General features: G+C 38.0%; 5 protein-coding genes across 6 annotated transcripts; 3 read left to right on the top strand and 2 right to left on the bottom strand.

The window, feature by feature from the left end:
- The first annotated feature begins 9,153 nt into the window (after window positions 1-9,153).
- Window positions 9,154-28,132, top strand: htr1fa (5-hydroxytryptamine (serotonin) receptor 1Fa). The gene is made up of 3 exons (XM_036565533.1): window positions 9,154-9,205; window positions 24,930-25,061; window positions 27,036-28,132. Exons 2-3 carry the CDS (start codon window positions 25,043-25,045, stop codon window positions 28,130-28,132), a joined length of 1,116 nt encoding a protein of 371 aa, XP_036421426.1. The 5' UTR covers window positions 9,154-9,205; window positions 24,930-25,042.
- Window positions 28,133-30,677: 2,545 nt separating this feature from the next.
- Window positions 30,678-38,834, bottom strand: zgc:152951 (uncharacterized protein LOC569013 homolog). Of its 2 annotated transcripts, XM_036565525.1 has the most exons (10): window positions 38,388-38,834; window positions 37,417-37,664; window positions 37,177-37,291; window positions 35,704-35,856; window positions 34,713-34,786; window positions 34,329-34,526; window positions 34,012-34,149; window positions 32,448-32,537; window positions 32,193-32,336; window positions 30,678-32,025 (listed from the first exon to the last, which is right to left on the bottom strand). In XM_036565525.1, the coding sequence occupies exons 2-10, from the start codon at window positions 37,654-37,656 to the stop codon at window positions 31,897-31,899; spliced, it is 1,281 nt and encodes a 426-aa protein (XP_036421418.1). In that variant the 5' UTR covers window positions 37,657-37,664; window positions 38,388-38,834; the 3' UTR covers window positions 30,678-31,896. The 2 variants fall into 2 exon arrangements, with proteins under 2 accessions (XP_036421418.1, XP_036421425.1); XM_036565532.1 differs by lacking the exon at window positions 35,704-35,856.
- Window positions 38,835-39,732: 898 nt separating this feature from the next.
- On the top strand, window positions 39,733-43,462 carry zgc:162944 (uncharacterized protein LOC569993 homolog). The gene is made up of 4 exons (XM_036565557.1): window positions 39,733-39,964; window positions 40,476-40,647; window positions 41,588-41,786; window positions 43,089-43,462. The coding sequence occupies exons 1-4, from the start codon at window positions 39,857-39,859 to the stop codon at window positions 43,282-43,284; spliced, it is 675 nt and encodes a 224-aa protein (XP_036421450.1). The 5' UTR covers window positions 39,733-39,856; the 3' UTR covers window positions 43,285-43,462.
- Window positions 43,463-43,866: 404 nt separating this feature from the next.
- Window positions 43,867-46,741, bottom strand: acod1 (aconitate decarboxylase 1). Its single transcript, XM_036565536.1, has 5 exons — window positions 46,574-46,741; window positions 46,207-46,368; window positions 46,016-46,105; window positions 45,362-45,561; window positions 43,867-45,229 (listed from the first exon to the last, which is right to left on the bottom strand). The coding sequence occupies exons 1-5, from the start codon at window positions 46,640-46,642 to the stop codon at window positions 44,263-44,265; spliced, it is 1,488 nt and encodes a 495-aa protein (XP_036421429.1). The 5' UTR covers window positions 46,643-46,741; the 3' UTR covers window positions 43,867-44,262.
- A 2,880-nt stretch (window positions 46,742-49,621) lies between these two features.
- On the top strand, window positions 49,622-50,749 carry kctd12.1 (potassium channel tetramerisation domain containing 12.1). Its single transcript, XM_036565546.1, has one exon. It carries the CDS (start codon window positions 49,693-49,695, stop codon window positions 50,566-50,568), a length of 876 nt encoding a protein of 291 aa, XP_036421439.1. The 5' UTR covers window positions 49,622-49,692; the 3' UTR covers window positions 50,569-50,749.
- The last annotated feature ends 3,101 nt before the right edge of the window (window positions 50,750-53,850 follow it).

Raw genomic sequence — 53,850 nt, forward strand, 5'->3', positions numbered from 1 at the left:
ATAAACAGACACTAAATGTGCTGGTCTCAAAAGCCTTCCAGTTGCCTGACAGTTTGGTCCTTAGAGAAATGGAGGGAGAGAAGGGTATCTCATACACACACTCACTCTGCTTTCATGATGGCGGAGCACAGAATGATTTATTGCTTTAATATAACCTTTTACATCTTTGTGAATGAATACCGTGTCTGGTCTAAAGGTAGACCCAGCATAAAACTCTGTCGTCATAAAAAAAGGGAAAAATCATCAATTGCCAGTTGTAAATCAGCAGAGTTGAAGTCTTAGTCTAGGATTGAACAATTTGGAGAAAACATCTAATTGCAATTTTTCTGACCAATACTGTGACTGTGTTTTAAGTTACAATTATTCTCTATAAATTGACCAGAGCTCTTATTTTGGACGTCCACTTTTCTAGTTTGAGGTTTGAACGCTGAACATAGTGCACCAGACTGCCAGTCAGCTGTGGTTGTGATGCCACATAGGTGTTTTGGTAGCTTCTGATTAGTCTAACTCTTCTACAGACAGTTTGCAAGCTGCCTACATGTTATAATTAAAACTGCAGCACTTGAGATTTTACACGCTTTCTAATTGTGCTTTCAATATTAAAACGATTAATCTCTCAGCCTTATCTCAGCCAAGATATTTTGGAAATAATTCTTTCCTTGGGTTAATTAAGTTGGCAGAGACTTAACATGTTTTCATGTCTCTTCCAGCAGGTTTGGCAAAACAGAAACTCGTTTGAGAATGAATCATCCATTCTGAGATTCTATTGTACATCTTATTCTGAAAATATATCCATTTTGTTCATATGCCTGTGTACCTATGACTATGTACCTCAGAGTGAAACATGGCATTAGGGAGGGTATCTGAGCTATCTGACCATTTTTGTGTTGTTATAGGTGCATGGTGGGAGTGTAAATGAAATAGGAAATTATTAGTTAATATTTTTCCTACCCACTGGTGCACTGGGACATAATCAAACTTCAGGAGATGTTTTAGAGGAGGGCAAAAGTCATTGCATTTTGATGGAGGATTACAGGAAAATAATAATTTTGGTCTTTCGAAAGGTATTATATGATGAATTGTGCTTAATATCATTAGGGACATAAACCAACAAGGTAAAAATGTCTTTAAAAATAAAGATGAACAAAGTTTTTTTTAAAACAATGTCAAATGATGTTTTTTTTTAAGAAGTCGGAAATGAGATGTGTGAGAATGTAGAACTTAATGAAGAACATAATGTAAAGGTTTTATTCTAGTTCAAGGCTTTTTCTTTCTTTCTTTCTTTCTTTCTTTTCCTTTTTTTCTTTCTTTCTTTCTTTCTTTCACATGCAAGACAAGAACCATTTAGGAACCCTTTGCAGACGGACTTCTGTCAGCTTGTATTTTGCTCATAAAAACATTACAAGTGTTCCTTTGAAAGAGGTCTATTTGCCTGCAAGTCTCCATTCTAAGAACTCTAAATACCTCAATCAGCTGCATCAAGCAGCCAGTGATGCTTATTCATAGCACAAGTCACTAACTGTGATTATATTGTGCGGCTGGCAATTGGGAAGTGAGAGGGCACCTTAATTGAGATGACAGGAATCACACCTGATTAAATCCTCTAAAATTATGCTAAGCAATAGCGCTGTGCAGGTCATTTCTTGGCAAGGCACGGCCGAATAATTAGAAGATTCAGGGACACCGCGCTCATTTCTTATGAACCATGCAAATGTGGATGTCAAATCACTCAGCTGGCTCCTTGAATGATCAGCCAGTGCCTCACTCTTGCTGAGGAGACATGCATGCTTATGAAACAAGCATGTCGTGTGGTAGATCAGATTAATGATAACCGAAATTAAATGAAAAATTATCCATTTATGATGCGTCACCTCAAGCTTTTAGTTAACCACTGCATTAAAGAAAAAGGAGCAGAGACCTGATTTCCATCACACTCAATATTGCTTGTGCTCCTTGACTGGTTCAGTCAACATTAATAAATGATTGTCAATGTCATGATAGGTCTTGCATGGCTAATGGAAACCACTATAATTAGCACTGACAACTTCTCATTAGTAAACAGAATGCTCTCACTCTGCTCCGCCTGTGAAAACAGGTCTGTTGGCTGCAGTGATCAGCCTCCTCATTCCTTTGCTTATCAGAATTACATGCTCTGACTTTTCTATTCATCTTCAATGCAATTCTAAGTCCTTTATCGGCCTACTCGTCTCATTGTCCTCAAGTAGTCAGAGGAATGTTATTGTTCTATTATTTCTATTTCTAGCTGTCCTTAATGATTGAATTCTACCTCCCACCTTGTGGTATTTTCATCCTAGAAATGCCAATCTTCCTTATACCCTGTGTCAAATATTCTGCTGAGATAATGATAACACTAAGCTGCCCATTTTGTCTGCTAATCTGTTTCAGCCAAACTCAAGCTGCACAGCCACAATAAGCAGGGGTGGCTTGAGTAGACGAAACCCATACTCAGGTAGAAACGTTGCTACTTTAGTAAAATGATGACTCGTGTAAAAGTAAAAGTACCTTTCCAAAAACAACTTGAGTAGAGGTACAAACATATCAGGCTAAAAAACTTCTTAAGTAAACTATAGGAAGGGAATATCCAATGTAACATAATTAAATGAAGCATAAAATAGATATTAGCCATTAAATAGCAACTGAGTAAAAAATTTCCTCACAAATATGCTTGAGTAGAGGTAAAAGCAGTAGCATTTGAAAATACATAGGAAAGTACAAATTCTTTATGATTTTTCATAACTTTTCTCAGTTACTTTAAGTTTGCATGTATCTGAGTAAATGTAACTAGTTGCTATGTATCTCTGATAAGAACATTTAGGGTGAAAAACTGTGGCCTACTGTGCTTTAGAAAGCCAGAGGAAGTGTATGGACCTTTAGCAGGATATTTCAAACAAAAAAGGTGGAGAGTGCACTAAGCAGTTCTTAAGGATGGTCTAAAAAGTGGCTTTAAATCATTTCAGAAAAGCTGAAGACTCTCAAAAACAATGTAAATGGAAATATTAATAGAATACAATCTTGGAAAGATACTTTCAACTGTAATTCTTTACTTCCTGTAACACACTTCTAGCAGATAATTTGCATATTCAGAGGGTTTAAGTGCCTTGCTCAAGTGTACAATGGCAGAGGCCACAGGAAAGACACTTACATCTATCATTGGTCCATAACTGAAGATCAAACTAAGGACCCTCACTTCACCAGCTTCTGGTTTTAACCTACAACCATGTGTGCTTCTGTTGAGTGTCATTCTTTAAAAACAAACTGTTCTGTGATCGATCTGTTATCTATCACCCAGTATTCTTTTCAGGTGTGAGATACTCAGATCTCCTGCCAAATCAGTGGCAAAGTGGAATTCCACAGATTATTCAAAATTTCAGCATAATTCAATTGTTGTGATGTAAAAAGTCATTGAGGATTATTTGATGTGAAATAATCTGTTCCAAAGAAATGTATAGACTTAAATGTGTGTACAATGGTGGCGACAGGAGCCAGGGGTTGTGATGTATAAATGCAAATGTAGCCATTTTATTTACGATCCAAAATGACCAGTGAACCTACACATCCTTTGAGTTTTACATGGAATGTTGGTCGCAGTAAATTAGTGGCAAATTTGAAAAAAAAAAAACTATTTTCCCTTGATATGCTCTGCATGTACCTCTAAACCATTAATGGATTAAAAATCTTATGCCAAAATGTCTCAAATTATTGTAAAACAGTGTCTCATGCATCTGGCAGTGTATTCATAACTGTTTCATGTATAACTTTCTATGATGTACCTTTACTGATGTAGCTTTAGACGTCCGGTTCATATCACCACTGCCTGATACATTTCTCTGTAGAACAGAGCATTTCACATCAAACTACTCTTAATGACTTTTCTTCTTGTAAATTTTATATCTTAATTTAATAATGCAGAAATTTTGAAAAAAAATGGTGGTATTCCTGTTTGAGAGACAACTGTAAATGAAATGACTCAGAAAGCTTTAGGTTTACTTCAGCTTGAGATATTTGTATTCAGGGGATCATCCCATCTTTACTCAACATTTGAGAGGTGTTAGAGAATGTCTTTGAAAGGACGTTTTTTATATAAAGCAAAAAAGGTTTATAAAGATGATAACTAGAATGATGATGGAACTCTCTCTTTCTCTCTCTCTCTCTCTCTCTCTCTCTCTCTCTCTCTCTCTCTCTCTCTCTCTCTCTCTCTCTCTCTCTCTCTCTCTCTGTGCATGTGAGAGAGAGATTTCTGTTCTTCAGAAATATGTTGTATAAAGTCAGCCGGTGGTGTCTCAGTATGCTGTTCTTCTCAATGGTTTTCACTTTTACCGTGACAGGGACATGTTGTGAGATAATCAACAACTTTTCACAAACACAGTGTCATGAGGTAAGACAGAATTTTTGCCCATTGTTCTGAAAGAAGCATTCTATGCATCCCTTGTCAGTGCGATGCAAAAGACGTGGTGACTAATACTTCTCCTCTCATCATGAAACTGTGGGCTCACCAGAGATAAAAGGACTGACTTCAGAGAGGAACGTATTCCCCCAACTCCAGATTTGAAAAATGCATATTCTCTCCATAGTAGACAAAGTCACTAAGGGCAAAGAAGATGATCAAAACACAATATATTCTGGCTGCTGAACACATGGTACCTTGATTGACATTTCAGAGAGTGACTTCGCAGCAGGTGGCTCATGCCAGACAGAAACCATCTTGATCTCAATCAGTTTCATTATGAGAAGGGTCTTCAGTTTTCTTATGAGTATGACTGGTCATCAGATGTCATTTGGACTACATATGCTGTTAGGTTTTTAGAATAACCAACCCAGTGAAGGACTGTTAGTTTCTTCATGCAGAAGAAAAGCCAGTAGGAGCTAGTGGGTAATTAGGGAATTATTGTCACCTGTTTCTTGTTTCACTGCTCTCTTTTCTTCCTCGGTGTGTGACTGGAGACTGGACCATAAGCTGCTGCTACAAGACCAAAGAAGGTTGACACGTCCAAAGTGTAGATGATGAAAAGCCACACCATGTGTGAACAGATATCGTTTAGCCATTAGCCTTCAGCTACAATTATTTTGGCTCTGGTTTTTTATGCGTCTCCTAAGGGGGGAATAATACTTCATTGCTGTCATTCCCTTTTCTTCTGGTTTTCATGCCCTCTCTCAGTCATGCAACACAACAAAGAATATACAATTTAGAATATTAACTTTATATACAAATATATATATATATATATTAAATCAAATCAAGAAAAGTATGAAAGTTTTTTTTTTAAAGTAGGGATGTTTGCAGTGATTAAACTGAAACAGTTACTAATTAAGTACTCTGCTCACCTTGCTGACATTGTAATACAGCAAATTGGGAAAGAGAAAGAGCAAATGAACCTGAAAGATGAGTGAAAGAGATAACCCAGGGAGACGGAGAGAGCAGTGCTGTGGGTGGATTTGGGAGCCATTTCTTTAATTGGAAACATCCTACAGTTTTTCAGAAGCACAATGGTCAGAGTAGGAGGGAGGGTGGCACCAATTTACCAACTGAGAGGATGTTATCGTCACATGCAGAACGAGAGTCAAAGGCCATTGACAGTGACAGCTTGACCTTTTCAGCATCTTTTTTCTTTTTTCTTTTCCGTTTTGCCCACTCTCTCTTTGTTGCAATAATGGCGAGCTTCACTGAGAGTGAAATGTGTTGCTTTTATGTTGATCAATTTGTTCAAGCTTTTATTATTTACTCATTTAGCTTTTATTCATTTTGTTTGTTTGAAAAGCACCACATGCTGCACTTGTCTGTTGCTTTCTTTTAGTATCTGGTTTTGTTCCGTAGTGACGGTCAGTAATAATAGAGGCAGCAGGTAAATGTGAGATTCTCTGGAGAATCTACTGAAGTACTGCAGAGGCCTGCAAAACTGACATGTTTTTGTGGTGAAGTATTTCTCTATCATCATACCACACATGAACAGAAGGTTTAACTCTGACGCACTTTCTCCCCTGAAATGCAGCCTGTGCTGAACTAACAGGTTTGTGTTTGTGTGGTGAAAGTGACAGGTCTGAGCTTTGATCATTAGGGATTATTATATTTCTATGTCACTCCTATGAAATGGCAACATCTTCTGTATAAATCAGAGATTTCTTGAAAAAGGATGTTGCCATCTCTGCATGGATGACACTACCCGTAGTAACAAAGCGACGCCCACTCTTCCCAAGTAATGAATTCAGCCTGCTGGCGGAGTTGTCCCAGATGTAGAGGATTTAAACTTTTAGCAGAGTTGGCATGAAACAACTCGACTCCTGAATGCATTCTAACTGTCACTCCCAGCCCTACAGCATCAGACTGGAATCCCTTATTTTATTTGACTCATACCGTATCTTAGCTATCCAAACAGCACTCCGCGCAGACTGAAAAAAAAAGTGATGTATTGGATTTATTTCATTCAAATGTGTATATTGTTTTCACATGAATAAAGTATCAGCAACAAAATTATAATTATAAAGAACATAATTATAATTGTATAGTAATTTACTACAATTTAAATTTGGAGTTTAAAACTCAAAAATCAAAAAAATGAATTTAAATAGTATGAATTTATGAGTTATAGAAGTATACATTTAAAATTATTTTAACATGATAAGTTTAAGTTATTTTAATGATCTGTCTGCATATTGTGTATGTCTTTCCCACTTTTATTCACCTCCTGTGTATTGTCTTGTCCCCTGGCCTATCTTCCCTAAACTGTGCGATTCCCTTGTAAATAAAAAAAAAAAAATGTAAATAAAACCTGACAGCAATAATCTGCTAATTCTTTTTGACTTGTGCACAATTGAAAACAGTAAAAAAAGATAATTAATGTTTCAACTAATTAACTTTATTTTTTTTGTATATATACATTTATTTTAAATTTGATGCCTGCAACATGCTCCAGAAAATGTGGGACAGGGGCATGTTTACCACTGTGTTACATTACCTTTCCTTTTAACAACGCACAGTAATTGTTTGAGAACTGAGGACACAAGTTGTTGTGAAAGTAGATTTTTTTGCCCATTCTTGCTTGATATAACACTTCAGCTGCTCAACAGTCCAAGGTCTCCATTGTTGTTTATTACACCACACGTTTTCAAAAGGAAAGCAGGTTTGTACTGCAGGCAGTCCATTGCCTGCACCTGCATTCTCTTACTACAAAGCCACACTGTTGTAACATGAGCATTATCTTGCTGAAATAAGCAGGGACGTCCCTGAAAAAGACATAATTTAGATGGCAGCAAGTGTTGCTTCAAAGTATGTATTTACTCCTCAAGCATTAATTGTGCCTTCAAAGATAAGCAGGTCACCCACTGGCTGGCTTTAGATGTTTGTGTTGGCAAGAATCGGGATAGACCTTTTCCTCTTTCTCACAGACACAACATTATCTCAAATCAAATCAAAATCAAATCAAATCAAGTTTATTGTCACATCACATTTACACAGGTGGAAAGTGAGTGAAAATCTTAGGTGTACAGTAAAAAGTTATGAAATAAAACTATGAAATGTGCTGTTGTGCACATTTCCGTATGTGTAGTTAGTCTGAGGTAGATAATAAATGAGATGCAGGTATACAGGGATGGAATACTAATATAGAAACCTTCCAGATTATACAAGATATGGATATGAAATGTACAAGATGGCAGTCTATGTGTGTAGTACAGATTTGCTAGATTGAAGGGAGTATCAGAGTGAGTCTAATGAGATGTGGATGAGGTGTAGATTGTCCATTGAGATGATGACTCAACGGCACAGTGACAGGCCTATAGACCGATACACCAGCACTACTGGCTGTTCAGCAGCCTGATGGCCCGGGGGAAGAAAATGTCTTGGAACCGGCTGGTTCTGGACTTTATGTTTCTGTATCTCCTCCCGCTTGGCAGCTGTGAGAACAGACAGTGGCTTGGGTGGGTGGAGTGCTTTAGAATCTCCAAAAACAATTTAAACAATTTAAAAGGTGGACACATTTCTACTTTGTAGCTGTCCATCTCAGATGAGCTTTAGCCCAGAGAAGTCGGCAGTGTTTCTGGATGTTCTTGATATATAGCTTCCACATTGTATAGCAGTCTTAACTTGCATTTGTAGATGCAGCAACTGATGGTGTTTATTGACAAGGGCTTTCCGAAATGTTCCTGAGCCCATGTAGTTATATTCATTACAGAATCAAGTCTGTTTTTAATGCAGTACCATCTGAGGGACCATAAGTCACAGGCATTTGAAATTGGTTTTCAGCCTTGCCCTTTACGCACAGAGATGTCTCTGAATTCCCTGAATCTTTTGCTTATATCAATGCTTTCTGTTTTCATTTGCATTTTACCTGCTGTCCCAATTTTTTTGGAACGTATTTGTTTCTAGCACAAAAAGAGTCTATTAACGTTCAAAAACTTATCTCAGTTGTGTGTAACCACTGTCTATAATTCAATTTCATTTAAAAAATAGTTCATTTATAGAGCTATCTTTTAACAAATACATACATATGCAGACACATACACTGTCCAACACAAACTTTTATTTTGATCTCTTTTGTTGTTTGATTGTTTGTTTTGAACCACTGTTTATGTTGTTTTGCTCAACACACTGCGTTTTGCAGATTATAAAAATAATACACTGATTCATTAACTGCTTGATGAGTGAGAGCCAAAAAAATCAAAGCACAAAGTACCCTTTTATTTTGAAAACGTCCTTCAAAGACATCTCCTAGCACCTCTCAAATAAAGTGTGTGTGTATGTGTGTGTGTGTGTGTGTGTGTGTGTGTGTGTATGTGTGTGTGTGAGAGAGAGAGAGAGAGAGAGAGAGAGAGAGAGCGAGAGAGAGAGAGAGAGAGACAGAGAGAGAAATAGATAGAGACACACACACAGAGAGAGAGAGAGAGAGAGAGAGAGAGAGAGAGAGAGAGATTAGGTAACTTTTCACAAAGATGTAAAGATGTGCTTGCTGCTATCCTGGAAAACTGCTATCCTGGAAAACTGATAAAATCATCGTAAGGTATTTTATCTCTGCCAAAATCAAATCGAGTCTGGGTTTCGCTCGTGCGCGTGCGCGTGCCCCACTGGGCATCGAGAGCGAGAGCGCGCGCGTCTCCGGTGGAGATTCATCCTCCTCATCCTCGCACACGGACGCAGCGCTGACGGGAACCACACACACACAGCCAGCACTCATCCTGAGAGCCACACACACCTGTGAGTATCTCTTACAGCAATACTGCTGCTGTTGGGTTTGTAATATGTAGAAGGTTCAGCTGCGCTTTCCGGAGCCACTTTTACCAAGTTTACAGAGCAGAGCGCGTCCAGCAGCGTCCAGTAGCGTCCAGCGCTCCAAACAGACGACAAGGAAACTCGATTCGTTCAGGTTTAGATGATCAGTTCTCTTGTGGAATTAGACTAGTTTGTTTTAGCTGATTGTTTTCTGGGCCAGTGCTGTGTAGCCGGAGTGAGATGTTCATGCTGTGGGAAAGCAGTTGTTTGGATGTGGTTTCATGTTTATCCAGGTATACAGAGCTTTAAGCTCACACAGAGAGGACTTTCAGTTGGTTCAGAAGCTTAAATCTCAACAGCACTCTGGGCTTTTATACCAGTGCAGATTTGGTCACCAACACACGTAAGGAAACGTAAGGGAATCACTTACACAATCACATGTTTTTGTTTAGTTGATTGACTATTGTGGACTATAGTTTTAAATCACTGCTGTTTAGTTATCATTTTAGGCTTTGAAAGAAAATACACTAGAAATTCATAAACATACATGTTATATAACATAAGTATATACAGATGGGCTACAGTTTGTGGAGATGTTTAGGAAGGCATTGCATGAACCTACATTAAACCACACACAGGCAGCATCCATAACATTACACATAACATAAATTATGCATAGAGGACAGGAGTGAACTAGGAAAATGCCTTTCCTTCCTAGGTTAGTAAATCTGGAAAAGAATTCTTAATTCTTTGTCTTGACAAGTCACGTGGCTTGCCATGCAACTAGCAGTGAAGCAGTCATGGGCTACTACTAATACAATACAAATATCTCACAGAGAGCACCTTTAAGACAAACATAACAATACATATCAAGCTGAAGACATGCATGTTTAAACTAATCAGAGTTAGCCTTTAAATGTGTCAAGATGACTGTGGTATGCAACCTGGAATATGCCTAAAGAGACTGGTTTCCAAACTATAATGTCTGTGTTTAATTATAGGTATGCACAATATAATTAGTTGTAATTAACTTTCAATTAATAGCATAACTGTTAGTTATATCGTTGTCTTGGTGTATTTGTAGGTAATCCTATCCTTTTTTATTTACATTTGGATGTCATATTTCTATACAAGTTTACTTTTTCCATGTGTTTTCAACTACAGTTGGGATCAGGGCTAGAATGTAATGGAATGCAAGTATTCAGAATACAGAAATGAAGTAACTGTATTCAAGTTACATTGTGAAAAGGCAGTATTCAGAATACAATTACTCACCCAGTAAATTTAAACAATATGTTCCATCTTTAAAAGAAACATCAATGCTTGTTTACTAACTATTTCAAAATCAGCACATGGCATGTAAATACATACTTTAATAAAGACCTCAAAAACAGCTTTGTTGTAAACATGGCGGTTCCTACTAAATCCTGAGTAGACTGATAAATCAGTGAGATGAGCCAAATATTTATCTCAGTGTCAATGAGCTCTGATAAAACCAGAATAGACTGATAAATCAGTGTGATGATCAGTTACTTTTCTCATCATTACTAAGCTCTTTTGAGGGATCATTAAACTGTAGAGTCTCCTCAGTAGTGGACATGTTCACAACTGCAAAGCTTAGCATTAATGTTTTATTGCACTCACGCAATAAACAAGTTACATTCATGCAACATTAACTGAAATTCACATAACTACCCACTTTATAGGGTAATTTGCAAGATTTTACTACTGGGATATGGCAAACTGTTTTCTTAGTTCATGAGATGGCAGTGGGATTATGGGAGCAGCAGTGGACTGAAGCAGGCGATGACAGCCAAAACAATGTTGAGAATTTTGTAACTTTATTTAAATTGGTAGATTTTTCCAAAAAAGTTGAAAAATGTTTTTCCCATTGGCCTTATTAACATATTCTAAATGTATTCTGAATATGTTACTTTTCATATTTTGTAATGGAAAACATTACTGGATACATTGGGGACAGTGTATTCAATATTCAGCCATCATTACATGTTCAAAGTATTCTGCCCAACTATTTGGTTAGGATATTATGAATATTGGCTTATCTCTGCCTCAGTAATTCAAATAATATTCCTCATGTTCCAAATTTCTGGGTATAACATGTAAATAACTTATGTGAGCCTGATCTTTATCAGAATGTCGGAAAGTGTCAACAGTTGTGTCAGCAGGCAGAAGCCACAACATGGATTATGCATACCGCAGCATGACAGCAGTGTTTTCAGTGATATGTTAAACAGTTGGACTGTGTTGGGCAGTATTTAGAGGTATTTGTCAGTGCTGTAGATATGTTACGGACAATTTTATTTTGATGTCTTTCTGATATATATTATATAAATTTTCTTGTTCTACATCCCTATTGTGAGCTTATTTAATTAATTAATTTATTAATTAATTTATTTATATCTTAGTCCTTAACATTGTTGTTAGTGTTTATTTCATGGACCTCACTGGGGTATTTACTTCTGTCACATACATGTACAATTGAGGCCAATACCATATGGTGGGGTATATTTAGCAGCACTGATCAAATCAGCTCAACCCAGTTTTTACATCTTGGGATTGACTTTGTTGGTCACTACTCAGACATTTTGTGACGCATAGGTTGGTTGTGGAGTAATAGAGAGAGAGAGTCATTTTTCTATTTATCTGTTTTATAACTTTCTTACATCAGAAATATACAATGCGTTGCCTGTTTATTGGGCACATATACTGTGTAGATACAGTCATTGACCGTTTAATCAGGTGCACTCACCATATAGGCTTAGTGACTGAAGCCTAATTAGCCCCCTCTACCCTATCCTTCAATGGAAATGGACCACCACACAGTACTGAGCAAAAGTTAGAGACCACCCTTCATTTATTTAATTTCCAGTGAAAATGACCCTTGAATACATCAACCAGTGGGAAAAAAGAGAAAACATTTTTAAATGATTTTAAATCATTTAAATGAAACTGACAGAGAGGTTTCAAAAACTAAATATAACATTTTTTCAGTATTTACTGTGCTCACCCTTTATGCTTATCACAGCATCTTTTTTCTTTTGAGACTTGCTCTCAGTTTTCCAAAGCAATCTGCAGGTAAATGTTTCCACACATCCAAAGTTGAGTCTTAGGAGTGTATTTGCATTTGCATTTGTATTTTCTGCTTCTCACAAACACATTCAGTGATGTTGAGGTCTGGACTCTGGGGCAGCCAGTCATTTGTTTTGAAAACACCAGCAGCTTCTTTGTTTGATTTGCAAATTTTGCATTTGCTTTGTTTGATTTGCAAATTTACTTTTCTCAGTAACAGCTTTTTGACAGTTACTCATCTTTTCAGACCCATGTGCATCAAGTTTCAGACATCAAGTAGTGTTGTAGTACTCGAGTCAACAACAATGCATATCGTCATAAGAATCCCACCTAATTCTCCTGTTAAATGTCAGTTTGTTTAATTCCAGTGAGCACTAAAACATTTATTAAACCCTCTATTTATTTATACTACAATAAAAATAATAATAATAATAATAATCATCATCATTATCATCATCATCATCAGTAGTGATAGTGGTTTGTGGTTTGTGGGGACAGAAACTATTTAGCACTGATTAAGATTAAGACTTAAATGACAGCATATTTAGGCTGTTAGAATCCATACTTGGAAAAAAAATACAGGACATTTTTCCCCCACATTTTTTCTAGCAACCCCCTTGAGGGTGAGAGGTGAGAAGACCACCTAGCTAATGACCCCCAGCTTATTTGAATTTGAGACACTTGCTCTACTTGTTTTAATAAAATCTGTTTGTTGTCCATTGAGGATCAAATAGATGTTTTCCTTGATGGCTTATCTGGGCTGATTGGAATGTTTTAATTCAAAAATGGATATATACATACGTATCTATATATATATCTATATATCTATATATATATATATATATATATATATACATATTGCTTGGTTTATCAGTTGACTTAGGTGGTGAATTCTGAAGTACATTTTAAAGAAGAAGGGACCTCACCATCATTTATTTCCAAAAGTTACAATGCAAAGCTGGACTAACACTAGGTTAGGCTATATATTACTCACTGTTATTTTGCAAAAATAATATTATACATACATACATACATCATCTAGACCACTTATCCTTCTGGGTCTCGGTGGGGTGCTGGAGCCTATCCCAGCTGTCATTGGGTGGAAGGCAGGATACACCCTGGACAGGTCACCAGTCCATCGCAGGGTAGACAAACAGGCATACATACACAATCACACACACATTCACTCCTAGGGGCAATTCAGCATGTCCAATTGGCCTGACTGCATGTTTTTGGACTGTGGGAGGAAACCGGAGTACCCGGAGGAAACCCACGCAGACACGGGGAAAACATGCAAACTCCACACAGAAAGGACCCCGGTCATCCGGCCAGGAATCGAACCCAGGCCCTTCTTGCTGTGAGGCAACAGCGCTACCCACTGCACCAAATAATATTATACATATTATACAATTGATTAATATATATCGTATATTTTTTTTATTTTTAAAAGGTATCTTAAACCGGTCTTGGTCTTATGGTCTTGACTCAGACTCAACTGCTACAAAGTCTTGGTATTGACTTGGACTCTGCTGTAGTCTTGTTGACTACAATGACATTCAGTTTTTTTTCTCACTGTGGACTGTTTCAGATCTGAAGCAGGAATGGAGCTTGATCTTCTCATATCTCCCAAAGATGAAAACTTTTAAGTAATGTTTGAGTGATGGTGGTCTACCAGGACTTGCATGGTTGTTAGGAGTCCTATTTTCTCTGTATGTTTTACTCCAGTTTTGGAAACTCTAGTTGTTTCACTTTTTTTTTTTTAATTTTCCCCTTCCTTATGCAAGTAGATCATCTTGTATCATCTTGTGTATAAATATCTCCTGAAAAATCAATAACTTGTACTTTTGACTGGAAAATAAGTAAATGAAGAGTGGTCTCTGATTTTTATGGCACTGTGGGACCATTGTTGACCAGATATTATTTGAGTGGTGAATCGTTCTCAGCACAGCGACATTGCTGTGGTTTTTGAACATTGTGAACACTAATCTGCCACTTTATTGATAGACTACAGCTCATATTTTTCCATGCACAATTTCTGTTAGACTTCCTCTAGAACAACAATGGTCAGCTTCTGACCAGAGGACCACTGATGACTTGATATTTTTGGTTGCCTATTCTCAACCCAACAGTCACACTGAGGTGTTTAAATATCCCAGCAATGTATCTGCACCTGATACACTCGTACTACCATGTTGGCATCACTGCTGTGCTAAGAATGACCCCCTGCTCAAATAATTTCTGGTCAGCAGTGGTTGTATGGTGGTCTCTTTCCACTGATAGATTGGTTAGAGAGTGGAAATTTTGGAGAGTGGTAGAAATTTTGGAAGTCTTTTTTTTAGCAAGTAGTTAAAGGGCTGAGCATGAACTATTGAAGCCTTAAGATTTAAATGAACAAATGTCACTATATCAATGTAAAACATACAGCACCAGTATCACCTCTGAAACTAAGCTGTCACTAAATGCTTCTCATGTTAAAAATTAGACATCATCAGGGATTGCTGACACACATACTGCATCTCTACTGTCTATCTAGGTTAGTTCATCATGTGCATCTCCTTGATTTCCTAAATTCCCAAAACCTAAAACTAAATTCATTTAATTCTCTTGGAAACTTTTCTTTGCGTTTCTTCTATAAAAGGCTCTATTGAAGTATATTATGCTGAATGTATTTACAAGGCTAGAGCGCTCTGCCGATGGTGGTAAGCCTATTCTCTTTAGGTAGAGCAGGTTTGGATATGAAGAGGACAGAAAACACAATCCCTGCTGCCTGCTTTGCATTACAAGCAAACGGGTCCATTTCATATCCCATTGTAGCATTACAATTTCATGCAACACACAAAACAACAGGAAGCATGTTTGCATGTAAAAAAAGAGAATTATAATACTAGCATTTTGCTGGTGGAAATAATACACAGTACCTTCACGTCTCCACACCTCCACATCTGTCACCTTGAAAAGAGGTGAGGCTCAGCTCAAGTTATCTCTGCTTTAATAGCTCCAGTGAGAGAATATAAATGTTAACTGAGACCTTTTAAGTCAACATTTCTGAAGACTGTTTTCTCCTTCAGCACGCTAATTGCATAGTCTGTTGTTTTTTCCCTCCTCAGGCCCTAACTGCTCTAAATCAGCCCTGTTCAATCACACTGACCAAGGAGCTAGGCATTTAGGTCAATGTCCATTGCTTATTAATGAAATTCAGCACAAATGTCAGACTGTAAACTGAATGCAGGCTGTAACTGATTCCTGTCCTAATTGACTGGCGCATCAGATTTGCACAATTCTAATTTTTTTTGTTCTGTTTTACATTTAGCTCTTCTTTGCATCATTGTCTGTGTAGTGTTTCTGAATTTTTGGGGGTCCTAAGCAAAAACTCCCTATGAACCCTCACCAAACACTCACACATACTTCCAACATTGGTTGCCCTATCTAGTCTATTACTTGTCGTGGTTGTATAGCATAGTGGATAACACCACTGCCTGGCACATATGTAGGCCTGTCATAAAAAGGGGTGACTAAAATGCGTATAAAGTATAGTTTATATATATGGCATGGGTCTTAAGAAAACAGCAAAGGTTCTAACTCCTGATTGGTCCTATAAAAACTTTGGAGGGCAGCATGTGACAATTAAGCTTCAGCTAGAATTTCATGATTGTGAAAAGCCTGGATATGGGGCAAAGTTCCCTCCTGTTCAGGCAGGAGCAGCACTTCATGGGTGGGCCAAACCTTAAACAGTAAAGTAGTAATCATAATTATGAAGTGTTTTTCAGCGTCAGCCTCAGAGCAGAAAAAAAAAGTTGAAACACAAAAAATAAAAAAAAAATCATATATATATTTTTTTTTACAAAGAAGCACTATGTTTCTGATTTCTCTCTATTATTCTTGCATTTATAGGTTGAGATTTAAAGAGCCATATGCAGCATTAGATAACTGTATTTATTGTATTCATGTAATGTTACATTCTGTGCTTGGTTACTTTCATGCTTTGAGTAAGCCATGGTCATGCTTCCAGACTATATGTGACAGTGAAGATCCTAGAAAAGTTTTAATGTTATTTTCTATGATGCAGTTTGTCCTATTTTGAGGTTGAAACACTTAGCAAACAACTTCTTGTAGGCTAATGATCGATAATTCTGATTACTGGTGAAATTGTGATTGGATGATCCCAAAAATGAAATTTTGAATATGTCACTTGTTTAGCAAGAGCACTTTTATTTGTGTTTTTGTTTAATTTTTAAGATATCAATTATTACTAAGATTCCAATATTGAAGGTAAATTTGAGCAGTCATTTTGGGTGGCCAGTGACAATAGTGGGCAGGCCTAGGCCCACTGAACCCAATCACACCACTGCCACCATTTGCACCAGTTAGACTGACCAAGACTCGTACCGCTACTTCAACTTACCTTTGTAAGTAACTCTGAAAAATAGAATCTGTTAAATACGTAAATATTTAACAACATTCAAGCTAACGACATTTATCACAGACATTGATTTTGACTGAGTCTTGACACAGTGATTTGTTTAAGAGATAATTCTTTATTTTAAGTCTTTATTTTATTTATTATTCTTTTCTTAGGATGACATGCATATATTTTAATACAATTAATGTCTTTTCATTTTATTTCTTAAATATAAAACTTACTTAAGTTGACTAAATAATTCTGTACTAGTTCAGAAACAAGCAGCCTTTAAAAGCAGTTTCCATCAGTATTTAATCAATGATAGTGACAGCGAGAAAATACTAGAAAATCTTGGATTGGCTTGATTAGGTCAGACTCCACACTTTTAAATTTTGATCAAACTCAAACCATTGGACTTTTCTGTAGTGACTAGTACTAGGCAGGATCTTATTTATAGTGCACTTTTCATACCAGTGGCAGCTCAAAGTGCTTTACAGACAGGTGATCATGTTTTACAGCAATGGACAAGACAATGACAGATCGCGTTAAAAAGAAGTACCAAATTTTAATTGAAGGCTACGTTAAAGAGATACATTTTCAAATGTTTCTTAGACATGTGGACTGAGCTTGAGTGTCTAATAGAAGGTGGAATTGAGTTCCACAGTTTAGAAGCATAGTAACTGAAAGAGGCCTCTCCACGTTTTCTGTATTTTACTGAAGGCATTTGCAAAAGGCCAGTATCTGCAGATTTAAGATGACGTGCTGGAACATAAACAGACAGACATTCTGTAATGTAATGGGTGCTAGGTCATTTAGAGCTTTAAAATCTTGAAGGATACAGGTAGCCAGAGCAGTTTTTTTCAAAATGGGAGTGATATGATCTCTCTTTTTTGTTTTTGTTAGGAACTGCACTGCTGCATTTTGTATGAATTGTAGAGGATGTGTTATTTTCTAAGGAAAGCTAGTAAGAAGAGCATTACAGTAATCATGTCTGCTTGTAACAAATACATGAACAAGTTTCTCTGCGTTGCTCTGAGACAGAAAAGGCCAAACTTTCGCAACATTTCTCAAATGATAAAAAGCTACTTTAGTGACTGCATTTACATGTGTGTTAAAACAGAGCTCAGAATCTAAGTTTCGTACTTCATGTTTGGTATACTAAGCTAAAGAACTGAACTTCTCATAATGCATTTTTCTCTGAGTTTTAGTACCAATGATCAGTATTTCAGTTTTTTGTTATTAAGTTGTAAGAAATTTTGTTATTAAGTTGTAAGAGATTTTGGCCACTGAGAAATATCTGACACACAGCTGGTAAGCCTGTCTACAGGGTCTTGATTGTCAGAAGGAATCATTAGGAATGTATAATTGAGTGTCATCACCATAGCTATGAAAATGTATAGTATGTTTTCTATTGATATCACCTAGAGGTAACATATACAAAGAGAAGAGCAAGGTCCCTAAAACTGAACCCTGTGGGACAAAAATGTTAAATCTCTTCTATGATGAATTAGTTCAAATTAATGAATTGATTTGTATATATTTGTATAACATGAACAGGAATTACATGTTTACATTGCATGTTTATCCTTTATATTCTAATTGCATAGGGTTTAATGACTCTAGTGATGTTACTGTAACAAACCTACTTTAATTTTTTTCTTTTTTTTGTGTGCGTTTTATCTGTCACAGTATTGTGTGAACCATTTGTATTGTCCTTAATGACTAGTTTAAGCATCCTTCTCTATTCATAGCTAGCAGAAGCTTTAGTAATATGACAGCCGAGAAAAGGGGGAATGGGAGAAATTGAGGAAGCAGTCTATGGCATTAAAAGGACTTACGTGTCTGCTGTCGATACTACTTACACATCCATTGTTTCCTACCATTATATCCAGTCAGGCCTGGTGTAGCACCTTCTCTATGTTCTTGGACAACAAGCTAATTAAATTTCAACATTCAAGTCGCCAGTCCGATTGTATAATTCAAGTAGCCAATCAGATTGCTTATTCAACCAATCAGTTGCTTTTTTGTAAGATTAAACCTTATGGTCCTACTGCAGTCCTAAAATTCTTACTACTGTATATATTTCATTGTTGTAAAATAAGAACAAAAATTGTTTTTGTTAACACTGTTACAAGTATAGGCCCTATATCTACACCAGTGACTCTTCATCCACTAATAAAGCCTAAGTGAATGAACTTTGGACAAAATTTCCCCAAAGCTCCCCTTTGACCAAAGCCCCAAGCAGTCGCTTGGCTTGTGTGATTTCTAGCTTCACCTCAGGTGTCACTGGCACTGCTATGTTGAGCCGTTTTTAGTATGTTAACCTAATCTACTGTGATGTCTGATTTATTAAGTACAAGCACATGCTCAGCTTCATAGCACAAGAGTTATCACAGAATATAGTCAAGGACTCTGCCCAGTCATGTTTCATTTCTGCACCAGTTTCACACTCATTTATTCTTCATATCTTACCAATTTCAAACTCCTCATTTCTTACTCTCCGTAGGATTCCCTACATACTGTCACCCACCTATCTGTCGTCACACTTTTATTAGTACCTGCTGTGCAAAAGGAAGTATGCATCAAGAACTTGGCTTGAAATTGATTTATTGAGCTTGCTATATTCATGAGATCCAATATAGTGTAATCATCACACTTCATTTATAATGTAATTAGACGACCTCCTGGTTCATTCAGGCTTTAGTATACACAGACTCAACACTGACTGGGTCAGCATCTACTATACAGTTAGGCTGAGTATATTTACACTTAAAATAATCAGATCTGGGCATTTAGCAGGACTAGAGTTGTGTTTTATAGATATCCAGTATATTTGTTTTGGTATATATGATATGCAATTTGTGTACTTGGCAGAGTTCTAATCTAGGGCAGACTTGTTTCAAGCAACCCCTGTTTTCTAAATTCACTGTAGATGGTGGTGAAAAAGTAGTGCATAGCCTCCGAACCCATTCATATCACTGAGCAGCACATAGTACGTCACATACAGAACTCTGCCTGCAGTGTTTATGTCTAATTAAAAATTATTAGTCTACTTAAGGTTTTCTCAACTTTCTTTAATTACAGTTTAGCCAACTATATGGTAATTCATCTACAGCTACTTTTGCTTAAGAACAATCAGGAATACAGTAAATCCATGCAAGCAGAACACAATATTTTAGAAACAAAAATATTACAAATGTGACAAATGTGAATACTGTAAAGTATAAACGCTGACAATTATGAGATTATGCTTGCATTGTGATTGTTTATGATATCTGATGTTTGAAGAGAGACTCAATCACCCTCCAGCCTAAAAAAGCAATTTTAGTTTAATAATATTTGATTCTTGATACTTGATTCTTGCTAATTAAGTGCTCTGAATTACACATTGAAAAAGGAACACTAAGCCTGTCAAGACTGATGATTATACTTATTTGAAAAGTAACACACTGGCATTGTGAAAATCTCATCATAAAATCTCATATTTCATATGACAAAAACAGTTCCTTTCCAAACATCATTAGGCATTGTTTTATTATTACTGCTATCTTTGATTACTTGTTATACAACAGTTGCAGCACTCTCACAACTGCAAATTCCAAAGATCTCACATAAGCCAGGTCCTTGTCTGATACATCCACACATATCAGAGTATTACAGTTCGCCTCTATTACAATGTGAGATTTCTGTCAGATATTACTGAATATGAGCTTCTTAATAAACTTATTCCTGCTTCCCTAGAGGCACCTAAAACACAATACCCTTTCAGTGTTACTTTCTGCTGTACCTTAGTAAGAGGCACTGTTTAAAGGTTTAAAACTAAAATAAGTAAAAAAAATGATTAAATATGAAAACATATGACATTAAAGGAGCTGACTCCAATTACCTTCTGAGAAAAGTGCATAGATGGGCAAATCTTGGCATTTTACCTTTTTATTTGGCTTAAGAAGAAGCAACACTGGGTGTAAGGATAATCCTAATTAAATCACAAGTTTGTGTTATGTAATTTTCTGCTTTGTTAAGTATTATTATTGTCTAATATTGCATATTTTTATGAAGTGAGCTCATATGAAGCAGTTTTCACAGATCCTTTGCCTGAATATTATTTGAATTTACTTGTTTTCATTCTTCTATTCTTTGTTTACTACTAGACAAGTTACAAGGAGGAAGAAAGGGGAAATACATGCAAATGGAATGCAAAATGTAATTTTGCGGTTACCATCCCCGATTTCTAATCTTAACACTCAGATATTTCTGTGCAGACTGGCATGGCATGACTCTTTTTGTTGTCCAGCTATTAATGAGAATTTATGTGGCTAATGAGTGTGTTGTTAATAGATACTTGTAGCTGGATTTTGCTTGGAAAGCACAAGACTATCAAATAATACTGTCCTTGCAACAGTGTGTTATATTTTTACTTTTTCCTGAAATGTTTTTCATTCAATTTTTTGACTTATTCTCTACACATTGTGTCATTTTTCCAACATATTGTTCTTTCAGTTGCAAATGTTCTCTGGAAGGGAATCAGGTGAAATATTCATGTGTGAATTATTATGTGTCTGTGTGCCATTAAAGTGATCAATGACTAATGTCATGACAAACGTGGCAAACAACAGTTAAGTTCACATGAAAAGAACCACAGCCGGAAGAAAGTCATGCTTTACATAAAAACTAATCAGTTTGCATTGACAATGTTAACCTAAAACACACATGCTTCCTGAACTTGCTTGGAGGTATTAGTGATAAACTGATCTAGTATTTCATTCCTTACAGTGGGCCTTTCTCCATTCCAAACAAAAAGTCATCACTATGACAACCATTCCCATCAAACCAGTGGAAGTGCAAAGATGCGTGTGGTGGGCTTTGGAGCAATAGTTTTTTATTACTGATGCTCTCACCTTTACCCCTTTACCATTTAGACCTATCCCTGTGTAAAGGAGCTCTCCCCTCCATGCTTTGTACACACTTAAAGCAGATTGTTCTTCAAAGGTTCTTTACCAAAGGCAATGGTTCTTTTTAGAACCTGTAGAACCATTTCATGCTTAAATGGTTGTTTATGGTGAATTCATTCTTCAGATTGATGGAGAATGTGTATATGGTCCTATACAGAACCTTTTTGAAAATACTTCTATATAGCACCAAAAAGAAATCTTCTATTGTTACAGGTTTGACATCACAACAATAGAAGAATCTCCATTGATCTGAAGAATAATTTCACCATGTAAAGAACCATTTAAGCATGAAATGGTTCTATGTAGAACTCATGGTTGTATATCATTGCTGTCGGAACAAAACCTTATATCTCAAAGATGGTATCTTTTGAGGAGAAGGAAAAACTTTCTTTACTTAATGTAAAAAAATTCCAAGTAATTTGGGACCATTTCTATAGGAAGCAGTTCATGATGTTTATAAATGATGTAAAAATAAACAAATAAATAAATAATGACAAAAATGGAGATACAAGGCTTTGACCTGACAGCAACAATATGATTATCATTGTAATTGATATCTGTGATGTCTAGTATATTTCAATGTAGCAAATATATGAAATCTTTCTGAAGAACAAACACAGGCATTAAAAAGTATTATGTGGAATTTATTCTTAATTTGTGAGAAGGAGGGATCTTTCCCTCTCCAAGAGGTAAATAACCTCATGGCCAAGTGGTGTGGGTTCATCAGTGTAACTTGCTATAGGACAAACTCACATGGAAGATTCTCTTGAACTGTGTCTTCATTCCGTTAGAGAACTGAGGTTTCATTTTCTGTTGGTCTCTTGCTGAGGCCTTGCTCTGCAACTCACTCACACTTCAAAAAGGATGCACAACATGACGTTTTTAGACAGAGGAACTAAATTCAGGGACACCAGGCACCATCACAAATCCTCCTTGAGAAAACGATTCATCAGTGAGCGCACCCCTGCTGGAACAGACATGCAAGGCAAAAATGATAGTCACATATCCTTTTCATATACGGTGAGCGCTGCCGTGCTCAGATAACTCCTGTTGTTTGAAAAGGAGGGAACACTGGGTGGTGTTCTGGTGGCAGAGACTGATTAGGTGAGACCTGCCCTTAAATTGACTGCCTGAAGGTAAAAGTGCTCAAATTCCAGACAGCAAGTCTGGGACAAAACACTACTTATTAGTGAGAGAAGATCTTTCTGCAGTATGATGGAGCAGAATGTCACTGCACAGGACTTTTTGCATACATCAAGGCATGAGGAAGTTTAATCTGGCCAAGAAATAGAATAGCATGGATTTATTCTTGTAGGTAAAGTGCTACATGTTTAAAAGTTTGTAGGAACTTGTCCAACATTTCTTCTTATATCATTAGTGTTTGTCCCCACTTTGCTGTGAGGATTCAGCCACAAAAGCATTAGTGAGGTCAGATACTAATGTTGGATGATATGAGTCCCAAAGGTATTAGATGGTGCTCCATCACTCTAAAGAACACAGTTCTACTGCTTCACAGCCCCATGCTAGGGGGCTTTATACCTCTCTAGGTGATGCATGGCTTTGGGCACGGTGTTTGGTAATGGTGACATTAGCTGCTTCAGAATGCAGAGAAGATGATAAAACTAAGTCACATTGAATTTGATTGGCTAATCTCTCGAGGTTTGATGTTAGCTGATTCAAGACCAAGACCAGAAGTGGCCAAAAACAAGACAAGACTAAGACCGATTAAGATTTTTTTTCATAACATGAAAGTGAAAAGATTATAAAATAATAGATAGCCTAAAACATTATTAATTATTATTATATTATTGTCTTAATCATTATTATATATTGCTTTATAACTGGAAGCCGTGTTAAGGTTATTCCCTGTTCCTTTCCTCTTTTAAACGTACTTAGAATCACTTCTTAAAGTCAAATGAACATTAACTAAACTACATTCGTTTTTATTATTGAATAAAAACATAGTAATAATAACATTTCAGTCTGCCCTTAGGGAATGATTGAACTTTGGAGTCAATAAAAATCAACAAATAAATAATACTAATAATAAGTTTGGGAACCTTTGAAACGGAGAAAGGTCTTTTTATTCTGTTTATTCCAATTTTGTTATTCAACAATTATTCCACTAGTTTATGGTCTTGAGACCGCACTTGATTCCTGCACCACTATCAGTTACAATCAGCAACTGTCTCGGGTGCCGTCTCACTTAAGGTGGGCCACACTGGTTTAACCCCTATATTACTACAGATATACACTTTGATGTAACATTTTCTCAAAGCTCTAACGGCCCATTGGGAATTCTCCTGACTTTCCCTATTACCCACTATAGCATTGTTCAACATGGATGATTTTCCAATGTTGAATCAATAGCCAATACATCAAGCAAAATCAATAGAAATTCAACATCAGAGACCTATGTTGATTCAACGGACTGACCCAACATCAATATTGTTTCAATCAAAGTTTGCTACCCGGGGAAGCAGCAGCTAGACAAATGCATAGATACAAATAATGGGGCAGGTTCAGCTGTGAGTTTGTGTGCTGAGGTACTGTGGGCACACAGAATGCTGGCAAGTCAAGCCTGAGTAGTTCTTTGCCATGTCCTTGTCACATCATGATGAGTGTCAGGTATGAGGCCAGGCTGGATGGTGGGCTTTTCCATGGCATCTGGAAAGCTGTGCAATGCCTCTGTTTTGCTTGAATAGCTTCCTCCAAGTGATGACTTGGTGAAAGAGTAAGGTATGTTGGAAGGATTGAGCACCGAGTGACAGTGTGTCACAGGTGTAAGGCCCATAGGTCCAGTTGGTGAATCTGGTTCTATATATGATAAAACTGCATATAGAATAGTTCTGTGCTGATGACTTGTCCCAGAGTCATGAAAAAGCCTCTCACTTTGACTGCTGGAAAATGTACCAGTTCAAAACACATTTTTACAGTTAGTGACAACCCATCAAAGATAGGGATAAAAGAGTGGATTACCTCTTTTAAGATTCTGGGAAAGTTGTTAGTCTGACTGTGGCGCACTGAACAGAAAGGTCTGTGTGCTTAATAGAACAGGCCCAGGCAGAGGTCTTTTAAGCGGGCTAGACATCTTACCCATAGAAATTTTGCTTAAAAAAAATGACAAACCCAAATTATATTCTATCCCTTCAGCAACAGTTTTATCATCACACTATGATATCCTTTTCCTGTCCAGCTCTGCAGACCTGCTCTGACCTTCTCTTCAGCAACATTAACACTCTGTCACTTCATGATCTACACCCCTCAGATGCTGACCTTTTGGCAGTCGATGGCACGTATCACCATGGTTGATTTCCGTCAGCACAAAGACACGATGACGTATTGTTCCAGTGACGCACGCTCAAAGAAGCAGGCAAATGAATGAATGGCACGTCCACAGGTACAGTCACAAGTCAAATTCCAATGAAAATAAGCGGGCACAGCAGCTAAAATGCTACTCCACTGTCATCGTGCTCTCCAAATGGAGAAAAGACTGTCCAGAAAAGGCCATGACAGGGACATATTCAAGATAAGTGCATATGATGTCTATAAAGGTCATTAGAAGAAACCTGTCTCATTTAATGGGACAATAAGCTGTCTGAAATCTTAGGTTCATGTACCGTAACTAAACAAATAGGGAAATGCCATAGACTAATCACATCATAGTGAGAGTAAGTTAAATATATGATGTCATGAAGTGCACCTAGTGCAGTAACTGTAACTGTCAATGCAAATAACAGTGGATTTTCTTGCATTAGTTTAGAAATGGTTTAGTGAAAAAAATCTTTCCCGTTACTCCAAATGTAGTTGATTAGTCAGGGAATGTTTGGTGTCTAAAATTTTATCCTTTTGTTTTGTGCCAGAGCTACAAGACTAATGTAATGCAAGTCTATGTCAGTGAAAAGGATTTTGGGTGACTTTTAACTGACTTTGACGTTCAACTTTTGCTGTGAATGACCCTGTACCTTATTTTATTAAAACACATTTTAGTAGTGACCGTTTTGACTAATTTTGAGCATGAATAACAAAATGCTAGCAAGTGTGACTAGCACATACCAGCTTGAAACAGTTTTACACTCTTGAAATCATTATATTCTTCATTAAAACATAAAAAGCTTACTTAACTGCAGAAAATACATGTTTAGGTAAAAACAGGTTACACACTTATTTTCAGACTTTAGGGCACATTTATGCACACACATTCAAAGCAATGGAATCTGTCTGCTCACCATGTGGCCATGAGGGACAAGGGTGCAGTCTCACTATCTTCTCTCAAGTGCCAGATGTGGCTAAAATAAGGCTCAGTCTATGGACTAAAACTGTGTTTCAGTAGTGACATGAAAATGTGGGACAGCATTTTTTGATTTTTTTTTTTTTCTTTTAAAAATTAAATTCATGATCCATCTAAATCTGTCAAATGCACTTCAAAAGAAAGATTTTGTTAAAAATAACACTGGAAAAAAAGGGAAACATTTTAAGCTGTCACATGTTGAAATTTTGTGGTTAAGGTTTGGGCCTCATCCCAATAGAAAATACCCTATAAAGATGATTTTGCATTTTATAGCTTATTAGTACCTCAATTACTTCCTTGGGTTTAAACAGATCACAACATAAGCCTTGTAAAAATCTATAATCTGAGTACTGAGACTAAAGAACTAAAGGACTAGCAGCCTTAATGATAAATAACAGTTTCTGGAATAAGCCTTTATAAAAGACATGTTTTGCTGATGCAAACAGGTAAAAGTGCTTCTATTCTGTATTCTTTTGTAATTTAATCCAGCATTTTTTTTTTCATTACAAATTATGTTATCAGCAATTTGAGTAAAATGTAGAATCTTTTAAATACTTACTTGTATTCAAGAATTTCTTAGTATTTGCTATGTGCCCTGTTTGCTTTAATGACAGCATGCCCTCAAGCCAGCATGAACTCCAGAGGTTTGTGAAAAAGCTTCTGATCAGTAGATCAAATCAACCTGAGAGTTGTGTGAACATGTGTTTCAAAGGAAGAGAAAAGGATACAAAAAAACTGACATTTCGTACAGAGGGCTCAACATGGTTAAGGGCAAAAATTTGCTCATATTTGAATTGTGACCTAGAAATAGCAAGAATCTTTAGAATTTCTTCTTTATTTTACTTCTAACTTTTTGAAATTCTAAAACTTTCTGTTGGTTATTTCCAGGTTTAAATAAAAAAAAATAAAAATTTGGTGTGATCTCACACTTTTGGACCCCATCGTACATTTGGGTACAGGGCAAGGTGTGTAAATTTGATATTTCACTGAACCATTCCTTTAAATGATAGAGCAACTTTGAACTTTAAAACTAACGTTTTACAAACATTTACCCTTGACTCTGTCCACTGTGTTCTGTCCCAGGCATGGATTCAAACTGCACAGATGGGGTTAGCCCTGCAGATGGGCTAGGTAAAACCTCTCCAGGAATGATCCTCCTCTCCCTCACTCTGTCTGTGCTGGCTGTGCTGACCACTGCTATCAACTCTTTAGTCATCACTGCCATCATTGTCACTCGCAAACTCCACCACCCTGCCAACTATCTCATCTGCTCACTGGCAGTGACGGACCTGCTGGTGGCTGTCTTGGTCATGCCCTTCAGCATTGTCTACATCGTGAAGGACACTTGGGTAATGGGCCAGGTGATGTGCAACATTTGGCTCAGCGTGGACATCACGTGCTGCACATGCTCCATCCTGCACCTGGCCGCGATTGCCGTGGATCGATATCGTGCCATCACAGATGCTGTGGAATACTCCAGGAAGAGAACGTCTTTTAGGGCCGCACTCATGATCAGCGTGGTGTGGCTGCTATCCATTATCATTTCCCTGCCTCCACTGATCTGGAGACAACACAAAGAAAACCAGTGCCTCATAAAGCATGACCACATTGCATTCGCACTGTACTCCACCTTTGGGGCCTTCTACATCCCCCTCATACTCATCCTTATCCTTTACTACAAGATATACCGAGCAGCTAAGATCCTTTACCACAAAAGAGGGACAAGCCGCTTGACCAAGACTGAAATGAACGGTCACATGATCCCTAAATGCTCAGACAGGGAGCAGCAAAGCCCTGATGCTCTCAGTCCACCAGAGAAGTCTTTGTCAGAGCCCTCAACGGAGGGCGACAGGGTACGCATCACTGCAAAGAGCCCAAACTTCCAGTCTCGCAGAGAAAAGTCAATCAGAAGACAGCGGATATCAGGCACACGTGAGAGGAAGGCGGCCACAACCCTGGGCCTCATTCTTGGAGCATTTGTAATTTGTTGGCTGCCCTTCTTCATTCAGGAAGTGATAGTTAACACCTGCTCCAGCTGTAGCCCCTCCAGCGAGTTAGCCAACTTTCTGACCTGGCTTGGATACCTTAACTCACTCATCAACCCCCTCATTTACACCATTTTTAATGAGGACTTCAAGAAGGCCTTTCAAAAGCTGGTAAAGTGTCAGAATTATCTCTGATACAGAAAGTGGGATATCATGGGACACATCTTCATTCAAAAAACAGTTGCATTCAGTATGGATAGAAAACATTAATGTGAATATCTACAAATGAGAGAGCAAGAGCAAAGAAAACTGACTTCTTTAATGGTTTTAAATCAAACATTCAAGGATTTTACTTATTCATGCTGGAACTACTACCTCTGTATAAATAAATTATATATATATATATATATATACACATACCTACATACACACATACATATATATATGTACCACAGAAGTACATTCAGAGGACAGCTGACTGCTTATTTTAGATTGACTCAGATCCTCTAAATACCATGCTTGTAATGCAGCCACGATCCTTGTGAAGCTGGTGTATGAAAACTCTAATTATCTTATGGGGTAATATGTAGAAATGTACATGTCAAATATGTCTGTATTTTCAAATCTTAATATTAATATTTAATGTCTGTGAAGGACATCTGCAAAATAAACATGCTATGCTCATTTTTCCACTTAAACCAAATATGAATTTGTTGTTGTACACAATACAACATTTACAGCCCACTAATAACCTGCATGTTACCATTTTTACAATACAGAATTTAATTAGTATAAACATGTTTTTGCTGTCAAGGCAAAACCCTTTTATTTCTTTATTTACTTTGAAAATGCCAGTTGGTCTTTAAACTGTGTGAAAATTTTATGAGGAATGGAAAAGTAGAAATGGTCCAGAATTACTTTGAATAAAATAGTTTCTACATTTAATTATGCTGAAAGTTACAGGTACTTTTTCCTGTTCCTGCAAGTTACTATTTTTGACATACAAGGTTTTGTCCTGACAGCCATGTGGATGATTCCAAGATCGGTGCACCGTTTGTGACCCACTGATATTACTTTTGCAAATGTATACATAAAGTGGCACATCTTGAACAGATGTAAACACAGGTGTTTTTAACAATAATGTACGTGCATGCATTAGTATTTCAGATAAATTCATTAAAACAATGAAGAAACTATAAACGCTACATCAAAAAAAAAAAATAATAATAATAATCTACGTCCCAGCCCACAATAACTACACTTCACACTGAAACACAGTCATTGAAGTACTTCAGTACTCTTATTTTTGCATTATTGTGTGAATCCATTAAACATCTCAGGTTTAAAACATCCTTTTTCACCCAAATTACAGTAAATTAATGATTGCAAATATATTTTTTACTTAAATCATTAGAATGTCCTCATGCCATTATCATGGATGTCAGTTTACCACATTTGGTGTATTTGCTAATTCTTTCCTAAAAAAACCTCAACCCTGTTACTCATTAAGCCATTGTCAGCAAAGAAACGCAAGTTGATCCTGAGATGGGTTCACACTTTTGTAGAATGGCTAATGCATGTTTTCTTAGATTCAGTGTTCAAAAGTGTCCATTGATGGGCACAATGGCCTAATCATGGAATCACCAATCTAACAGCTCAGCTTATGATTTTGTTCTTTCATTTGCAATTGAAAGGAAGCATGAAACAGTAATTACCACAAAATATAATCATAAAATGATACATTCACTTGTTAGGCATATTTGCATATTTCAATTGGTTTTTTTTTATTATATATATATATTTTGATCATCTCACAGTGGGGTGTGAGGCAAAACTACAACACAAATTGCTCACTGACTTGAATGCAACACAAAATATTCTAGTGGCATCCTAATCACCAGACTTCTTTCATTCCACGTAAGTCACATATTTCACAATAAAGAGAATGCATTTGGCTTGTAAACAAATATAGTAATTCAAAATACAAGTGTCTTTCAATTTGAGCTCAACAGAGACACCATCTGTATATGACAGGAACTGCAATGCATTTTTGTGTCTCATGATGTTTTGCTACACAATGTCAAACCTATTCATATTATTTGGAATAGGAAAAGGATGAAATATATGATGGGTTTCATTCCAAAACACATTACAGACCACTTTCAAGAATCCCTCATGATGTCCATTACATACAAGAAATATCAATGTTGTATTATGATTAAAATCATTTTATCAGAGAAATAAAAATGTTGTTCATTATATGTAAGCAGTTATTCTTTTCAAAAACCTGTTGTAGCCAAAAATGTTACAAATGGATACAAGACATTTTGGAATGAAACTCTTTGGTAACACTTTTTTTTGGAGTGATCCCTTGTAGATGATTAATAAACCCTTAATAGATTATCAGTAATACATCAATAACATATCAGTGAAGTAGCAGTAATGAAGCATCTGAATACACCTAAGTAAATATCTTGTAGATGTTCTGTTGATACATGACTTACATTAAGTAGATGTATTGTTAATATGTTACTTCCATTACACAAAACCTAACCCTAACCTTAACCTCAACCTAAAACCTAATCCTAACCCTCATGTTTTGACATGTTACTGAGAGCCTGTTGAGTGCTCATTTCATCTAAACAGGACCACTTAAAATAAAGTGTCACCAAACTCTTCATATAAAAAAGGATGTGATATGCTGGCACAGCAACATTTAACTGGAGAGCAGACAAAAAAATATTGTGCACAGATATGCTTTATTGTTAAATCTTGCATACTCATCATATCTTAATCACATGTAATATTGCTCAAGAATCAGATAAAACAGGTTCATGCAAAAAACTGAGTGCAGTATTGGGAAAGTTTGCATTGACTTAATTCCTGGTAAGCACAGAGGTCAGTCTCTAACTGGTTTATGAGTTAACCTACTTTTTTAATTTCCCCCATATATTACACCTACAAAATGTTATGTATGAACATTTCAGTTCACAGAATACTTCATTACTGTATTTTCCTGAATTAAGTATGAAGTGGAATTGGGGTTTGTTGAGTAGGATTTAATGCCATGCTGGGGTGAAAAGGCACTGGCCAAAATAGGGTTAGTATATTATCTCACTCTCAGTCCAGCTGTTGCATAGGACATGCAAAACATCTCTCAGAACATGCTCATCGATGCTAAAGATTCTGAAATCAGGACTTCCGCCAGTATTTTCTAGCCTAAAAGCAAGTCATAAAGGCAAATCACATAATATGATATTACATAAGCCTTGACATTGCCATTCTAATTGAAAAACAAGTTATAGGCTTCTGTCACCTCTGAGAGCACTGCAACCTACATGAAGGCAGCAATGATGACTCAGTGGAAAGACTCCAGTTAAATATACTTTTATCCATGCTAAACAGTTCCAGTGGTTAAAAATGCTTTAGTGTGATGTGCAAAATGCTCATTTGTTTTCATAACAATAGTCAATTGTGTTTGACTTTAGATGAACAAAGTTACTTTTCAGACAAATTAAATACTTTAAATGAAATAAATTAAATAAATAACAGATCCCATAAATAAGAAGAATTCAATTCACTTGCCAACATAGCACTGAACTCATTTTAACACAATTAAAGATACCTTTATCATAAAGAAGTCCAGCATCATTACTAGAAAAACTACTAGTAGAAAAACTTTTAGAAATCTTGTTGGCTATGGCTACAACTTCAACTTGCCCTTTGGGATGTGAAGGAACTATCACAAGTGATGTAGATGCATAGGTATCTTTCTGAAGAAAAGGTCAGTCTGCGGTGTTTTGTTTTTCCCCTCTAGGGTTGACAGGAAAGCTGGCTGCAGTCTTAGCAGAGAACATCCCTGCTCTGATGTGAATGCTGAAGAATATACAAACTGACCAGAGATTCTAAGCAGCCCAGTTTAAAGCCCTAAAGTGTTTACAAGGCAGACAGATATTCGTTTAGTCTGTGCTGTTGGTGGACCAGTCATAAGGCATGTAGCTCACTTTAACATTCCCTGCAGACAGAAGGGTTTTCAGGTTCAACTTCTTCTGTGATGCCCCCATGTGGTCTACAACCCAGTTCAGAAGCTGCAAGGGAGGACATCACTCATAAAGTGAGAGCATCTACAGTCTGAATCAAAAATGTCTAAATGTAATGTTATAGCAAAATGTTTCAGGCTCAAAGAAAAGAACTTTACGAATGCAACAAGAGAACAGTGACCCTCAAATTGGATCATGCTTTCAAAACAGCCTACCTTTTCATCAGTGCCACCGAAGTCTGCCTTGTACCACTTAAAGATCTGGCTGAGTTTCACCTCTCCTTTCACTGAATCCACCATGCAGCCATCTTCATTTTCCAGAAAAGCCTCAGCAGCAGTGCGCAACTGACTGTCAATGCCCTATTGAAAAACATCCAACCTCAAAGATACAAAACTGCAGACTCTTTGGGCTTAACAAACCGACTCTGGCTATACGTTCTTTAGCAACACAGAAGTAAGTATGTTATTTACCTGTGGGGTGTAGGTTTTAATCGGAGGGCAACCCTTCGCACCACAGTTCAGTGCAAAATGAATCAGAGGCTCTGCATCAGGAAGCGCAACCTAATTGGATGTCAGAAAACAAAGGACTGATCTACATGGCATCCACCAACTATCCAAAAAGGTACAACACTTTAAGCAGCGGTTACTAAACCTCCTTCTGGAGGTCTACTTTCCTGCAGAGTTTAGCTCCAACCAAACAAGATCCAGACAATCGAGACATGTACCCAAAAACACATACTACCGTACTAATAATACTACATTAATGAATGGAATTCTAATGGTGGTGTACTATTTCTCACATACTATTTAGTATGGTAATATGTGCTTTTGAATGCAGACAAGGACCTCACAAGAAGTTAATGTGCTGGAGCAGGTGTGACAGATTGTGGTTGGGATGCACAACACTTGTCCTGATTCAACTCATCTGTTAATTTTCAGGTTTAGTGTGTGTGTTTGAGTAAGTGAACTTATAAACTGTGCTGGACATCAAACCTCCAGGACTATACTCAACAGGTAGAGACATCTTCAGAGCCAGGGTTGGTAACCCCTGCCTTAAAAGTAAAACTGTTTATTATTTAACCTTTTGTGGTAACTTAAGTTCACTGCAAATGCTGTGCTGTCATTCCTTTGAGAATAATATTGTGATGCTTTTTAACCCCTGTTAACTTTCTTACTTTATGATATTCACTCCTTGTATGTTAAGTAACACAAAAGAGCAGTTTGTTATCATTCTAAAATGACGACATTTTTCTATATCAATCAGAAAAACACTTTTAGCTAATTACCAGACATTACATTCTGATAAAATATTAATCTACACCTTAAAAAGGGATTCAAGGACCATAACAACTCTGAATCAGGGGTCACTAATCTCATCCACAAAGGACCAGGGTGGCTGCAGGTTTTTATTCTAATCAAGCAGAAGCACACCTGATTCCACTTCTTTAATCAGTTGATTTCAGTCCACAAACAACTGATTAGTTATATGAGCTGTGCTCCTGTTTGGTTAAAATGAAAATCTGCAGAAAAACTAACACTTTGTGGATAAACTTTGTGAATCCTGGCCTAAAGGGTTCTTAAGGGTTCTTCTTCTCTAAATGGCTCTTCTCTATGACAGAAACACTGTTGTATATGGTTCTTTTAAAAAAAAACTTTCAAATACAGCTCTATATTGCAACAAAAGGGTTCCACTGTATCACATAAGAATAATGTAGTGCCACTGAGGACCTCCACAACAAAGCATTATTCAAGAAGAAGTGGTCACTAATAAGCCATCCGAAGACAACAGGATGAGAAAGTAATGTTGATCTGCATTTTAATTTTCCTAGACAGGTAAGAAAAATGGCTACTTGTTTCATTTCACTGCATAGACATAACCATCACCATGATAAATAATGCTGCTACTGCAGTGTATTGAATTACAAATGTAATGCTTAAATTCAAAAATTCAAAAGTCAAATTTGTGGTGATGCTGAAACTACTGTATGGGAATGGGCCAATGCTGGAAGTAATGTGAGACAGATATACAAGTCACCTGAAGTCGAGGGTCATTCTTTGAGAAGGGCTTCAGAAGTTGTGCGGCCCCTTTCCTGTTACCCCGCAACACTCCATTCTCAATATCCTGCAGCGTGAACACCTCACCTCCAATCAGGTAGCTCACATAGTTGAAAAACTGCAACAAGAGAACAGTTTATTTATTTATAAATCTGGTACATGTTGGCCTCAGGAAGGAACTTTCTGCCAATGAGCTGCCAATGTTCAAATGAGCCTTCAAGTCGTGCGATATGATATGAGCAAAGATAAAAGAATTTAGAATGCAGTTTTCAAGCCATAGCCAGTATCCTCTCTTACCCGGTACCTCTGCCACATGTTTTTGGGGAAGCCAAGGCGCAGGTTCCCATGGATAACTAGGGCATTGTAGATGTTGATGAAGAAGGCGAGCTTTTCCTCACGGCTCAGTGACAGCAGCTCCATACATTGCAGCTGAACAGCTAGCTCACAATAACGCTTGAAACAGGGGCTCTGAGACATGGCCTTATAGTCCACTGACTGCAGTAAGGGGCAGTGAAAAATGTGAATAACAACACATGCACAACATACAGATGATTCATAGCCCAAACCCACTCCACTTTAACAAAGTCTGAAATAATGTTACCTATTAGTTGTGTTGATGTATGGTTTAACATTACACATGCTGAAAAACTATATGCTACAACAGGTTAGGTAAGATGGTACCTTGCCATCAGTAGAGAGGTAATCAGAGTACAGTTTCAGGATCAGATTCCTCAGGGCCTCAGATAGTTCAGAAGCTGTGAGGGCCAACATCAATGAGCATCATAATTCTTGAAATAATGTTAAGAAATATTTCACATTTTGTGTAATTCATCACATCATTGCCTGTAAACAGACAACCAGTTTACAAACACCTCAAACACATACATATATATATATATATATACATATATATATATATATATATATATATATATATATATAAAGGACTCAGTATTACTGCATCTTGCTAGAATACATTCACTGTACACTCTGAGAAAGAATATAACAATAAGCACATGCAGATTATAAACACATGCAGGTCTAAAGGAGCATACACAGTAAAATGGAGTGGGTTTGAAGTGTCTATACAGCAAGAATAAGAAAAGATTTCAAAGGCAGTGAAAGGCAAGAAAACTTCATGTGAGGGACAGAACTAAGGGACAGAAAAAGCTTGCAAAACCACAGCCTAAACTAAATGCACTTACAGAGAAATCAGCTACAACTTTCTAGTCTAGCTACTTTTGCTGGTTCTACATACCCTTCACGGGGCTGCATGCTGCCATTTCTCCAGAGTTGAGTGCTGCATGGGGATCATGCTCCAGCAACCTGAATAAGGTGTTACTTTTGTCAAAGTGCCTTTTGCCCTTCACAGCAGTAAATACAGCCTGATCACTATGTTCTGTGCAATCTCACCAGCTTTTTTTCCTGTGTATAAAATGCATGTAATTGGTGTTAGAGCACTCCAAGGCCAACACCTAGGGACAAAGAATGCCCCTTTCTCACCGTAATCTTTTAGCAAAATAGAAAACCTTCCAGATGACCCTTTTGGTAATCTAGGGGTAAACAATATATACTGAAATTACTTTTACAAGGCCAAAAACAAATTTGTATTTCTAATTTCACAAACTATTTTTACGTTCCTATCTGTTACGGGGGAGCTGAGATAACTTACCCAAACCCTGCTCTCTGCACAGCCAGCCCACCAGCTCTGTGCCTGTAAAGCTGTTCTTGTGTACCCTCAACCCCCTCCTGCAGCTGCCAATCAGCCCGCTCCTCTTCAACTCCTCTACAGTGTCCGCAAAAGCATTCCTCTCACACTTAAACTCTGTTAGAGGGGTAGACAAAGCCGGAATTGAACTCATGACATGCCTTTGATTTCAAGGCAATAATCCAGCCAAAAAAAACTCAACATGATAGAAGCTGGACACACTCAAGGATCCATGGGCCAAAGTGTGTATATATAGCATGTAAAAGAGACAAAAAGACATGTAAAAGCAAGCTGTGCAAAAGTCAGAGACAATTCATTTATTTAATCTCTAGTCAAAAAGGCCATTAAGCACAGGTTTTTCATTTTTCAGGGATATTTCTGGGGAGATTAGATATACAACAATCCACTTGCATAAGAAAGAGCAGAGTTAAAAGGAAAAACAGGAGTAAAAGAGGTAGAGGAAAATGGGACTCTGAACAACTGTACAAGAACTGGTAAACCACCAAAGCTGTCACCATCAGATAAACAGTACTTAAAACTTGCTTCATATCTGAAAAAATCCACAGGGATTTCTATCCACCCTTTCACTTTTAGAAGACAACTCAATGCTAAGTGTCTGAAAGGATGTGTAGCTGTCAAGAAGCTGTTATTGAGAAAAGCAAAAAGAGAAAAAAGAAGAAAATTTGTACATCAAACAAAGAAGATGCTGGTGATCTCAGAAAAATGGACTGACCGCCTTAGAGTCCAGACATCATCACTAAACATGTCTAGGATTACTTGGATCGTGAGCAGCAGAAAATGCAGCCAACTTCTAAAATCTGAAAGCAACCCTGAAAAAGAAAACAGTCTGCAACAAAGACAAAGGATACACACAGTAAACACTTAATCATTTAATATTATATTTAGTTTTTGTTTTTGCTTTTTTCCTGGAGCTGAAAAATGAATAACTTTAATTGCAGTTCTGAATATAAACAAAAGAAACAAAGGGTAGTCTCTGACTTTTGCACAGTTGTGTATGTTATTTAAAATGTTTCGAAAGTAAATGTTATGCATGTTCAAAAGTCACATTTTAATAAAAATATTTCTTACAATAGGTAAAAAGGAATACGTTCAGGTGTTGGACTGATCCCACAATAGGTTTAGTGCGTATCTTGCTCTTGGCATCACTCTATAGCAATGACCAAAGAGAGTGCTTTAGGAGAAACAGCTTGTGATAAGTAATAGAAGAAGACTGCTACACATGCAACTGACACATTCCAAAGAGAGAATTCTTGTCCAGTTCTTCTGCAATAACAACTTAAACAGACTGCTAGAAACACTGTATTTCTTCATTCAGGCTTGAAGTACAAGGATCAAGGCAAAATGCACAGGAATCAGGATAGTAGGTTCCACTTTGAAGGTAACAGGCAACAAGCAGTATTTGCATGACACACTTACCTCCTCCACCCCACTCTTCAGATTCAGGGCTGTTTCCTGCAGGTAACGGTTGGGCATCTGTTGGCACAGGTGTCTCCGTCACCATACGCACTAGCTGTTCAAGTTTCTCAGGGGCCTAAGAGGAACGAAAACAAAAGATCGTGCTTCACTCTAGAGGTCGTCTTATTTTTAAAGTCAAGACCTACACTGGGAGAATAGTGCATTACAGTTTACCACTGATTATAGGTAGTTCTCACCCACCAAATTCTTCAGATGCTCGTTTCCTCCCACACAGACGTTGTTAAAGAATATCTGGGGCACAGAGCTGCTACCAGTCAGTTCCATCAATTGGGCCTGGAGGCCTGCATCATGACTCACATCCACATCACACACTGGTAGACCCAAGGCCCCCAGAGTTGCCTTGGCTTGTAAACAGTGTGGGCAACCCGGCACCGAGTACACTGTCACTCGTCCTGGTATACAACTCTGAAACGTGGCCATCAAAATACCTAGAAAAGTGAGCAGAGAATGGAATGTCAGTAATTATCAAAACTGCAAAAAATCCTCACCCACCAGACAAACAGGGCGATTTGACTTGGAGGTTTCAGTTGCCTTGACATCAGTTCAATACTGCCAAAGACAAAGGCGAAACTCCTCATAATTAGATAAATAATTTTTTAGGTACAATTTGGCGCTCCTAATGAGGTGAACAGCTAACATACTTGAAGTATAAAATCCACTTATTTTTTCCATTTTCTGCATTATTAAATCGTTAAGATGTAAACAAAGAGTGGTTTAATGTGAACTGCTCAGTTCTACAGAAACGAGTCACGGTTGTTCACAGAAGTGGTGATAGGATCCAAACATCCGAAGTGTTCAATATCTCTAAAAGCTACCACGCAGGGTCCCATCACCACCACTGTAAAGAAATCTGAGTCAGTAAATTTCTCTACAATGCACCATTTTACATCAAAACACTCTGAGTGACTTTGTTTACGTCTTTAACGTATTTAGAAATGTTGAAAACTCTGTGGAATTAACCTTTTATTTACATAATTATCCAGATAATCCAGGGCTTCAGCGGCCTCAACCAAACAAAACATTCTGCATGACCATTTAAATGCTTTGAGACGAACAGTGTTATCTATGTCTACAACCCTGACGAAGTGTATAACGGTAGCTATACTGCCCCGTAACGTTAACCTACCACTGAAGACAGCTAGTTTACCTACCTCTCAATCCAAAAGCTGCCTTAAATTTGCTCCCCCCATCACAACAGAGGCTGAGCCATCAATTTGTCCCAATGACAGTTCGCAGGCTAGAATATAAAGCTTAGCTTAGCTTAGACAGCTAAGTAACCTTATCCGCGCTGCTGTGCAGTAATAGTAACAGTACGCTAACGTTAAGCCACAGCAAATTAGCTAGCTAAGGAAAACTAGCCAAGCTTAAAGATCCCTCTCTCTCTCTGAATCTGAAATAAACAGCTTTCACAGAACCATTACTACTGAATGACCGGCATAACGACTGCACTACTTCATTCTAACGACGGCATAACGACTACTTCATTCTTTAATACATTTGTGTCTCCTGTTTCTTTTTATTTCAGAATCCTTTTCCTCAGCGACAACGAATATGTGTTTCTCCGGTTCATGTCAGTTCTGTCCTTTTGCGCACTCGTTCACTTCCCCTTGACACCTCCACTTGGCCGTAGGACATTCCGCATGCTGCCTTTCTCGAGTGCACTGTCGGGCTGAGACTCTTCGGCTGTCGCAGTGGACAAAATTCGGGCTGGTTTGTCATTATTTTAGCGGGTTTTAAAATGTATTTAGAATAAATAAGCTGCATTAATGTAGCTGAAATTAAAACAGGCATATCATCTCCCTACATCCAGTCAGTTATCAATGCTTTTACTGACGGACATTTTAGTCACCCGTCCGTCTGTATCGTTCACAATCGACATCAGCGGTTAATGTACCCAGTTTATTACTGATATTAAGGACCAGTACAGGCCTAACAGGACACAGTGTCCAGTTCACTCTGCATTACTGACTGTACACAGTTCTGTAGTAGTTGTAAATTAGAATGGCCCACGATCTGTTCGGCACTAAAGGAGAGCAAGTTTTTAAAATGTTGTGATGAACATTTATGCTTGCAGTTTTGTTGCTATTCTTTTGCCTTTCTGATTGCATTCATGCATAACACATTTAAAACAAAAGTTCTTTAAACTTTGTTTAGTTTGTGCGAGCTCTGCAAGTGTAAGATACACATAAATCAAATAATGTCATTATTTTAATAAAATTATTAATAGTTTCTTCTGGTTCTTCGAAGCCGTGATAAACAGTGCCATCTAGCGACAGGCATCAGTGGATAACGTAAGAAGATTGACGTCATGTTGGTTAAACGCTGTGTTATTTCATAGAAATATGACCTCAGACTGTTTTCAGTGTGTAAGTTACTTTTTTTGTACCTGCACTTTGACTGGTTCTGCAAATTGTTTTTCTGGAACCTGTAACAGCAATCTGGCAACCCTGCTCTGTGCTGTGCTTTCACCACCGCGACAACTGGGGGAGCTAGCCGTGAATTGTGTTACGGACACGCGAGAGCTCTTCCTCAAACACTCCGCATCATTCATAACCTTCAGCGTGGGACTGCTGCAGGTGGTATCTCTATTAAAAGCGTGTGAATTCCTGCACTCTATAAAATGGGGAAGCGCGTGGCTGTTGTGTTGGCGGGCTGTGGCGTGTTCGACGGCAGCGAAATCCACGAGGCTTCAGCAGTGCTGGTGCATTTAAGCCGTCAGGGAGCGAGTGTAAGTTCCCCACTCAGTGGACACAACTAGCACACAGAGCTGCAGCTACAGATACCCACAGCAGATTGTTCACGTTGTGTTAACTGGGACCGCCCAAATCCCCCTTAACAATAAATAAAGTATATGTATCTGTGTATCTGTATCTGTCTATTTTGCAGAAAAATGCAGAACATGGCAAAGCAAAGAAATGAAAAGTTAACATGCAAAAGCGTCTCATTGTGCATTCCGTCATTTGTTAATTGTTAATGTTAATTTATAAATATTTTTAGTGGCTAAAATAAATATAAGCCAATTAAATGCTGCTGTTAATAATTTATGTCAATGTCATCTATTCCAAATACAGTCTGCATTGCTTAATTTGATTAACTTGCAGTGTTTTAATTTTCATCCACCTTCATTCTTTTAGCTATAATAACTGGCTTTTTAGCCTTTTTGTAAATTAACAACTTGGACAAAAATTAGGTAGAACACTTTTTTTGGAGTATGTCAGCATTCCTCCACTTTTCCGCAGGTCAAAATATTTGCACCCAACATCGACCAGATGCATGTTGTAGATCATCTGAAAGGTGCACCTACAGAGGAGAAGCGCAATGTGCTTGTGGAAAGCGCTAGACTTGCCCGGGGTGACATCCAAGACCTGTCCCAGCTCAGTGTAAAGGAGTTAGATGCCATCATCTTTCCAGGTAGGAGCACCACCTCTCATCTCTTTAAAACTTATTTTTTGTTTTTATCCTTGTCGACTTTAGTATTCCCATATCATATGACTTGACCCTCCATCTGAGAGGGCAAAGCCCTCAACACCTCAAAAGCCCACATCCTTAGTCAAGTAAAAAGATTGTTATTTCTGTGAAAAAAAGAGGAAGTAGAAGTAGAGAAGGGTCAGGTCAAAAACTACAGTGGAACTTATTAGTACATCCAGCATTTGTCAGCGTAGGAAGTGTAGCTTGTCACTGTCCTTCTGTTTTTTGATGTGCTCTTTGGCTGAAATTAACAGATAAACCTTAAAAGCCAGATGTGTGACCAATCTCAGAGCAGTACAGATGCAGTCACCGATGTAACAAAGAAATTAAATAAATGTTAATAATTAAAATGTAACTGAGTAAAAAATTGACTACTTTCTTCTCATTTGAAAATACTGACAAGTACACTCTTAAAAAGATGGTTCTTCAAGGGTTCTTTAGCAAAGAAAATTGTTCTATATGGAACCATGAGCACTCAAAGAACCTTTTGCAAGATTACAGGGTTCTTTACATTATGAAAGCGTTCTTCAGATTGATGGGGAATGTGCATAAATGTGCTACAGATGATTCTATATAGAACCATTTTGAAAAGGGTTCAAAAGAGCACCCAAAAGTGTTCTTCTATTGTTACAAGCTTTACAAAAAAGGTTCTATATAGAACCATCCACAGCATATTCTTAACCAGTCTGAAGAGCCATTTTACTATACAAAGAACGCTTTAATCTGGCAAAAGCTTCTTTAAGTGTTCATGGTTCTGTATAGAACCATTTTCTTTACTTAAGAATCCTTGATGAGCCAACTTTTTTGACAGTGTTCCTTTAAAACTAGAATTTTGCTTTCAGGCAAACTGTGTATTATAGTTTGCTTTATAAAATATTGTCAGGTGGCTTTGGAGTCGCTAAGAACCTGTGCAGCTGGGCGGTGCAAAGTAAAGACTGCTCTGTTAATGAGGAGGTGAAGACAGTCCTGCAGGCCTTCCACGGTGAGAAGAAACCCATCGGCTTGTGCTGCATCTCTCCAGTGCTGGCAGCTAAGGTTTTCCCAGGCTGTGAAGTAACTGTTGGCCACGACAAGGACGAAAGGTACGCCCACATTTCCTAGAAGAACGTTAGCTAATGTATTCTTAGAAACTGTTCTGTGTTATTTTGGTGTTTGTAAAAAGTTAAACAACTTGGTGCAGTTCACAACAGATTCCAGACGTGAATGCAATAATAACTGCTTGCTTTCTGTATTGGAATACAGAATATAAATTAAGGAGAGGCAGAAATTTCCAAATGTAAAAATTATAACCTGGAAAACAGTAATATTAAGTAAGACCAGTTTTAGATTTGATGTTTCTAAAACTAGTTTTAATGTGCCGGTTTGAAGTACATGTGCACCGGTCATGGGCATTACGCCTTTTTTTAGTGAGTCCGATCAGTTGGCTTAGCTCACAAATAAGACTCAGCTTTTTCAGCTGACAAACGGCTCTTTATTCAGTAGCATTGCTCTATTTTTTTTGGTTTCCAAAATTAGTCAAGCAAGCTATATAATCTATTATTTAAATTTCAATAAAACCTTAGTCTATATTCTAATAATTTAATTCATCAGTTAATGTTTGTTATTAATCTAATAAGTCAGATGTTGATTAGCACTTTCACTGGATGAATTTTGGGAGGCAGGGATCAGCAGACAGGCAAAACACAGCCAGTCATTTACTGTCAAAGGCAGGTAAAAGTCAAAAATCAGACGAACTAATGAGACACACTTGGAAACATGGTTAAGAATTTGCATAAAACCCACCAATCAAAATCAATAACACAACAAGCAGTAGGTTTGGGGATAATGAGGAGCTTGAAAGTTCCTAGGAGAACCAGGAGAGGGGGAAGGGTTCTGTGATTTTCAGCTACAGTGTCATAAGATCTACTAATTTAGTTTGTCTGATTTTACCAAAAAGAAAAAACAAAAAGGTTCTTCAGTGCGTGAACGAGTCGGCACTTTGAGTTGAGCAATGAGAGTTGAGTAATTTGTGAATAACTTGTCACTGAAGTGCACAAAGAAAATGTCTAGATATTATAGTTTGATATGTCTCTGCAGAGTCGGTCTGTAGCCGTGGTTTTCAAATCCAGTCCTGGGGACTCACTGCTCTGCACGGTGTCAGTTATTCTCTGCCCCAGCACTCCTGATCTAGCATAAAAAGAGCTTGATAATTACCTGATGAGCTTGATCGGTTGTGTTGCGGTGCACAATAGTAGAAACTGTACAGTGGATCCCCATGACTGGAGTTAAAAACCACTGGTCTGTAAAAATTATTGAATGCCTGACTGAGAAGAAAAGAGGTGAACTCATATAATGAGGATGATGAAAGAGTTCTGAGGTTATTGCTTGATATTTTTTTATTCCAGGTTTCCTGATGTCCCAGAAACTGCTGAAGCAATCTCTCAACTCGGCTGTAAGCACATCTGTAAGAATGTTAATGAAACCCATGTGGATGAGAAAAATAAGATTGTCACCACCTGCGCCTTCATGTGCAAGGCACCTCTCCATGAAATTTTTGATGGAATCGGTGTGATGGTTCAAGATGTTCTCAAACTTGCCTGAATGCTCTCTAGCATCTCAACCCCCTTAAGTGCCTACATGTAAAATTAAAGAGGGTGAGCATCGTGTCTTGTTACAGGGAGTCACTGATTTTGTTATTGGCAAAGTAGAATTTGTTAAATAAATGGCAGGTGATCCACTGAACTGAAACACTCCAGTGTGGACACCGGTCACTCCATCATCTCCTTCTTCTGTCTGCATGCATACAGTGAGTCATTGTTACTGGAATTCCCTTCTCTCCCAGTTTTTTAAAGATATTACCACAGAGTTACACAATGTTATGACAGCTTAGTGATGAAACACTGTGTATTTTCAGAAAACCTTCTGATATTGCCAAAAACAAGATGTTTAGATTTATTTATTTTGGATGCATCTTTCACACAAAAATACATTTAAGAATTAGAGAAATCAAAAGCCAAAAGCCAAAAGTTTCATATCTAGCCTCTTTTATTTTGCATATTCAGTAAATACTCAGTAAACATGGAAGTATAAAAGTGTAGCTGAGAAATCACAACTATGCATATATTAAACCATTTTTATATCTTGATCTTAAATTTATGTCTTAAAATGTACACTTGATTTTTGGGGTTAAAAGACATGGAACACTTTTACATTAAAAATAAACCTGGTTTCAGTATTAATCTAAGCATTAAATAGACATCATTAACCAGTATGTCATAATAGCTATACAATTCTAAACATTTTTAAACAATGTCTTAAATTGCTAAACATTTCTAAAATTGTTTAATGTCAGCACTGATTGTAATATCGAAGCCAATAATGAAAACAAAGGTCTCGCACTTACATAATCATGTATATAGCCCTTTTAACATATAACTTTAAGCATTAAAAAGTATTAATCTACTTTAAAAAGAATTAATCTGCTTTATACAGCCACGTTGTAAACATACACTGTTCAGTAATTAAAACATAGTCAATCATAGTAACATAAATAAACCTTTAAAAAGTTTAAAATAACACTCAAGCCGAAGCTGAATAACAGGCTTCCTCTCTGTGTATGTGCTTATGAAACTGCATGTACGACCCAAGCACAGAACAGTCAGGAATTGTCTCCAGGCTGTCAATGATTTGGACAATGCCATCCACAGCATCTGTGGTCAGCACAGTTGATGCATTAGCCTTGAACTTCCTCACCAAGTGCTCTTGACTGAGAGGATTTCTCCAGTGACCGTAAAAAGTGTTACAACGAGCTGTGTAGGTTTCTCCCTCGTTCATCTCCACCATGATTTCACAGTACATCTTATCAAAGCTTGCCTGATTGTCTTGGGGGTTTTCCAGGTGGACTTTGGGGAGCAACTCTCTCAAAGCTTTTCTGTCCATCAGTTTACTGCTGAAAGAGTCTACAGTAACCTCGCCATCAAGCAGTGCACTGCAGCAGTTGAACTGAAAAGAGTGCCTAGCCTGGTGCTCTGTGGCTGGAAGGGGACAGTCTATGTATCTGGACGAGGGGACTCTCAGTGTGACCCTTTTGATTTGATTGAGATCTGCATTTGGCTCATTGGCCAGAATTTTTGCCCTTACCTTAGTCGCAGCATCAGCCACCCAGTGCATGCCAAGATGGGCAGGAAAGCGTTTAAATGCAATATCTTGATCTTCCAACACCCACCTGTAGTGGGCGGTTGGGGAGACCTCGGCCAAATGATGTGGAATATAGTCCTGGTAGAAGATTCTAAAACCTGACTCCAGGTCTAGAATCTGCTTGTTTCCCTCTAGACCAAGAAGGGCAAGCTGAGATGCTTCTAGGCCCCACCTACCAGCATTACCCAGGTGGAGTGGCTTGGTCTGAGTTGCAGCATTTGCCATCGGGGCACCAGCAAATGAACATGCGATAGCCAAGGCTGCCACACTCTTAGCTGGTGAGAGGCCCAAGAGTTTAGCTGTGGCCGCTGCACTGCCCATAACTCCAACGACTGTAGGTGGATGAAATCTGGGAAAGGAATATAGATGTTCAGTACAGTTTTCTCAAACAGGTGTAACTTCTTATTTACCAGAGAATGGCTTAAACTAATATCTAATCCCGTTTAACTTGGAGTATAATAGGAAACATAAGCAGAAGTACCTTTTGGGGATGTTATGAGCCTCTTTTGAAAATCTCAAAAGTCTTCCCTGAACTTCAAGTCCCACGTTGAAGGCCAGGAGCAGCTCTAAGCCTGAAAGTTTAGAAGGCAGAGACTCAGCGAGAGCCAGGAGAGCTGGCAGCATAGCTCCAGAGGGGTGAGTTGCAGGATGCCAGGTGTCATCAAAATCCATAGAGTGCACCTGAGAGTATGATTACCCACATATAGCATAAAACTGTCAGTATTCATTATCAATCACCTAATCCCATATCATTTTTTACATTATAGATGTTTTTGGCTAGTGCCTATTTTGCTACAGATTCCTGCTCCACTTGTTTCCCCATAGAAACTTTTACTAATTCTAAATGTTATTGTGGATGTTGTTAAAGAATGTTAACCAAAGTAAACATTTGTCAACCTGAGCCAACTAACACAAACATTAACAAAATCTGCAAAAACAACTAATCAAATGTAGCTAAATCTATAGTGTAGTAAGGGTGCATAATTTTTAAAGTCTACTAAAGCTATAAATGTTTTATCAGACATTGAAAAGCCATCACATGGGTGACCATATGAAAAGTGACTTTTTCAATAAGTGGTACCAATCAGATCTTTGCAACATCATCTTCAGAAAAAAGGTGATTTTAGCAACCTACCGCAACTCCATTGACAAATGCAGCATAATAAGGTGGAAGAAATGACCCTGGTCTTCCCCACACGCTGCTGTTTTCCCGTGCTTGGAACCTCTAATAGAAGAAATAAAATAAAGAAAAATGACAAACATATTTATCTTTTGTCTAACACCTAATCAATTTGTACTGTGAAAGGTTCAGTCATGGAATGGTACCTTGCTGTGCTGGAAGGCCACGTTGAAGACCGGGGTCCTGGTTCCAAGTAAACCGACCCCCAGTGTGTCCAGCATCATTCTTTTGCTCCTCCTGATAACTCCATCTGTCAGGTGAGCTGCATTCAAAGATGATATAGCTGCTCCAAAACTCTCTGTGACACTCTAAAAAACAACCAAATAGGAAGAGTTTTTAAACTGTGGTGTCAGAGTATTAAAAACTTCTGCAAAATGGAAAAAGCAAACACAAGACATGAACTGCTCCACAGTATACAATAACAATTTCATACTATTTTAACTCTGTTAACAAAAAGCAAACAAAACATTACAGTGGTCCCTTAATGAATATCTATCTGAAAAGTAAAAATACCTTTCGTAGCATGGTGTAGGGCCGTGATCTTACTGTGAAGCAAGGACAGCTTTCTGCCTTTATATACATACTTGCCCCTATCAGGACTGGCTCACTGACTTTCCAAAGTGAACAAAAGAGCAAAAAACAGCACACGCAAGGAAGTCCACGATTTCACAATGCCACATCGTAAACCAGCGTAATTCCCTATACACTCGTCACATGGCATGCAGCAAACGTGACACAAAATATGAATAAAATGTATATTTTGCAACTAATTAAACATTTTTATTTATTTTTTTAGTATTTTTACATGTGGCATAATTACAGAAAAACAGGAAAAGATTTTGCGAAATTAACCACACTGTGAAGAACATCATCATATGCCCCATTTTGCAATACATATTTGTCCACAGTTCACTGCCTGGGCAGTGTGAGAATGGGATCTCGAATTTTGGCAGAAGCTGATATCATATGAAAATGAAACGGGGGCATTTCACTGAAGGATGTGGGTGATTAGCCTACTACACAGACCAAATACTTCTGCTATTTTCATAGAATTCTCAGGCAAAATAGGTGCAGGGAGAATAGGGTTACAAAAGCTTTGAAGGTTTAGTCAGAATGAAAGTGATTTTGGTTCCCACAGGTTCCTGAATGTGAACATTTTTTGTTGATTCAAAAACTGTGGAAAGAGCAGTATGTAGGATTTAAACTGAAACTAACACGATGCACCATAATGACTTCCCCCTATAGTTTTCCCATAAAACACAACATTAAAGGTGCAGTGTGTAAATTTTAGGTGGAACTATTGGCAGTAATGGGATATAGTCTACAAAACCAAGTTTTCATTAGCGTATAATCACCTGTAACTATGAATCGTGGTGTTTTTGTTAGAATGAGCCCTTCAAATCTGCATAGGGAGCGGGTCTTCTTCCAACAGAGGCAGTCATGTTGCACCGCCATGTTTCTACAGTAGCCCAGAATGGAGAAACCAAGCACTGGCTCTAGATAGTGCCTTTCATATTTTTATGTTGGAGTGGCAGCTTAAATTTGGTGGCGCTAAAGCACCGGTAGGAAAACAAAGAAAGAAGAATCAGTGGTTCTCATTAATGAATGGACCAATAGTTACTTTTAAAAAAAATCTTGTTACATAAATTCATCACAAGTTAAAGTGTTTTTTCCTTCTCCTGTAATGTTGCCATTTCGGAGACATGAGGTTTTGTTCTGACAGCAGCAAACTGCCTTTTAATCTATTTAAATGGCCCAACAATATGCATTTTATCCTTGTCAGAGGTTTATCTAACTGCAAAACATTTGTGACCAAAAATAGTCAACTTCCAAAAACTTTTTATTTTTGTTTGTTTTTTCTTTTCTTTGTACACTACAAGAATGTAGCACTGCTGTGGCAAGCACACAAATCTTAACACACAGGTTTTGTGTAAAAAGCTAAATCTTATATGCTCTAAGTTAGGTTTAATTGCCTTTTGTGACTCAAACAACTTACACAGCAAAATCCCCAGTGCTGAATTCACTGTTACAGTGTTTGTCTGTGTCCAGCTGGAGGTGTGGGTGTTAACGCGACAATAGGGATTTTACTGTGGAAACGTTTTTAAGTGCAAAAACAGAGACCACAGGCAAATTAAGCTATGAGTAATCAGTGTAACATAATAATTAACATAATGCAGTGAAATAATGGGTGAAGTAAAAGTACTTTTCCAAAAGCACCAGGCCATAAAACTGAAGTACTGAGTAACTTCTAGAACTGCAGTGGAACATCTTAGTCCATTCAGTGTCTATCAGGACAGGAACTGAAGGCCCTTCATTAATTCAGACATGTGACAAAGCAGTACAGATGTTGTCACCAATGGAACATAATTTGATTAAAAAGGAAGTAACTAAATATTAATTATTAAAATATAACTGAGTAAATACGTGGGTTACTTTTCTTACAAACATACTTCAATACAAGCAAAAGAATTATCATTTGAAAAGTCAGGAAAGTACAAAACCATCTAATTTTTTACATCACTACATGTAACTAAGTATGTAACTAGTTATTACCCACATCTAAATATACTTGTGTTATTCCAGACCTGAGAGTTAGTTGTAATTTGCTGAATGCTTCAGGTTGTTTTGAAAGAACAGTTTAAAATTCATAAAATAATTCATAAAAATTAAATAAATAGCTGGTTTCTTTTCTGGAAATGTGGTTTCTTTATGTCTTTTTTCATCAACTATGTTACATACATTTTTTATTCAATTATATGTTCAATTTAGATGTTAACCTGTCTCTTAATCAATCTATCTATCTATCTATCTATCTATCTATATATATATATATATATATATATATATATATATATATATACATTGTGCTAAATAGTGATGTCATGATGTGAGGCCCAGCGCTAAACACATGCTGAGTTCTTGAGGTAAGTCTAGTTCAGTGTCAGAGTCACAGTGTACTTTAGGAGTCATTCACTTACATTTAATGACGACAGTAAAACATTTTTTAACAGCATAGTCAACAAAATGGCCTTTCACTAAAAATGGACTGTCATTTGGTGGTCACATTATGCGGTAAAAAGCAAGTGAAGTCTGGCCTTAGTGAGGAAAAAAAAAATGAACGAGTGAAAATTCCACAATTGTGAAAATTAAATGGCAAAATGATCTTCTCTATGGGCAGCAGGTGGCGCTGTTGCTCTGCATTTCTTCTCCATGTGTGCGCACCTTCTGCCAAACGCGTAAACGCTTCTTCAGGGATTTTATTAGAAATTAAAACGGAGACGAGTAAGAAAACCTTTAAGCCCTTGAGGACTGAACGCTGCTGCTGCGAGTTTGTGATGCGTGCTTCACTTCTGATCCCTCAGAGATGAGAGGCGCGTCTATAAAGCAGACGGCAGACTCTGAGCCTCTGGTCACCTGCAGGTCCTTCATGGGTCAGTAAAGTGTTAAGGTCCATCTCCCCTCACTGCCCATCAGCTGGCTGCATTCTCCTCCCCTCCTCTCTGCACTCTCCATTTAAACAACCTCTCATCTCCACGGCGTGGAGGGGTGGGGGGGGGCGGAGGGGGAGAAAAAGCCCCTCGTAGCTCACAGTTTCGAGAGGCTCACTTGCTGGAGCTGCTGGAGAAGGAGACATGGCTTTAGCAGATCCGGAGCGTGGCGTGTCCGGCGGCGCGGACTCTCCGACCCCGTTCGCTGAGATTATCGAGCTGAACGTGGGCGGACAGGTGTACGTGACCAGGCACAGAACTTTGGTGGCCGTGCCGGACTCTCTGCTGTGGAGCATGTTCAGCAAGAAGACGCCGCGGGAGCTGGCGCGGGACAGCAAGGGGCGCTTCTTTTTGGACCGGGACGGCTTTCTGTTCCGCTACATCCTCGACTACCTGCGGGACCTGAACCTCGTCCTGCCCGACTATTTCCCGGAGAAGAGCAGACTGCAGAGGGAGGCGGACTTCTTCCAGCTGCGCGAGCTCTCCAAGCGCCTGAGCCCCAGAGTGAGTAAGGAGAACTCCATCAGCGAGGAGCTGTGCCACAGCGATTGGGACGAGGCGCCCGCGCAGGGCACGGCGGGAAACAACGGGCCGGGGGGCGCGCTGCTCGCGCCTTCGCCATCTCAGTCCGCCTCTCCTTCGCTCTCACAGGAGAACAAGAAGTCCGGCTACATCACGGTGGGGTACAGGGGCTCCTACACCATCGGGCGAGACATCCAGACCGACGCCAAGTTCAGGCGCGTGGCGAGGATCACCGTGTGCGGCAAGACGTCTCTGGCCAAAGAGGTGTTCGGGGAGACCCTCAACGAGAGCAGAGACCCCGACAGGCCTCCAGAGAGGTACACGTCGCGCTACTACCTCAAGTACAATTTCCTCGAGCAGGCGTTTGACAAACTGACAGAGTTCGGCTTTCGCATGGTCGCGTGCAGCTCCACCGGCACGTGCGCGTATTCCAGCAATGAGCCGAGTGAGGACAAAATCTGGACGAGCTACACGGAGTACGTGTTCTGTCGAGACTGAGCTGGACGCTTGTGTAAATACTGTAGGGGTCACGGACAGCAGGCTAGCGCCTCCACATCTGTCCAGATGTTGTGCTGTTTTGGCTAGACGGCTTTGCTTAAAGGGGAATTCCACCAGTCTTATAACATTTCTCCACAATTCAGGTGTCCTTCAGAGTGGTTTGATGTGAAATGAAGCACTTTAGAGAAACTCGCTGACTTAGATTTTCTTTACAGCAGCGGGGCACATCTCTGGTCCTGGAGGGCCGGTGTCCTCACAGCTCATACACACCTGATTCAACTCCTATGTTCATTGCTGAGTGTGTTTGAGTAGGGCAACCATCAAACTGTGCAGGACGTTGGACCTCCAGGACCAGAGTTGTGCACCCCTGCTTTACAGTGATACAGTGATAGGATTCCCAAAATATAACTGTTTTATTGCCAGTGAACCTACACCTGAGTTTTTATCTGTAATGTTGATGATGATAATAATATAGCAGTAAATCTGTAAAGTTTTCTTTGGGGACTATTTTTCCTTACAACAACCTGTATGTCTCTTTCCACCATGAATTCATTTCATAAAATACATTTTAGGTTTTCTAGTAAAACCATCATAAAACAATATCTCAGGCATCAGGCAATATATTCATAAACATTTCATGTAGCAACCTATTGTGATGTAGTTTTTAGAGGCATTAAACACGTCAGACGTCTGGTTCCTATCACCACCACTGTGAACAATTCTGACTGTTGGCTTCTCCAGAATGATGCATTTCACATCAGACCACTCTGAATGACTTTAACATCTTAACTGTGTATTTATGCAGAAGTTTTGAAAACTTGGTGGAATTTTTCTTTAAAATTGAAAGCTAAAAAGTAACTGAGTGGCCATTATACGCACATTATTAAAAGACATCTGACATTAGATTTGTTCTGTTTCTAGTATTTCATAAGGCACTGGCTCGTTGGCTGAGGAGGACTTGCTTTTACAGCTCGACTGCTTACAGCAGCTCTTCAGGGCACATACACAACAGAGCCAGTGTGACTTAAAACATTTTTATTATGAGAGTGTGACTTAACATTTCATTATGCATGTGCTGTCATACCAGTAAAGGACTAAAGTATTCAATGGTATGTAACAAAACCAAAATAAATACCTAAGACATAGATGAATGTTCATGGCTGTACTTGGAAGGCAAAAGGAAAGAAAATGTCTCTTGGGATAATGATGCACTGAACTGGAAACAGCTTGAGAGAAAATGATTTACAGTGTCTGTGAAAGACATACTCAGATCCCTTTGTGCTTTAGATCTGCTCTATCTGATGTTAATCAGACTGGTAGTCTTAGCTCGCATGCTGTTCTCTACCATGAGGCAGTTTGATCTTATTTATTTATTATCTATTTAATTGTTCATTTTGAACTGTTTGCTGTGACTTGGTAGAAACCTACAGGTGTCTCATGCATTTCACACATTTTTGGTATCTAAACTAAGGGATTTTTTCAAACTGTCTTTTGATTTCCATGTACAGCTGTTAAAGCTTGTGCTCTATCCTATGTAAGCTTCTTTTACCTGTTGTATGTGCAGTGTGTTTGAGGTAAATTAAATAAAATTATGACCATTAACAAAATATAACTACAGTTTTCTTTTTATTTGTCAATATGTCTTTGCCATATTTTATCTGAAGTTCTTGAATTAGTAAAAGGAAGATTTAGATTGAAACAAAAATTATACTCAAGGTTATTTTCTGTCAGTATTCCTTAAAGGTTCCCTAACAGCTCCTGGATGACTGATACCGGCCTTTTGTTTAATGTTTTTAATTAATGATTGAGCTTCCTGACTAAGATTTCAACTCATTCAATGATGGAATATTGCCATTTAGAATAAATAAGGTAACCGGGTCAGTGATCCAATGGCACAATTTAGTTTGTACAGGTAGCACCCTTCCATTGTTTGTAATACAAATTTGGTCTGTGATGTTCAAATGCAAATGGTGCAGCTGTACTCAAATAATGTGATGTCATTATCATTTCAAGTGTAAATAACAAAAGGTTCCAGCTGCAGAGATAAAGGGGGGGGATTACCTATGGGACAAAACGGAAAACCTCGTGTCCTACAGAGACATCGGCCCTCAATTATTCATTCACTGCTACTTTACTAGAACATCGGAAGATGTCTGATGTTCGTCACAGTAATGTAGCACATGCCTTTCTCATTCTAGGCAGCTATTACACTTAGTACATTTAATTTTTTTTCTCCTAAAACCCAAACAGAATTCCTTTTCAATGTGCCAGTACCTTAAAAAACATAAAAAATATGTTGACATGCATATTCATACTAGTTCCATTCCTACTTGTGCCAGCTTCCCTAAGCAATTTATAATTATCTTAGATCAAAGTTGTCGGGTAACTTCTCTGTATTTGCACATCAGAACACTGTCTTCACACTCGATTGGCTGACAAAAACTTGGTTATTCTAATTAAGTTCTGAGTTAAAAATAAGTTCTCACACATGTCTCCCAGCTGGGGATATATCTCCATGCTCTGCGCATTCATTGTGCAGTCTACTCGTTCCTTCAGTGAATCCGAGACAAAAAGCTTCTCTCACTGCCTGTTTAGTTTGGGGTATAGACACAGTTTAAAGTGAAACTTGAAAATCTGGACCACTGATGAGAGTTTACATGAAACAGAAGTCATCCAGCTGTCAGCAGCTGGTAAACTCTAAATGGAATCATATGTCTATAATATATGAGCCTGCATAGTCTAGTCATGCTCACATCTTTGAATGGATGTGAAAACTCCACATCAGCAAGTTCATATCATTTTCAATCAGCATACAACAGTTCTGATTGTCTGGAAGGATGTTTGAAGGAGTTACACAATAGACATGTAGCAGCTCCCAATGAAGAATGGAGAGCTACGCATAAACAGGAGTCTTTAATCTTTTGTGCAATGGGTGTGACCACATTCTCTCACTGAGAAATGAAGTTTTTACTGAGAAGGTTATTGCAACTCCCTATTCTGTTTTTATTTCAGAGTATATGGTATTTGGTAGAAAAATTTGCTTCTAATAAGCATTTTATTTAGTCTTAGTATCAGATACTTTGAGTCCATTTTGATGCTACTCATCACAAATGGAGGTGTGAAGTGCGGTGCATACTGCTCTTGAACCTGGGCGAATAATACAAACGCTCTGCTCATACAGAAGGCCTCCTCTTTCCACTTCTTACATTGGCACAGGTCAAGAATTTGACTTGCTCTCTTGCAGCTCAGCAACGGTATCAGAGCTTCAAGAACACCTTTACA

The sequence above is a fragment of the Colossoma macropomum genome, unplaced genomic scaffold, assembly GCF_904425465.1.
Source record: "Colossoma macropomum unplaced genomic scaffold, Colossoma_macropomum, whole genome shotgun sequence".
NCBI lineage: Eukaryota > Metazoa > Chordata > Actinopteri > Characiformes > Serrasalmidae > Colossoma > Colossoma macropomum.

Excerpts from the sequence above, each read along its gene's own strand:
- kctd12.1 (XM_036565546.1), top strand. The coding sequence starts at position 49,693 with ATGGCTTTAGCAGATCCGGAGCGTGGCGTGTCCGGCGGCGCGGACTCT.
- zgc:152951 (XM_036565525.1), bottom strand. The coding sequence starts at position 37,656 with ATGGCCACGTTTCAGAGTTGTATACCAGGACGAGTGACAGTGTACTCG. Across the intron at positions 34,527-34,712 it reads ACCTCTCTACTGATGGCAAG|TCAGTGGACTATAAGGCCAT; the intron begins GTACCATCTTAC and ends CCCTTACTGCAG. Across the intron at positions 32,538-34,011 it reads AGAATGACCCTCGACTTCAG|GTTGCGCTTCCTGATGCAGA; the intron begins GTGACTTGTATA and ends ACATCCAATTAG.
- acod1 (XM_036565536.1), bottom strand. The coding sequence starts at position 46,642 with ATGTATATAAAGGCAGAAAGCTGTCCTTGCTTCACAGTAAGATCACGG. Across the intron at positions 46,106-46,206 it reads TGGCCTTCCAGCACAGCAAG|AGGTTCCAAGCACGGGAAAA; the intron begins GTACCATTCCAT and ends TTCTTCTATTAG. Across the intron at positions 45,230-45,361 it reads GCTCATAACATCCCCAAAAG|ATTTCATCCACCTACAGTCG; the intron begins GTACTTCTGCTT and ends TTCCTTTCCCAG.
- zgc:162944 (XM_036565557.1), top strand. The coding sequence starts at position 39,857 with ATGGGGAAGCGCGTGGCTGTTGTGTTGGCGGGCTGTGGCGTGTTCGAC. Across the intron at positions 39,965-40,475 it reads TAAGCCGTCAGGGAGCGAGT|GTCAAAATATTTGCACCCAA; the intron begins GTAAGTTCCCCA and ends ACTTTTCCGCAG. Across the intron at positions 41,787-43,088 it reads GGCCACGACAAGGACGAAAG|GTTTCCTGATGTCCCAGAAA; the intron begins GTACGCCCACAT and ends TTTTTATTCCAG.